At 50.6% G+C, this 65,331-nt stretch overlaps 7 protein-coding genes across 13 annotated transcripts in view; 2 read left to right on the forward strand and 5 right to left on the reverse strand.

The window, feature by feature from the left end:
- Positions 1-506, forward strand: part of NPR2 (natriuretic peptide receptor 2) — a 17,980-nt gene extending 17,474 nt beyond the window's left edge. Inside the window, exon 21 of one of the 3 annotated variants that reach the window (XM_079926266.1) lies at positions 1-506. This exon is cut by the window's left edge and continues 243 nt beyond it. Coding sequence is in view for 2 of the 3 variants with exons in the window: in XM_079926267.1 (XP_079782393.1) it covers positions 1-48 (48 nt within the window). In the remaining variant the exon portion in view is untranslated. The other 2 variants (XM_079926267.1, XM_079926268.1) reach the window with 2 other exon arrangements.
- Positions 507-535: 29 nt separating this feature from the next.
- On the reverse strand, positions 536-2,984 carry SPAG8 (sperm associated antigen 8; the record flags this gene model as incomplete). Its single annotated transcript, XM_079926272.1, is given in 8 exon segments — positions 536-568; positions 571-732; positions 831-893; positions 1,016-1,130; positions 1,215-1,260; positions 1,437-1,611; positions 1,714-2,461; positions 2,564-2,984. Coding segments are annotated over 8 exon segments (1,380 nt in total). The 5' UTR covers positions 2,602-2,984.
- A 378-nt stretch (positions 2,985-3,362) lies between these two features.
- Positions 3,363-5,568, reverse strand: HINT2 (histidine triad nucleotide binding protein 2). Of its 3 annotated transcripts, none has more exons than XM_079926279.1 (5): positions 5,414-5,568; positions 4,050-4,190; positions 3,848-3,952; positions 3,671-3,743; positions 3,363-3,576 (listed from the first exon to the last, which is right to left on the reverse strand). In XM_079926279.1, the coding sequence occupies exons 1-5, from the start codon at positions 5,498-5,500 to the stop codon at positions 3,485-3,487; spliced, it is 498 nt and encodes a 165-aa protein (XP_079782405.1). In that variant the 5' UTR covers positions 5,501-5,568; the 3' UTR covers positions 3,363-3,484. The 3 variants fall into 3 exon arrangements, with proteins under 3 accessions (XP_079782405.1, XP_079782406.1, XP_079782407.1); XM_079926280.1 differs by having other exon boundaries at positions 5,122-5,531; XM_079926281.1 differs by having other exon boundaries at positions 3,497-3,587.
- A 3,330-nt stretch (positions 5,569-8,898) lies between these two features.
- Positions 8,899-13,970, reverse strand: FAM221B (family with sequence similarity 221 member B; the record flags this gene model as incomplete). The annotated part of the gene is made up of 6 exons (XM_079926568.1): positions 12,601-13,970; positions 12,309-12,452; positions 9,904-10,014; positions 9,540-9,737; positions 9,229-9,348; positions 8,899-9,080 (listed from the first exon to the last, which is right to left on the reverse strand). The coding sequence occupies exons 1-6, from the start codon at positions 13,250-13,252 to the stop codon at positions 8,899-8,901; spliced, it is 1,407 nt and encodes a 468-aa protein (XP_079782694.1). The 5' UTR covers positions 13,253-13,970.
- A 2,199-nt stretch (positions 13,971-16,169) lies between these two features.
- On the forward strand, positions 16,170-42,030 carry TMEM8B (transmembrane protein 8B). Of its 3 annotated transcripts, XM_079926269.1 has the most exons (13): positions 16,170-16,830; positions 21,279-21,468; positions 21,844-22,051; positions 27,993-28,126; positions 28,419-28,687; positions 29,268-29,593; positions 32,562-32,655; positions 32,813-32,936; positions 33,015-33,157; positions 33,371-33,549; positions 40,479-40,625; positions 40,757-40,873; positions 41,124-42,030. In XM_079926269.1, the coding sequence occupies exons 1-13, from the start codon at positions 16,305-16,307 to the stop codon at positions 41,457-41,459; spliced, it is 2,793 nt and encodes a 930-aa protein (XP_079782395.1). In that variant the 5' UTR covers positions 16,170-16,304; the 3' UTR covers positions 41,460-42,030. The 3 variants fall into 3 exon arrangements, with proteins under 3 accessions (XP_079782395.1, XP_079782397.1, XP_079782396.1); XM_079926271.1 differs by lacking the exon at positions 16,170-16,830 and having other exon boundaries at positions 21,357-22,051; positions 41,128-42,030; XM_079926270.1 differs by lacking the exon at positions 16,170-16,830 and having other exon boundaries at positions 21,357-22,051; positions 29,268-29,590; positions 40,479-40,873.
- A 3,151-nt stretch (positions 42,031-45,181) lies between these two features.
- Positions 45,182-47,078, reverse strand: LOC307188737 (olfactory receptor 13C7-like). The gene has a single exon (XM_079926274.1). It carries the CDS (start codon positions 46,945-46,947, stop codon positions 45,937-45,939), a length of 1,011 nt encoding a protein of 336 aa, XP_079782400.1. The 5' UTR covers positions 46,948-47,078; the 3' UTR covers positions 45,182-45,936.
- Positions 47,079-55,188: 8,110 nt separating this feature from the next.
- Positions 55,189-56,532, reverse strand: LOC307188741 (olfactory receptor 13J1-like). Its single transcript, XM_079926278.1, is given in 3 exon segments — positions 55,189-56,017; positions 56,020-56,187; positions 56,190-56,532. Coding segments are annotated over 3 exon segments (927 nt in total). The 5' UTR covers positions 56,410-56,532; the 3' UTR covers positions 55,189-55,478.
- Positions 56,533-65,331: the final 8,799 nt, after the last annotated feature.

Below are 65,331 nucleotides of genomic sequence, written 5' to 3' on the forward strand. Positions count from 1 at the left end.
ACTTACTGGCTCCTAGGAGAGCAGAAAGGACCTGCTGGGCTCCTGTAAACCCCACTTCTTCCCAAGTCAGACAATCCCCTGCTGCTGGTACCCGGGTGGGCAGTGGCCATCATCTCTCCACATAGCAGAAGTGGACATTGTCACATGAGATGGAAACCAACATGCACAAAACCCCCAACTTATATGGAAGTTGCTGCCCTTTGCAGCCCAGCCTTGTACATATACCTGTTCCTCTCTGGCCTGGTTCCTTTCCTCCCTACCTTCTGTAAATATCTGTATCTAAACCAGAATATTTTGGCCAAATATAAAACAAACAAAACCAGTCATGGTGACATAATCTGTGTTAGGGGCAACTCCAAGGAAAGGTTATGGGGTATGGACACGGTAACTCACAGAATCACTGAATGAGCAGTCTCAGGATGAGAGAGAACCCTTTTTATGTAAAGAGCCCCTTCACCAAGTACACTTCCTCCCCATCTCTTCAGTACAGACAGAAGGAGATTCCATATTCCACATCTACTTCCCTCCTCGACCCTTAGACAGGAGTAGTTCTACCCCTCCCTCCACCACCTGCCCTCCTCCCTGACAGCCAAGGGAAGATATTTTTCCCAATTGGTGGGAATAATTCTCGGGTTCATAGGGCAAGGGCTGCCCTAGAGACAAAGGCACTGGTGTTGAGAAGCTGCAGTTCTTCCGGAATGGCGTGTCCAGAGTCCTGATGTTACTGACACCCTGGAGGAGTGCCAGAATGAGGACAGAGCCCTCTCTCCTCCAAGCCGGGACAGAACAGCCTCTTCCCCCACTCCCAACACCTGGTCACCCTCACACACCGGTAGCTGTGGTGCCCTCTGTAGCCAGAAGGTTTCAGGCTGTTCCTTAGGGTAGTCGTGAGGCTGTGAGGGAGAGATACTGAATAACTCTTGGCCTGAAGCTCCCTCTCTCAACCTCTGGGCCTGCTGCTTTCCCACAGCCTGTCAGGGCCCAGCTGTACAAGTGGGGTGGGATGGGTTCTTACCTTTGTTGGGGCAGGAGGCCCTGACTGCACCAGCTCCTTTCCATAGTCGTGGTGTGTCACAGACTCGACCTCAGAGTCCTTCCTTGTGGGTTCCTGCTCTGCCTGCACCTCTTTACTACATTGGCCTGGGGGGCATCAAGGCCATTCTCCCCTGATTTTTGTCCTCCCCCTCCCCTTTCCCCTGCACCCAGCCTCTCACCAGATCTGGTGGTGCAAGAACATCTCCAGCATGGCTTCACGTTTCCCTGCGGGAGGTCAGGGAATGGACAGAGTGGGGGAGTCTGGTTAAGAAACAGGCCCAGAAGAAAAAAAATTGGGGAAAAGGAAGAAAAACTGAGCTTTGCGTTTTACACTCATCAGACATTCCTCTCTCTTTCTTCTCTGCTAGACTCACTCTGGCTCATTCTCTCATGTTTCATACCTCGAATTGGCTGAGAGTGGTTTCCTGGGGGCTGGTATGAATCTTTCTGGGTGGTGCTGGAGCACATGGGTGACTGTGGCTCCAGGGTCAGCAGTCCCCGGTGTCCATGTCGGAAAAAGAAACTCTCAGAGCCATCCTGCATGCTTGGGACTTGATCCAGGTGGTTGGTGGCTCTCTGTGGGCCCCAAGTTGAGTGACCATGATATCCTTTCTGGTACCCACCCTCATCGACTGGGGGCAGCCTTCAAGAAAAGGGAGCAGGTAAAAACCTTAATACCTCCTCCTCCCAGTTGTAGAGAAGGCACTGGCCCCGTGGCAGTGTTTCATTGAGAACCTTACTTGTCCCTTCAACCTCAGGGGGCTTCCACAGCCCTCGGGCACCAGGTTCTGAGACTTTCAAAAATTTCCAGGGTTGTTTCTGAGGCTCCCAGTGGCTGTGGTGACTCCAGGAGGCATAATTAGGGAGCAGATCTGCCCTGGGTTTTATGAAGCCTGAAGGAGCAGAGGAGCTGAAACCAGGGCCCTGGCCAGAGCCTGGCCTATGCCTAGAATCAGCGGCAGGACCAGGACCCGTGCCTCGACCAGAGCCGTTGCCAGGACCTTGACCAGAGCCACTGCCAGGACCAGAAATGGAGCCAGGACCAGGGCCAGAGCTGAAGCCAAGACCAGGGCTAGAGCTAAGGTCATTTGCAGTATAGGGATTCGAAGCAATATGGGAAACAGAGATAGGCTCAAAGCCAAGTCTCCCGTGGCCTATCTTGTGGGTAAATCTGGGTCCAGTGTAGCGCTCCCCAAGAAGACTTTCAGAGGAGGGCTCCATGAGAAGGCTCCGTTCAGAGCAGGGCGCTGGGGTCTTTGTAGATAATGCAGCTGCTTTGATAGTGGAGGCGGCTGCAGTGGCTGCAGCAGCTGCTGAAGCTTCTGCGGTTGCAGCTTCCAGGGCTGACCTATGACGGCCATCCCAAGAAGGAAAGGGATCCGAAATAGACCCTAGTCCTTCGCAGCTGGGCTGTACATCTAAACATCTGAAAAAAAGTGAAAGCGGCAAAGTTGTCAGAAGCGCAGCAAAGCGAGTCTATTAACCTTCCTTGTCCCCTTAAGCCTGCAGCCAGAGCTGTGCCTCTCACCGTGACTGTGATCCCTCGGTAGACTCAGTGGTCTCCATCTTCAGACGCCAGCTACTGGGTTGCCATAGAGACGGCAAATCATTCCAGGAGACTGCGCGGAACCAGAGCTGGGCTGACGGCGAGGGTGGGGGTGGAGGCAAGGTCTCTGCGGGGCGGAAGTCTCGCACCTGGCGTAGTTTGGGAAGTCTGCCTTCCGTCTGGCCTCCCTTCCGCCTCAGCCCGGCTTTTACGGTTCCGCTGGCCTAAGGCCTCGCCCTCCATACCTAAGCAGGACTTACTGAGGCTTTCTAAGGTGGTTCTTTGCGTTGAACAGGCACAGAGCTGTTATATCAGATGAAAGCCTACTTGGTATGTTTATGGAGGGGCAACAGTAGTTCATTCTCAAAAGTGGGGGCATCTTTTCAAAAATTTTAAGGATGGAAAGACATCAGACAACAGCTTAAAAGCAAAATGGTGAGACATGGGAATTAGTCAAAGGGTAGCGACTTTTTTGGTGTGATTACTTCTCTTTCAATAAAAGGCTTTCACATTGACAATCCTCCTTCCAGCCCCCCTTACAACATGGCTTGGCATCTGAATTGAGCAAGTCTTGGGATTCAGTCCCTTCCTACTCATTCAGGCTTATTCCTACTGCTACTTTTGTAGAGGCCTGACCCAGGTGGACCATGAGTCCTGAGCTCACAGATATATAGGCAAATGCTCCTTTAGCTACAGGATGGGCCTCCTTAGTGTCTCAGACCATAGTCAAGGGGGATCATAGTCTTGAATCAGTTTTCTTTCCTATTTGTGGTATAAATCTTTATATATTTAAGACAGGGCTCCAGAATTGAGGGAGAGCAAGTTTATTAGCATTACAGGGTGCCGTTTTTCCCCACCCCCATCCAAGCATCCAAGTCTGAGGTCCTTGGTCATTTGGTAGGTTCAACCTGGAGGCCACTGGAGCTGTCGGCCCCCAAGTACGTGAATGTGCAGGTGATACACAGACTGTGCACCCAGCTTCCCATCGTTGATCACTGAAATGGAGCTTGGGTCAAAGAATGAAGATCATACCGAGGGGTAGGTATGAGAATTCATAGGTGAGAGGCTCAAGGGCCAAACGTCACTCACCAAGTCGGTATCCATCTCCCAGCCCCTCAGCCTTTGCTGTCTTCTTGGCCACAAGGAGAAGGTGTCCTAGAAGCTACAGGGAAAGGGGAAGGAGACATGTGGCTTCATTTACCGGGAGCAAAATTTCTAGCTGAGTACAGGGCTCCCCCAGCCAAACCCTGGCCCTTTTCTTCCCACCTGCTGGTCTTCTTCTTCAGCCTGGCTAATGCGAGGAATGGGCTTCTTAGGAATGACCAGAAAGTGCACAGGAGCCTGAGGGGCCACATCACGGAATACAAGACACTGGGAGCAATGACAGGCCAGAGGCCACCATGTTATTTCAACAGGCTGGATGGTATTTATGAAATTCCTAAGGGGATGAGTCCTAATGGCACCCCACCTGCTGGTCCTCATACAGAATGTCAGCTGGGAGGCTTCGATCCAGGATCCGGGAGAAGATGGTTGGGGCTGCCCCCCCAGGAGCTGCCTGCTGGGCCTTGGCCACTTCATTCCCATCAGTCACAGCTGCAGCTCCTCGGACCTGAAGGTGAGTCAGACACACCCAAGGGAGGAAGCTGGCAATACCTGTCTCATGTACTTAGTTGGGGCTGGCAGAGGCTGGCCATTAACTTCACCCTTCTAAGAACCTATTAGTGGTTCCCACTCAAAGGGAAAGTTCCTCACTTTCAGAGCATCAGCAGCAGAGAGTAGGGCCAGATAGTGCTGGGCCTGGTTAGATAACAGGCAGATTTCACCGCAGGATTCAGCAGTGCAATTGATTCCTGCTCCTAAAGGGTTGAGGAACTCTAGCACTGTTCAGGGGAAAGGATCCAGAATGAGAACCTGGAGGCCTAGGTCCAAGTTCCTATTTTACTATTGAATTACCTTAGATAAATCCCTTCTCTCGGCTTCAAATATAAAGGGAGTGGTTTGCATCATCTCTTAAAACTACTTGGAGCTCTTTCCGTTTACTCTCACCTTGTTAATGTTTCCATTTACTTCCATTACTTGTTTTCTGATCTTTAAGCCGTGTTAACTATCTTATCCAGGTTTTAATACAATTGCCCTGTTTGACACAAAGGTGTCTGGGTATCACATCTGACCTCTTACTGTGAATTTTCACTCCAGTCCCCTGAATCGGTGGAGGGGGGAGTTCAGTTGAGTGAACACAACCCCAGCCCCTGGGGATTGAGGGTAGGGAAGGCCCAGTTTCCCAGGGACTGAGAGAAGGCTGAAGTCAGAGATGTCACATTGTGGGGAAAAGGGACGGAATGAATCTGATCCCTTGAGTCGCTCTGGCAAACAGGAAGAAGAAGGGGAGTTAGCATTAGTGCTCAGTAGAAAGCCAGGAGTCTGACGGGGCAGAAGACTGGCTCCCAGGAGAAAAAGCTCACGTCCCGCAGGGGGCACTGAGGAGCTGCCCAGAGTAGGCGTTCGGTCGGCTGGGAGATGGCAGCAGACGCTGCACTGACCCTGTGTCGACCTCGGTGCCCGGGCCTGTGCAGGGCGTCGTTCATCGCCGGTTCGTTTCTCTCGCGGCGAGGCTTTAATAGATGCTGCTGTGACCACCAGTCCGACCTCACCGCACAGCCCTGGAGCCTGCACTTCGGGAGGGGCAAGGTTCCCGGCCGGGAGCTCGGGCTCCGGCCCCGCGAGGCCGCAGGGCTGCGCAAGCCGGGGGTAGCCGGGGAGGAACGCGCCCCCCGGCCCTGGAGGGCGTCAGAGCCCGCGGGACCCCTTCCTCGCCCCACGGCCACCTCTCACCTGTGCCCCCCGCGGCCCCGCTACCGCTACCGCCACCGCCCGGCGCGCAACGCAGAGCCTGGCGGCCAGCAGCGTGGCTACCGCCATCTTCCCCTCGGCCGCGGGAACCTCCCACCCCGGCTAGCGCTCGGGCTCTGTGGCCAGCCGAGGTGGGGAGGCGGGGAGCCGGCGAGCGGCGGCCATTGGCTCCGCCCGCGGCCGGGAGCGAACCCCATCATCCCATTGGGTCACGCTCCTGGGCCCGGCACGCCACTGGCTCCGCCGCCACGGTAGAGGCGGGATCTTTTCATCCCATTGGCTTCTTGTGCCAACTAGAGGGCGAATTTTCTACTCCTTTGGCTTTGTCTTCTAGTCAGACTGAAAGTTCCTTTACGATTGGATCCCCTCGCTAGTTGCGCTGTGAGATAGTTTCTCATCCATTGGAAGGATTGAGAGACCTGGAGGTGGGATTTTCCTCCAATTGGCTCACAAGACAAGGCCGGCCCAGCTTAGGTTGCGGCTCGGGGGGGCGGGGGGTAGTGGGGCTTTTATCGTATTGGCCCCTTCTATTCGGGTTGGGCCCCTACTGGTGGGCTGGGAGGAAGGGGGCGGTGCTCCGTCACCTGCCGCGCAGAGGCTCAGAGGCCGTGGACCCTTTCATTGCCTTGGCCAGGAGGAGGGCGGGGTTCGGAGAGGGGCCGTTCCGCGCTTATTGGCCCCAGGAACCACCACTACCCCTGGAATTCCAGGCAGATAGGAGTCCCGGAAGAAAGAGGCGGGTGGAGGTCGCCGGGCGGTTGGCCTGAAGGTGAACGGGCACGGGTTTTTTTTTTTGTAACTGGTGGGATAGATACCCAGCATTTTCCCCAAAAGGACAGTTTCAGCCCCTTGACCATTTCAAAGATGTTAACTTACTCATCTGAGGGCAGTTCCTCCTTAGTTTATGTGCTTGTTAAAATATTCCAAGACTAAAGATTCTGCAGTTTGTTTTCGGGGCGGTTTTTGCATTTTTCTTTTCCTTTTTTTTTTTTTAATGGGCGGGGCCAGGAGTGTCCTGTCTTTGCTGCACGACTAATAAGCAAAGGAATACGTATCCAATGTTATTTCCTAATCAGAAAAAGTATGGGATACGGTTAGCTCCGTGCCTGGCATTTTCAGTGAGCCGGGCGAGTTTGAAGGACAAGGGAAATGTATTACGGCTAGGTTAGAAGTATATTTCGTTCTGCTGGAATATATATTTTTTGACATCAGAAACATGGGGTCACAAAATGCTAATGTACTCACACCAGGAAAGTTTTAGTCTGAGGTTTAACACAGGAGAAAAGTCACCACCGTATCGTTAGTTTTGTTTTTTTTTTTAGCACATGGCCTGACATATATAGGTGCCCAATAATTATTTGTGGAATGAATAACATTTGGTGTTTTTTTTCACTTCCTTTTCCATAATATATAATACATATGTATTACATATTATATTCTTATTCTTCCATTTACAGTCAGTTTCCCATATTATTACATAGTCTATGTAAATATACTTTGTAATGGCTGCATAATACTTTCTTGAATGAGTTTATCACAGTAACCATTCCTTTATTGTTGACTATTAGCTGAGTTGGTTTTAGTGAGTGGTCATCATGGTGCTAATTGCCTAATAACCAGTAATGGGGAATTCTACTTCTGGAGATGGTAATGATTTCTTTTGAATAGCCATATTATTGTTAGAGAGTCCTTTCTCCTCCAAAGGACAGACATTTGACCCTGTTATTTCCCCCAGGAGTTCTAGCAGTCAAAGTCGCATACCTTTCCTTGGAATAATAGAGGGCCTCCCTAAACGTGAGGAGATGTACACTGGCCTTTTCAGTGCCCTGGAGGCTGCCATTGTCCGTGTGCCTCTGGGACAGCAGCAGCCCCTAGAGCTGCTCTGGAGAAGGGCCAGAGATAAAAGGTGCTGGGAAGAGGAAACCAGCCAGGAGCGGTAGGTGAGTACAGAACACTTTGAAACTGGTTATTTCTTTGGATTCTCATAGAGGCAGGTAGCACAGAGGTTATCGTATTTTATAGATCCAGAAACAGAGGCCCCGAGAGGGAACGTGACTTGTCTAAGATCACAGAGCTCATTAGTGTCAGAAACTCCTATTCCCCATAAGAATCAGCAATGGGCTTCCTAGTCACTCCCCAACACTCACTGACTCTGGCCCCTAGCCCACAGTCTTCTCCACTCCAGGCTCTTGTGATCACTTGCAGCTGCTCTCATCTGAGAGCTGCAGTGCTCTGCGTGTTCTGGCCACTGTCTCCTGTACTTTGATCCCTACCACTACATCTGCTACTGGACCTCATGAGACTTCTGTTCCTTTGACTGTTCCCTTTTTTAATCTGTCAATTGCTTCCTGGCTTCACTTTCCTATTTGTATGGTCAGCTCCCTCCACATCCTCAAGCCTTCTTTTGCATTATTTTCCTGATCACCCTCCCTGATACCCTTCCCGTCACCACCCATTAATCTAAATATTTTGCTTCTCTGCTTCTCTAACTAGGTTCCTGCTTCCAGCTATACCTGAATCCCTAATTGCCCACCGATCAGGTTTTTCTCCAGTTTCCCTCATTAGCCTTCCCAAACCTTCACCTTTCTTCCTGTCTCCTACCTCCCACTCTTATCCCTCTCCTCCCCCACCAGCAGCTGACCTTGTCTCCTACTTCACAGGGCAACTTCCACCAGATCCTACTCCCTGCGCCTCAGTGAAGGCCCCATCCTTCCTTCCATCCTTTCTTCTGTCCTCCTTCCTCCTCCTGGTCTCAAGAAGTGGTGTTTCTCCTATCCAGAGCGAATCCCTTCACTTCCGCCTTGACCCCATCCTCTCCTTCCATCTTTGGGATGTAGCTTCACCAGGCATCTCTCTTTCTCTTCTGTACCCTTCAAGGTCTTTTTCTCTACTGGCCCCTCCCTTTTTCCTAAATACAAAATGCTTCCTTGACCCCACACCCCCCTGTAGATATTGTCTGACTTCTTCCCTGCTCTTTTCTAAGTTTCTTAAAGAAATTCCTTCACACTCACTGCTGTTTGGTCCACTGCACCACTGAAGCTGCACCCTCTGAAGTCACCAAAGACCTTCTGATCGCGAAATCCGATGGACACTCTTCAGTCTTTGTCTTACTGGAGCCCCTACCTGTGTCTAACATCACTGCTCCTTCTTGAAATCCCCTCCCTCCTTGGCTTCCTTGAAGCGACTCTCTCCTCCTGATGCCAGAGCTAGCAGTTTGAACGTGGGTGCAGTGGAGGCAGATGGCTGGATCCAGCCTCTCTCCTGCCTGGTGCTCTCTCTCACCCCCTGTAGGTGCCAACCCCAAGGTCCTAGGGTGTCTACCCCGGGCCGGGCTCTATCTGCCTCATACAGAGCCAGCCAGATTCCAGTGGCTTTCCCTTTATTGCTGATCTGGGCCAGGCTCACAGAGGCCTGCACCAGGTGTTGACAGTGTCTGTCCCTGGGGGAGGGAAGCAGAGGTGAAAGGGTCAGGTACAGGGGTCAGATATGGGGCCAGGCTGGACACTGCATGGGCTAGGGAGCCCAGGGGGACTAGGGTGGGAGCTGGGACGGCCAGAGGGCCCCTTCTTCTGGAGGGCCTCGAAGTCAGAGTTGTTGATGATGGCTTCTCGGAGGGTAGGCATCTCCGCTAAAGGCACATAATCTGCTCCTGGGGGTGGAAACCAGTGCGGGTATGGGATGCAGGAGGGAGGGGTGAAATAGTCCTGGATGGGATGGTGGAGGGCAGGAGTGCCTTCCTGCCTGGCCTTCTGATTACAGACCCTGGAGTGGGCCCCTACCCCAGGTTGCCCCCTCACCGTGAGGCCTCCCTCCTCGCTGCCGGGTCTCCTCAGTCTCAAAGAAAGTCTCATGTTCTTCCCAGCACCAGTCACAGGCCGCACAGAGGAAATTAGGCTCAAAGCAGTTGCACCAACAGCCTGGGGCAAGGGGGCAGCCAAGAAAAGTATAGGGTACTGGGGCTTCCCCAGGGGCTAACTGCATTCTCATCTCTTCCTCACCAACCGCAAGCCCAAGTCTCTCCTCCCAGCTCCCCATCTGCATCCCCAAACTATTTGCAACCTATCCCGACCCATGCCCACCCCTGCACTCCCCTTGCTTTGGAAGGTACCTTTGACCCTGCAGGAATGGGACCTGGTAGCTGCGTGGTCCTCAAGGCTGTGTTTGCAGCGACATTGGGCTCTCCAAGCCCTGGGGCTAAAGGTGGCCCACCTCTTGACCCAGAGCTCACCCACCTCCTCTGGGCGTGATGGGATAAAGCAGAACATGAGGCAACGGCACTGGCCCACATTGCAGGGCACGGATATGTCTGTGACGAGGGGGATGGATGATAGGGTTAGACCAGCACCTGACAGGGCCTGGCTTTCCCATGTCAACCCCCTCCCCCAAACCAACACACACACACACACACACACACACACACACTTGCTCTCATACATCCCAACACGTGACAGAGGACAGTTATCACTCCACACCTGAGATGATCTGGTGCTCTCTCAACAAGTGTCCACAAAAGCACTTGGACTCATCCTCAATCCGGAAACAGTCCCATAGATGATGGGGGCAGCGCCAGCCAATATAGAGACCTGGGTGTGGAGGGATTGAGTAATAAGGAAAAGTAAGAAGAAAAAATAGCCTAAGCTCCCCCCAAGGTGTTCTCACCTCTCCCCTCGTGTGTATCTATCTCTACCCATGAGTCCTCATCCCTACCCCTTTAGACTTTTTTCTTCAAGGTTTGCTCATCGCCCCACAAGTGTCTTCAGATCCCTCCCCACCCTAGGATCCATTCCATCTGTGTCAGCCCGTCAGAGGGAACTGAAGACGGTCTTCAATGCCGAGCAGGAAGATTATATGTGAAATTTTGTTTGACGATGAACGTGTATCTCGCTGAGTTCTCTCTGACTGTGGATTCTCATCTCCTCCCCTCCCAACATTAGAGTCCACCTTTGTTCTGTTTCCTTTAAGTGTCTAAGGTGAGGGAAAGGGAAGATGATGGGCCAGGTGCAGAGTAGATGGTGGGGACTGGCTCCTAAGGAGTGTAGTATTGAAGGGACCTGAAGAGGAGGAGGAGGTTGGGCAGCCCTGGTGCCAGGAGGTAGGAGGAGGGCTTCTGTCACTTCTCCAGGTTGGCACCTTCATACTTCCCTTCTGCGTTCCTGGTATTGCTGAACTAATACCCTCTGTGAACTTGAGAAGGGCTGCCTGTGGCTCTCCAAGGGTCAGGAGAAAGGGGGAGGCCAGAAGTCATGAGTGGTGAAAAGCAAAAATATAAGCTTATGAGGCTGAGAAAGGAGGCATGGAAAGGAAGGTGAGGCCAAGACATATCCCTGAGAGCAGGCACCAGCAAGAGGCCACCACCCTTGAGATCTGAAACTGTCTGGCTTCACGGTCAGTCTCACCACAAGGCAAGGGTGGTGCTGAGTAAATGTGGGAGGAGAACCAGAGCATTTCCCACTCAGAGTTTCTCATCCTCTGTGGAGCTGAGAGTACCGCAACTTCGAGCCAGGAATCCTGAGTTCCCAAGGAGTGGGGCCTTTAGCTCTAGGACTCTTATTCTCATTTAAAGTTTCCAGTGAACTGTCACCTCTACCAGAAAGTTGTCCCTGACTTCCCCTGTCTGTCTAGGGGCCCTTCCTCTTGCCTTCTGTGGCTCTCATTCTACTCCTATCACAGTACAATGCATTATAATGGACTGTTCACTTGTATTCTCGTTAGACCGTGAGTTCCTCCAAGGAAGGGTCAGTCTTTTCATCGATGTCCTAACACAGGACCTGGCACAGAATAGGTGCTCAGAGAATATAGATGCTTGACTGAATAAGTGAGTGAGCAAATTCCTTTAGGAGGGGAAGAGAGACTCCATATTCCAGGCAAAGCCCTGAAATTCCATAAGGAGAATGAGAGTTAGTGTCCTCTGGTCTTTGACTCTGGCCAGGACAACAATCCACAATTCTGTGCCTGTCAAACTAGATTTTCTTGTCTTTCCCCTGGTCTCTTAGGATCTTAAGCCTGTCCAGATGTGGCTTTTGGTTTTGATGCTTCTGACTTGATACTGCCAGCCTGTGGTATTAGTGCCCCATTACAACAGGGAAGCTTGGTTGAAAGGGCAGATTTTAGGCTGAGTCACAATGCGGGTGGGCAGGGACCAGGATTCCACTAGAGGAATTCTGATCTCTGTTCAACAGTGCAGGATCGGGTGAGGTGCAGAGGTGAACAAGTGTTAGTGCCCATAGATCAAGGCCTAGCCTGAGGGCCTGGGAGAGTCAAATTCAAGCACTGGTGTGGGAGTCATTGCCCACCTTTCAGATGAAGAGGACTGCAGTTTGAACCAGGGGAATGGCAATTATACCTCAGACACTACTTGAGGGGCTGCAGTGATGACAGCCTTTTTTTTTTTTTTAAACTTTCGGCCACACCATGCAGCATGCGGGATCTTAGTTCCCTGACCAGGGATTGAACCCGTGCCCCCTGCAGTGGAAGTGTGGAGTCTTAACCACTGGACCACCAGGGAATTCCCCATGACAGCCTTTTAATGGAGTTCCACCAAGGGGACTAAGGCCTTTTGCCATATCAGAGCAACAAGTCACCTGGAAACTGTCCAGGGTCCTGGGCCATCTCTGCCTTAGGATCTGTTTGGTGCAGGGTATCTGAGCCTTCGTTCAACCACCTGTTCCTGCCTGGTTTTATATGAATATCCCCACTTTTGTCTGCATCCACCCTCATCTACCTTGGCCTACCTGCCTGCTCTCCTCCCAGATTCCAGGCAGGTGGCATTGCCATTTCCACAAGGGCTATTCATTGAACGGGCAGGTTCCTAGATCCTGTTGGATGGAAGGATGTCCATGGGCCTGTCACCAGCCCCTGAAAGGCTGCCTGGGCTCACCTGTTTGGATGGCATTCAGGGCTGCCTCCTTCTCCCACTGGAAAAGATAATTCCCCTGAGCACCAAACTTCCCTTTGTGCATTGCCTTAGTCACTTCCACCAGGTCTGCCTGCTCAGCAGGGACCACTGGGTAGACGGTGTAACCTGGGGAGGAAGGGGCTGAGTAATTAAGGGGAAGTGAGGAGGCCCTAAAACTAAGAGAAGGGGCCAGGTCAGAGAGTAACTCAATCTCCTCCTCCTGGGGCAGGTCAAAGACAGTGATGAGAAAGGGGGAAAGGGCAGGAGCAATTACGGCTGGCTTCTTTCTTCCCCTTCTTCTTGCCCAGCTGGTGTTCAGGCTGAGCTGCGTGCGTGGTGCTGTCAGTGGCATCCACCCCTTTCTCTCCCTCTTCTTCCTCTTCCCCATCTTTTGCAGATGTGTCCAGGTGGACCTGGGCTGGAAAGCCCGAAAGGGAGTGCTTTGGAACGCTCTCAGATTCAGAGGTCTGGATAGACCTCCTTGTCCATGAGCCCTCACTGGAGGAAGACTCAGAGAAGGCTTCCTTCAGATAATCAGAGGAAGACACAGAGACACAGCTTAATGATGAGGTCTGAAAAGTAAGGTGTTTCTCTGGGACCTTGGAGATGTGAGTCTCCAACTGGGTCTCAGGGGTAGGGGTCTCCAAAGGGACCTTAGAGGCAGAGGGTTCTAAAGGAATCTCAGAGATGGAAGCCTCCAAAGGGGTTTCAGTGGTGTGGGTCTCTAAAGAGATCTGGGAAATGGATGGCACCATATGAGATTCAGAGGCAAGGGGCTCTAAAAGGGTTTCAGAGAGGGCAGGCTCTAAGGGGATTTCAGGGATAGGGGGCTTCTGTGAGTCCTCAGCAGAGGGGTCCTTTGAAGAAAGGCTCTCTTCCGCATCCATGGTGGTATGAGGCTCTTCTGTGACCTTGTCTGCTTCCATCTAGTGGTAGAATAGGGTACATGTTTCATTAGGTTGGGATTGGAGGGTCTGCAAGTCAGGATTCACAGGGGGCTATGGAATTAGGATAAAGTTTTCAGTGTACCTGAGATATAAGGGGGAAGCCAGATGAGCTCTGGGCCAGGGTATGGTGCTAGGAGCTTCACCCATGTGCCTAGACCCCATACCGTATACTGAAAGGCTGAAGCAGTCAGAATCCCATCAGTAGATGGTAGCAGAGGAGGGGTCCTAACATAGCATCTTGGCTGGTCCAAGAGCAGGGTTCTGGGCATAACTTAGGACCATGGAGGTCAGGCTGTGGAGTTCTAGAGGCTGGGAAGACCAAGCCAAAGTGGGGGTTTGCTCCCAAGAGTGCAGGAGGATGCCATGACCACAGTCTAGTTTTGTCTAGGGACCCCTCCCCCACCCCTTGGTGATGTCATTCATGTTCAAGGCTTCAGCTACTTCCAGCTGTATGCTGATGACACCTGATGACTCCTAAATTCATATTTCCAGCTCAGACCTTTTTAAACCCCTGTACTTCACAGTCATACCCAACTGTCTGCTGGACATTGCTAAATGGATGTCCCACAGGGCATCAAAACTGAACTCTGAGAATTATCCTAGAATTCTCCTTTCCCCTCAGCCTACATCTTTTTTTTTTTTTTTTTTTTTTGCGGTACACAGGCCTCTCACTGTTATGGCCTCTCCCGCTGCGGAGCACAGGCTCCGGACGCGCAGGCTCAGCGGCCATGGCTCACGGGCCCAGCCGCTCCACGGCATGTGGGATCTTCCCGGACCGGGGCACGAACCCGTGTCCCCTGCATCGGCAGGCGGACTCTCAACCACTGCGCCACCAGGGAAGCCCAGCCTACATCTTAAAATGGGCACCAAGGACTATATTTCCTAACTTCTAAATATCCCTCAAATCCATTCTCTCCTCTCTTTTCTCTCCAATTTTGTTCAAGTTCTCATCATTTTCTACCTGGATTATGTAATAACTTTGCCCCTCTGCTGCCTTCCCCAGCATATTAATCCACTTTCCCATTCTTTCATTGATTTAGGTAACTCCTACAAAGAGCCTAATCTTAACACTTTTACTCAGGTACTGGACTCAGTTGAAAGAATCTGGGAAGAAGACAGGTTAACCAAAATGACAATACCAACGAGTTGGTGTTGTGCTGGGGTAAGCCCAGGATGCTGTGGGGAGTGGAGTGTGCCAAATTTATCTTGGAAGGATGTCCAAAAGGGGTCAGTCCACCTTAATGATCCAGGCGAGACTTCTAAAATGCAAACCCAACAACGGCATTCCCTTGCTTAAGAATTAACACTCAGTGACTCAGCCTAAGAATTAGGTCCAAATTTCTTGGCCCTGACATTCAAGGCCTGTCATCATTTGCAAGACTGCCTAAGGATTTCCAGCCTTACCTTCCCCTGGTCTCTACCTTTGTCCATGCTCCAGAAATACTATATTTATCGTTTCTTAAACTCATCAGGGCCTTTCCAAAGGGGAAGTTTGTGTCAGAAAGCAGAGGGAGAGTAGGATGATGGGGAGGAAGATGGCCAGACATTCAGCAAGTGGATAAAGGGGCCTGAGGGTGAAGAACCAGAGGATGGGAGGAGAGGAAAGGGAAAAGAGGAGGAGGGAACTGAGTGGAGAAACATAGGGGAGGGAGAAGATAAGGATGAAAAGTAGAGAATGGGAGGGGGTTGGACTGAGGTGGGAAGGGACAGGAAGGTGTTAGGAGGGAATGGAACGAGGATTTGGAAGAGGGGCCTTTTGAGAGACTACATACCTCTGGGCTTTGTCTCGGCTGTTACAAGTCCTTAGGTCAGGATCTTGTCTTAAGCAGGGAAGGGAAGTATTGGCCCCGAGGGAGAGAAGGCGCTTGTGGTTGTGGACGAGCCCTGGCTGCAGGCGCTGTGTGCTGAGAGGCCTTGCCTGCAAGTCACAACTTGAGGAGGGGACTTGGACACCTGCAGAAAATCGCAAAGGAGCTCTGGCCAGTTCTGAAGAAGGGTGGGAGGGGGAGGGACGAGAGGATCCAGGGCCGATGAGGAAGGGCCTTGACTGAAGCTTCTGGAACCCTGGCCGGGAGTGGAGGATCCGTCACCAGGGCAACCGGAACGCCTAGTCGTCTCCGTGGCAACAGCAGTCTGGTCACCTCCTCGGTGAGTGAGGTCTCCTGAGGGGTCTGCATTTGACCCGGAGGGGACAAACCTAGAGGGTCACCTTTTTTTTTTTTTTTTTTTTTTGCGGTACGCGGGCCTCTCACTGTTGTGGCCTTTCCCGTTGCGGAGTACAGGCTCCGGACGCGCAGGCTCAGCAGCCATGGCTCACGGGCCTAGCCACTCCGCGGCATGTGGGATCTTCCCAGACCGGGGCACGAACCCGCGTCCCCTGCATCAGCAGGCGGACTCTCAACCGCTGCGCCACCAGGGAAGCCCGGGTCACTTCTTTTAATGGGGTTTTGCCGGATCTCTGTGAGCGGTTTTGCGGGATCTTTGTAAGACTCTGTGAGGGTCTCTGGGTAGGGTCTGCAGATATCTGAGAGGACGGCCGTGGGTGTCTGGGCTTATGAAGGTCTCTGTAGGGTTCCTATGAGATGTCTGTGGGGTGGTCAGTGGGGGCTGTGAGAATCTGATGGGCGCATCTGGGCTCCGCGGTTGGGGAGAGAAAGGCGGGGACTCTGGTAGCTGGAGCTGGGGCGGAGTCTGTCGTTGAGCCCAGCAGGGCCAAGTTAGAGACCAATAGAATAGGGCCGGGGGCGGGCTTTAGCGAGAAGGACCAATCGAGCTAATCGGGGGGCGGAGCGTCATACGACGTCAGGCTGAGGCCGCCGCCGCGGGGCCTGGTTATCGTCCGTCCAGCGCAGCCCGGAGTCGCCCAGACCTGAACTCCTACCCAGGTCCCCGGCCTGGCCCCAGCAGGCTCGACCCCGGCCCCGGGCCCGCGAGGACACCGGAGGTCACCCCCCGGGGGTGGGAGCGGAGCCGCGGGTCAGCTCTGCGAGCGCCCGCGCTGGCCTGTCCGGCCCCGCCCCTGCCCCGGGCCATGGCCCAGTCCTTGTCCCGGCCCCTTTTCCTATCCAGATTCGGGCCTTGGCCCCCGACCCCGCCCTCGCCCCGCTTTCCACATAGGTTCCAGCTACGGCCTGGGTCCCAGCGCATGCCCAGATCCGGGTCCCAGTTCAGGCCGCCACTCCAGTCCCTGGCCTGGCCCCCATCCCAGCGCCTGCCCCTGTTTCACCTCCTTTCCCAAATCCCAGCCCAGCCCTTGTCCCAGACCCATTCTCAAAATTTGCTTAAGCCCGGGGCCCAACCCCTGCCCCTCCTCCGGTCCCCATCACAGTCTCTTCTTCCATCACATCCCCTACCCTTGCATAAGTCCCAGTGCCCAGCCCAGCCCAACTCTTTATCCCAGTCTTTGCCCTCATCTCTGTGTTTACCCAGGTCTCTCCCACTACCCAGCCCTCTCTTTCATACCCTGCCCCTCTCCCAGCCTCGACTCAGGTCTGGGCTCCAGCTGCCGTCAGCCTTACTGCTACTGTTGCTGTTGTCTGTCCTTGGCCCAGGGGCTGGTGAGTGCAGAAGCAGGAAAGACCGAGGCAGGGATGGGGTTCTGGCAGGGAGGGGTGGACTGGAGGGATTCAGGAGAGGTGGGACCTGGGCAACTAGATCACTGGGGAAGACGTGGAGAGAAATAAGAAGTCTTGCATAATTGAGAGGAATTGGCAGGGTTAGAAGAGTGGTAGCTGTGGGCTTGAGGCTCAGCAGGTGGCTGACAGAGACTGCAAGGTTTCCTTTCTTGGGGTCCATCCGGACTCCACTCTGACTCTTGCTTTTCCAAGAAAGTCTTGAGTGCTTTGCACCTGCTCATGAAGTCTGGTGGGGGAGACATAGTCCCCCAGCAGAGAGCCTCTAGTCCAGTGTGGGAAGATCTGGCCTAAACCTTTGAGGAACTGGGCATGCCTTAAAACAGGGTTAAGAAAGCAGTTTTGAAAATAACATGTAGCAAATAACAAAAAAACATGGACATGGGTTAGGTGCCATTATAATGAGTTTTCTTCTTATAACGAGTTTCATTCCAAATAAGCTTGATTTGCTGAGGAATAATTCCTGACACTTTTAAAGCAGGGTTGAAACTCAGAGACTATTTTACAGTAGGGGAAACTGAGGCTCAGCAGGAGATCAATTTGCCCAAGATCATACAGCTTGTCAGTGGCAGTGTGGGGCTAGAAAAAGATTTCCTCATTCCTATCCTATACTGGTGTTTTTTGTTTTTGTTTCTGTTTTTTTTTTTCATTGCAATATATGCCCAATAGGAAAACAGATCCAAGTGCAGAAAGGCTCAAAGCACAACCTGTCCTCTCCCCTGTCTTCCCACAAGGGGGCTTCATCCACAAACCCTCCTTACTTGTCAGTTTTCAGCCCAGGGCCACCATCCAGTGAGGAAGTGACTCGGACAGGAGAGGGAGATACCCAACTTCCTAATGGGTGGAATGTGGGAGGATGAGGGGGTCCTGGCCATAGGATATGTGCTGTAAAGATGGCCCCATAATAAAGAGTCATCATGGCCCCAACCCCCAGCCATCTCTGGCGGGTGGCACTCTAGAGGTGATGGGGATGTGCCTGAGGAAGTCTTTGGCAATAACAAGTAGCAGAGCAGCTGGGGGTGGAGGGGCTGCGTTTCAGTGAGCTCTGGGGCCCTGGTTCAGTGTACAAGCTTGAGGAAATCAATGCACGCCAAAGGTCACTGCTCCTGCAGAGATGTGCAAGCTCTATGTGGATGCACACTGGTATCTGGGCACTTATGCGTCTGTGTGTGTACCTGAGGGATCTGTGAGAATGCTGGGCATGTGCAGTGTGTATATGCTTGTGTGTTGGTAAGTGTAGGTGCGTGTCTGTTGTGTGCATGTAAGCCTGTGTGTCCTTAGTGCCTATGTTACTGTGTGAGGGGGAGGTACATGTGGCCCATGCATGTTCCTCTTTAGCTCTTCTTGCCCCTCCTGCAGACAGATCACTGAAGTGTCACCTCCAAGTGGATAGTTCCCGGTTGGAGGCAGTGTTGGATGCCTCCCACAACATACATGAGTAATCCATCTGCCCCCAGCCAGATTCCTTGAGGGGCTCGGTGTTGGTTACTGCTCAGTGTTGATTACTGCTGCTGGCAGATCGGGCACTCAACAGAGGCAGAAGGCAGGTCAGTTTTTCAGTTTAGGTGAGGGGGAGTCTATTCTGTCAAGCCCAATTCATAGCTTCTATCCCTGCCACCCCAGCATCTTTGTTCATGAGCCCATTGAGCAGACACTGGGATGACTAAGAGAGGAGGGTGATTGACAGCCACAGAGCTGTAGAAAGCTGAAAGATGTGGATTAAAGCATGATTGCCCAGAAGCAGTTTCAGGTGCTTTGGGAGGATTATAATGAAGGTGGAAATGAGCACTGACTAGGTCCCACAGCAGGCAGGGCTGCCCTGAGTGCTGTTACTAGTCACTGGCCTGCAGGGGTGCTCTGTGACCTGGTGGTGATGAGACGTTTCGCCTGAGGAGAGACTAGCACTGTCACAGGACCACGATGGCACAGTCGGTCTCAACAAATCCTTGGGTCTTTTCCGACTGCAGTTGCATAACCCAGGCATGCCTTGCCATTATAGGAAATAGCCTTTTGTTCTACTGAGTGCTGTCACTAGAAGGGCCAGCCTCAGCCCGTGTGTATGCATGCGTGCGTGCGTGCGTGTGTGTGTGTGTGTGTGTGTGTGTGTGTTTCAGGTGGTGATGGAGAATCTAGCCTCATCTGGAAGCACTGGCGCATCCAAGGCAGGTTCGTCTGAGCTTGGTTAGGGCCTTACTTGTGCTTCCTCTGGGACACAGCTCTGTAGGTCCTGGTGAAACCCAAAACCAAAGCTTGGAGTGAATGGGGCTGTGGACGCTTTCTCAAACATCTGCCCTCTAGGCTCCTCCCAGCATCCCCAGCTTCTTTTTACTCCCTTTTCCCACCAGGCTATTCTATGACCTCTGTAGCCCCTAGCCACTTCAGGGTGGCTTAACTAGTCCCCCAGTTCTCCAGGCCATGCCATGTTCCTTTAATCACAGGGCTCTTTATGCGCGTCTGTCTATTGTTTCCTAAAGGTCATTAGCTGCTTTCATCACCAGCTCTCTGAGAATCTGCACCGGGGGCCTGGCCAGCATTTCTTCTAACAGTAGCAATGACCCATCTGATGACCCATACCTGGTACCAGCTTTGAGGAAGAGGAGCCCTTCCCTAATTCCAGCAGGGGATGCTCCAGTGCTCTGCTTCCCTGTAACAATAGTATCCAGGCCATTCAGCTCTTAGCTTTCTGCCTCCCAGTTGTCACAGCAAGGGCTCCTAGGAAACCTTTCTTCCCCATCTCTTGGTTCATTTCCCTTCATCCCTCTCTGATACATCACCACTGCCCTGTGAGTGCTGCTCTGTGAGCTTCTCTGGTTCCTGAGCAGTGCTCAGCTTGCAAGGTGGCAGGTCTTCCTTGTTGAGAGTGACCATGTGGCCTGAACTGCACAGACTAGTCCTTGGGTATAACCGTGGCTTTTGAAGAGCACAGGCCAGTCTAGGGCTAGTGACCTCCACCTATATAGGACGGCTCTCTGCAGGGTGACTCAAGGTTGCTGAAGTTCAGTAGGGCCAACCTTGATCTGTGTTCCCTCCTTCAGCAGCCTCCTTTTCCAGATGCTTCTTTCTCTGTTATTTCAAATGCCTCATTTTTGGAGTTACATCTCCCATCTCCAGAGGGGGAAACTGTCAGAATAGGCAAGGCCTGTGGGTATTTCCTACTGGGCTAAAAACTCTGCTTCAAGGTCTCCCCTACCCACTGCCCCTACTCTTGTCCTGAAGCTGCTTGAGTTCCCAACCTTCTCATCTGTCCTGGGGGCATCCTTCTGGGCTTCGCTGGGGCTGGTCTTAAGTCTCCAAAACAGTCAGATTCCCCAGAGCTTTGCCTGTCATTTGAGGCTCTCTTCTATCCAGCTGAGCCGCTGGGTTCTTTGCATTGTTACAGCAGTCCTGGTCCCTATGTGTTTGCTTGGTAGCTGCTTACACCAGACTTTCCTGCCCACTGGGCTCTGCTCCTAACAGCCATGATCAGGTATCTTGGCATTTCGGCTACAGAGGGCCACTTTCTCCCCACTTCCCACCCCAGCCTCGTCTGGATATGAATATTCCCAGGTAGTTTGAGATTCCACTGGCTTACCAGTTGACTGCCTCACTGGGCCTCCCTCCAGGAAGCGCCCCCAGCCCCTCCTTCTGAATCCCAGAGGCCCTGCTGGCTCTCCTTTCCTCCTCTCCCTGGGGCTCTTGTGGTGGCCTGCCAGCTCCTGTCCTTGCCTCTGCCACCCAAGCAGGCCCCTTGCAGCCTCACCACATTTTCCCCTCCCCTCTGCCGCCCTGAGCCAGTATACAGACAGCTCTTGTGAAGCTTCTGAGAGTTTTTATTGCTCCTGACCACAGGGGAACAGAAAGGGGAAGAAAATAAACAAGGCAGTTTCACAGTTCCCTGCTGACTCCCAAGCCCACAGGTGGAGTTCCAGGCTGCTCAGTAGCCTAAGAGTCCATGCCAGCACACACACACACACACACACACACACACACACACGCACACACGCACACAAACGCGCGTACACGCACGCACGCGTGTGCACCATCCACAGCTGTTTTGTTAGGCTTGGTACGAGGAGAACAATGGCTCCTAAGTGAGGGGCAGCTGTGGGGTCCTCAAGAGGGTTCTGGTTTTGCATTTAGACAGATCAAGGTTTGAATCCTCAGTTTGGTCTAGCGTTAAGCCTCAGTTTCCTTATCTGTAAAGAGAGGTCATTTTTCCCAAGATCACTGTAAGGTTGAAAGCAAATGATGGCAAGGGCAGCATGAGACCCAGTTCCCGGGCAGAGGAGAACCTTTGCTGAGTCGGTGCTGTGGGTGAGGCAGCTTGGTGTGCCTGGGGCTTGCTGGGAATGGCCTGTCCTACTTTGCTCCTTTCTCTTCCGCCTGCTCCCCAGGAGGCCTCTTCCTGACTGACTACTCCACCTGCTCACCCCGCAAGCTGAGTCCCTTCCGCTCCTTCGCCAGCACCGAGCTCTTCCACTTCCATGTTCCCGAAGACACATTCCTGGCCGTGTGGAACCTCATCATCTTCAAAGAGCAGGGGGGAACCTTTGGGGACCACTGCCCAGACCAAAGTGTGACTGTGTGAGCGTCTGAGTTAACCTCCTGACCCCTGCTTCCAACCCCAGGCCACTTTCCAAATGAAAATGCGAGTTCAGGAGGTCAGCTGACCTCCTGACCCTGACCCCTGACCCTTGTCCGGATTGAAGTGTGACTCGCTGAGGGCCAAGACCTCTGTCTCCTGACCATTCCTGGCTACTGTATGACTGTTTGAGCGCCCGAGCTGATCTTTTGCCCCTTATGTTCTGACCCCTGACCTGGAACCACTTTGTTGTGTGGGTCGGTATAGGGAATCCACTTGTTTTACTGGTGATAAATGACAGTTCTCCTTTCTTTCCCCCATTTTCCATGTCCCACCCCATTGCCTGCTTTCCTCTTCTCTTCATTCTGGTCCCCCAGGTATTTCCGTTCTGGGGCACCCCCTGTCATCAATCCCCTGCACACACACTTCCCAGGGGATACGGCTGTGCCTGGGGTTTTCTCACTGACTCTCAGCTGGACACTGCCCAACCGCACCTCTGGCATCTTTAACGTCAGCAGCCCCTTACCTGGGGACTGGTTCTTGGCTGCCCACCTGCCCCGGACCCACGGCCACATCTCTGTCAAGGTGGGTTGATACTGTCCAGGGTAGGAGGGGCCAGAGCTGCTTCTCCATCTCTGGGCTACCTGGCACACCAGCCTTGTGCCAGGGTGGGCAACAGCATAAGGGTGGCTGGCGTGGGGCATAGCTAGAGGTCAGCCGGTCACCTGGTGGGTCAAGACTAGTCTTGTTCTACGTCTTGGTTGGTGATAGCCCCGCAGACTCTTGTAGGCTTTAGCCCAGTCGTTAGTCCATTTGGGAGTATACGTTCCTCTTCTATCATAATTTTAGCTCCTGACACCTTATGGAAGATGTTAAGAGAATACTCGGGGGCAGGGAAGCCCCTTCCTGTTAAGAAGCGGCTTTGGGTGCCTGGCGTCCAACCTGATTGTTGACGCTCTTTCCCCCAAACATCGGCAGTGATTTCATAGAGCAGAGTTTGTTAAAGTCTCCAGTGTTGTAGGGTTGAGGTCAGGCTGCTTCTCCATTCTGGTTTGGAGGGGAAGGAAATGCTGCAGAGTTTTCCTGCCACTCCCAGGCACTGGGCAGGCTAGACCTCTTCATTACTGTGAGAGGACCTGAAGGTTTCTTGCTCCTGTCCACTGGTGGGAAGGGGGGTGGGATGTGGTGGCCATGTCAGAGTGGGATGGCCACGGGTGTGGGGTCAGTGGTAACGGCAAAGGGCCAAGCGTGAGCTGAGCAGGATTTAAAGAACAGGACATGAAGAACAAGAAAGTGAGTAGGGTTTGGCCACTGAGAATTGGGAGAGGCAGTCAGGTGAGGATTTGAGAGGCCAGTCAGGTGAGGATTTGACCTGGCCATCTCTCTCCAGGGTGAGTTCCTTGAGGGCAGGGGCCCCGGACTGTGTCAGACTCCCCTCTCCTCCTCCTGCTGAGGCCCAGCGTTCAGAGGTGTTATAATGCTTTTGAATGAGCTGAGAATTACACAGGGACAAGTGTATGGGCACTGCTGTTGTCAGAGATGGGAACTCAGGCTGAGGGAGCATCTCGAGGCCTCAGTGATAGGCCAGTTTTTCCTGAGAGTGATGTACGGGAGAACCTCCTCTGCAGGCCTGGGAGCCCTCTGGGTGAGAGCATGTTGCGAACTTGCCCGGAAGTGGCTCTGGGTTCTAGGTTCTTGACTCCCATCCGAACCAAGTGTTCTTCTATTAGGAGGAATGTCTTCTTAGGTCTTTGGCCAAATCCCAAAGAGCCTGTTCCTGGTCCCAGCTCTGATTCTTGACTCTCTTTGTGAGAAGAGAAAATCTTTCTGAAGCCCTGCTGTAGTTATCCAACAACCTTTCTGACTGAGCAGGAGGAATCTGGCGCCTAGGCCTGGGCTGGGATTATGGGAGCTGAAGCCTGGTTAGGAGAGGTCAGAACCAGGCTTGACGTGCCCGTTTGCATCTAGATATAGCGAGTGGGGCCTGGGGAACTTGGCACTTCAAGCTGGAGCCCTACCCCGTAGAGATCCCTGGGGTGTGGTGAGATTAGAGAGAAGAGGGTGCAGTTACCCTGTGACTGGCAGCTGTGTGTGGACCCCACGAGAGACGGAGCTCTCCAGTCAGGCCTGTTCTAGAGGTTGGGGGGTAAGACCTTCTTTGTGTTTCCTCTAAGAATTTGGTTATCTTCTGGAATCTTACATGGGCCTGTAGGGCTTCTTAAGTTCTCTGGTTAATTCCCTAGAATCAAGCCTATGGCTGGGTTGTCCAGAGCATTCCTCTAGGGCTCCGTCTTCTCTGCTTGCTTCGTCCTCGTCCCATCGTCCTGACTTCCCATAAGGCTTGGCCAACACCGGAAGTTATTGTGGGTTCAGGGATATCCTTGGGTGGGGACTGAATGGTCCCAGCGTAAGAAGGCAGCACTGTTCCTCAGCTTTGGGGACGAGTTCAGGCCTCCCTTTAGACCTTAGTCTTTGAGCACCTGCTTTGTCCCAGGCCTTGGGTTGGGTGCTAGGGACACAGATAAATAAGATGTATACTAGTGAGATACAGGAGGTTTTAAGAGGACAGAGAGGTGGATAACTCAGCTTGGTAGTGTGGTGGGGAGTTGGTTTTAGGAAACTGTTAGGAAGTGAGACCTGCTGTTGAGGAAGCAGGGAAGGGCATTCTAGGTGGTGGGAGTAGCATGGGCTAAAGCTTAGAAGGGAGAACTGAAGTGGTTCAGTGTGGGGCAGGCGTTGGGGTGAGTGAGGGAGCTGGAGGGGTGAACAGAGGCCAGATCAGGAAGGGCCTAGAAGTTTGAACTTTATCCTGAGAGTGATAGGGAGCCTTAAGAGGTTGTAAAAGGGAAGTGACTAATCTGGTCCAGGCCACTCTCCTGGGCTGTGGTCCCACACTTCTGCTGGCCTCTGTATTATTCACTACTGTATTCCTAGCGCCCAGCACAGAGCCTGGCACATGGTGGGGGCTGGGCAAATTTTTGTTGCCCTTCTGCCATCTTCTCAAACTCGTGTTTCCAAAGCTGATCTCATTTCTCCTCCTTTCCTTTTCTCCTTCTTTCTGTCAGCCACTTCTGTCTTGACCTGTGCCCTCTATCTCCTTACCTTTCCTGTGTGGTGCATGTGTTCCTCCTGTGGTGTCCAGCTGCCAGTCTGCCCTGAAGGGCTGCCCTTTGGCTTGTGGGTAACATCTGGCACCCAAATGGCTTATTAGGGGAAGTTCTCCAAATATCTGGGGCACAGTTCTCCTTGAACTCCCCAGCTTCCTCTCCCCAGCTCCAAGATTTGAAAGTAAGTGAAAGCAGATAAAAGAATGAAAACAACAATAAGGAAAGAAAAGGAGCAGATTGTACAGAAGAAAGGATTCAGTTGAATCTACCCGCTAGGACCAAGAGTGGCTCAGTATCTCAACTGAAGTGGTTCAGATCTGCTAACAGTCTTCCTTCTGTTCTTCTTCCTCCTTCTAAATTATTTTATTTGTATTTCAAATAGGTAATATATGCACCCGGTACAACATTCGAAAGGTACAAAAGGCATACAGTGAAAAGTAAGTCTTCCTCTTCCCTTTGTCCCCTTTCAGTCCCCACGTTTCCTCTCCAGAGCTGACTAGTAACTAGCTGTTACCTAGTTCCTTATATTACTCTTTCCTCCTTGAAACATTTTCTCCACTTGTCCTTTGTGACTTTACAGAACTGTCCAGTTTTCCTCCTGCCCACCGCCCACTCCTCTGTCTCCTTTCCTGGCTTCTCCTCTGCTTGATCTCTTCACATGTGGTACCCCAAAGCTTGGTCCTGGGACAACTCCTTTTTATTTCTTCATTCTCTTGCTAGGTGTCTCCAGCACAACAGTTTTAAATACCACCTATAAGTTCATGTCTTCCAGGTGTATTAAGTGAGTTCAAATTTCTTTGAATCTCAGACTTTATATCCAGTGGCTTCCTTGACATCTCTGATTGGATGTCTAAGACCAGTCTCAAACTTAGCAAGTACATATCCAAACAAAGCCTCAAGTCGAAATCTCTTTAATTCCTATTTCACTTCTCCCAGTCTAAGCCTCTTTGTTCTCTAATCTTCTTCTCAGTAAATGGCACTGCCATTCACCAGTTGCTCAAGCCCCAAATTTAGGTGTCATACTTGATTCTTCTTTTTCCCTTATTTCCCCACAACTAATCCATAAAGAAAAAGTATTGTTGACTCTACTTCTAAAGGATGCCCTGGATGCATCTACGTCTGTTTCCACTCTTAGCACACCTTCCCTTGGTCGTCTGCTGGGCCAAAACAGTAATCTCCTAAGTGGTCTCCCTGCTTCCACTCTTGCCCCCTGCCATCTCTCCAGTGCTCACCTACTTCCATGTTGATTGGTGCTAGCTAACTGTGGGCCGGAGCTGTGCCGAGTGCTGGAGTATTCCCACAGAGAAGGCCAAGATCTTTGGGCATCTTCAGTCTACAGGCCTCACCCAGAGGCTCAGGCCTTACTAAAGAAACTCAGCCCACCTATACTAGGACAGTCTAGGAATCAATCTAAGGCCTTCCACTCCAGCTTCTTTCAGACCGCTTCTCACTCCACTTCTCACTTTTGGCCCTCCTGGTCCCCTGGTCCCTTGCTTTGGTTCTGTTGCTTCCAAGAGCGCGGACGTTGACTGAGTTTGGATTTTCTCACTTGGCTTCTGCCTTGGCAGCTCTTGAGGACCTGACTTCTGCTGCCCTTCCTGTGGTTCCATTACGGGATGAAGGTCCCTGCTGCACCTTCCCTGGTCTCCACTGACTGAATGCTCCCGTGCACAATAGGAAGGTGTTAGACATGCACATTATACAGTTTAAGGAAGGAGCACATCTTAAATAGAGAGGTCATGTCCACTGATCTTTTAGTTAGGGCAACAGCAAGCAAAATGTGGAAGAAAGTGTTTCTTCCCTCTGGACTGTATAGTAAGGACGGGGGCTGTCTCCCGAGTGTGAGTCCCCACCCTTAGGGCTTATTCACCACAAGATTATTGTGGTGGTGATTCCTACGTTAGGAGGTGGGGTTGATGAAATAACTTGGGAGAGTATTTCTGGTCCTTAGGGCTTGACACAAAAGATGAGGGACATCTGCTTTGGAAATCAGAGATGGAGGTCTCTGTGCAACGAGGTGGGTTCAGGAGCTCTCTGAAGGGACCTCTTTTTGACACCTGTTCTTTAACTCAACAGATATTTTCTAGCACCTAGTGTGTGCCAGGTGGTGTGCTAGGTATTGGGGGTGCAGTGATGCAAAAGGTACAGGAAAATTCCAGGCAGAGGGTAAGGAGATATTCCAGCCTGGCATCCATCAAGGCCCCCTTCCAACCTTGTGGAGCTTTGCTAGAAGTCAGCAAACAAACAAACAGACAAAACAAAACAAAACAAAAGTCAGCAAACAAGCCTTGGCTGGCTTTTTCCGTGGCATGGAACTCAGTGGGATGTCAAAGCCTGGAATTCTTGTCCCAGGTCAAGGCTAATGGTATGTCTCGGTCAGAACAACCACATAAGTGAACAGTGGCCTCTAGTTTATTGGGCCAGCATAAGACCGTTTGTCCAGAAGATGAGAGAAGCCTAATCAGGAGCCCCCCTCCCCTGAACTGCTAGGATCGAGGGCCCAGAGAGCTGCAAATGCCACAGAAGAGGAGCCGGAATTAATGGGCCCATCCTCACTGGAGATGCTGCAGGGCCAGAGTGGTGTCCTCCCAAGTAGAGAAGTGTTAGGGATTTTATCCAGAAGAGTAGCTCGGGGAGATGTGGCGGTTCTCCTCCAGTGGCAGAGGAAACCCAGACTGAGGCAAAAGGAGCAGATGTATCTGTGGGCCCCTGAGGCAGAGCGGTGGTCGGGGGACAGAAGATAGGCTTTGGCTTTGTACAGGTCAGAGCTGCCCCCAGCTGGGTTGATTCACTTATTCATTCATTTATTCAGCAAACATTCATCTGTGAGGGGTGCACTTTACTTTAGGCTCTGTGTCTGGGGGAACAAAATAAGACCAGGTTCCTTTTCTCAAGTTACCTGTAGTCTGGAGGTCCCTTGGGAGGCAGAGTGGCTCTTCCCTGGGGGTATTAAAGCAGAGGCTGGACAAGCACTTGGGAGGGGCAGGTGGAGAATAAAGGAAATTAAAGATTCGGTTGGGGGAAGCGGGGAGGTTTGGACTGGAAGCCTTTAAGGGACTTTCTAGTGCCCTTGGAGTGCTAGTGTTCTACGTTCCTGAGGGCTTGGTGGGGGAATGAGGTGGTTTGAAATACCTTGAGGGGCTGTCCAGGAATGCTCAGGAGTTGGGGTTACTGGAGGTGGGGAAGGGAAGGCCTGACTGTCAGGAGGGGCCCAGTTTTGAGTCCCTAAACCTCAGCCAATGCTGAGGATCCCAGCAGATCCTGCAGACCTAGGAGGGACCCAGAGCTTAGAGGACTGCGGTCACAGCCCCAGAAGCAGGAGGGCCAGGGGAGGTTTGTCCTCCGCTTCAGCAGGCTGTTCGCCGCCATTTAGTAGCACCTCGCTGTCTCCCCTCCCGCCACCCCTGCTTGTGTCCCAGGGTCTCCAGGATGAGTGTCAGTACCTCCTTCAGCCGCAGCTGATCGTCCGGCGTTTGTTGGACGTGGCTGTGCTGGTGCCTGGGCGACCCTCTGAGCAGACCCTCTCCCTCCACAATCGCTCAGCCCTGTACAAGTAAGTCAAATACTGCCCCACACCGGGCCCTTCCCATGTTCCTTCCCCGGCCTTAGCCTACCTGCTGATCTTCCTCTCCCTCTGGCCAGCCTGGACTGCTGAGCTACCCAGAGCCCCAGGGTGACTCCCACCCCCTGCCTCCCCCTCTCCCAGCACAGAGGGGAAGACCCGAAAAGGCCTCCGGTTTTTCTGTCCCCTACTCCTCCCTTCTTCCCAGTGTCTCCCTCATCCTGTGTCCCTCTCACTTCTCTGTACCCTGTCTTTTCTCACCTCCAACCTCCCCTCTGCCCAGGGTCTTTGTGCCCAGCTTCACTTACAGGGTTTCAGCACAGCTGGTGTGCGTGGGGGGCCGCGGGGCATCCGCCTGCCCCCTGACGCTGCGCCTACGTCCCAAGGCCCCACCCCTGCACAACTCAAGCTCTGTGGCCTGTGGAGGTGCCTCGGTATGCCAGCTGGAGCTGGCACTGCCCCCGTGGGGGCACTGGGTCTACGTGCGTGTGGAGACACCATCCCGGGGCCCTGGCAGGACCGTCTGCTTCCAGCTGTGTGTGCGGTTGCAAGGTCAGAAGCCCCACACCTGCGCCAGCCACCCAGCTTGTGCCGACTTCTGTGGCTGGGAGGAGGCAGGCACAGTGGCTGTGTTCACTGGTCCTCGGCCACGTGCCTACGACCTCCCCGGCCCAGCCCAGGCTTCTTTACTCGCCAAAGCCCTCCCACTTGGAGCTTCAAGTCATTGGAAGACCATCAGATCTTTTCTTGGTACCTGACTTGGGGCTCACTAAGGGACCTCATTACTCTCCTTGATTTAATCTCAGTGTCCTGGAGTAGGCAGGGGACAGCTAGGACTTCTGGGACATGGTCCTTGCCAAAGCCCTTGCAAGTCAGTGAGAGGGTCCATCACCTGTTTCAGCAGTGTCCTCACTGCCCGTGGGGTGGGAGAGATGACCTTGAGTCCCTCCAACATGACATTCCATTAGCTGTGACCACTAGGGAGCCCCTGGACCCTGTCCTGTGGCCTTAGATGCCAGACGCCAAAGGGACGTTCGATTCCAGTTCTTAGCCTCCCCACCCTTTGTTATGTGGTGGGGCTGCAGGGCTGTGAGGGCGGCAGGCCCCAGCTCTGATTTCCTCTGCCCCACAGAGTGCCCACAGCCCAGCCTGTCCCGTGCCCTGGTCCCCGGAGCTGCCATGAACATGCCCCAGTCACTGGGCAACCAGCCACTGCCCCCAGAGCTGTCATCCCTCGGGGCCCCTGCTGAGGGGCCCGGGGCCACATCCCCACCTGAGCACTGCTGGCCAGTGCGCCCGACGCTGCGCAATGAGCTGGACACCTTCTCCGTCCACTTCTACGTCTTCTTTGGCCCCAGCGTGGCCCTCCCCCCTGAACGCCCAGCTGTGTTTGCCCTGAGGCTGCTGCCAGTGCTGGACAGCGGAGGCGTCCTCAGCCTGGAGCTCCAGCTCAACGTGGTACTATTTGTGGAGAGCGGGGAGGTCGCCCTTTGGGGGAACCCGAAGGGGAAGGTGTCGGGGTGAAGGGGCCCTTACCTCCTCCAGAAAGCCTGTCTAGGTTGCTTTCACCTTTCATGGTTAGAGACCATGCCTCAGCCCAATTCTGGTCAACAAACATGCCCTGAGTATTTACTACACATGGGCTGGGTCAGTCAGGGCAGCTGAGCGGTCTGGATTTTCCCAGTTGTATAGGCTTACTTGCCACTCACTAAGGGCCTCTCTCTATGGCAGGTGTTTACTTTTTCTCGCATATCTCCTGTGATGGGGAGCTCACCACCTCTTGAGGCCACTCTGATTGCTAGAGGCATTCTTGGCATGCCATCAAAGTCTGCCTCCATGGATTTTTACCCACTGACCTTTGTTTTGCCCCAGAAGCTATATCCAGTAGTCTACCCCGTCCTTTTTTTTTTTTTTAATAGACATTTTTCAGAGCAGTTTTAGGCTTACAGAAAATTGAGGAAAGTACAGAGAGTTCCCCTCTTTCCCCACACAGTGTCCTCTATTACTCACGTCTTGCATTGGTGTGGTACATTTGTTGCATCCCTATCCAATTTTAACAGCCCTTTGGATGCCTCTCAGCCTTGCCAAAGCTGAACAGCCTCAGCATCTTAGACTTCTCATCCTCTGCTGTCTCCTCTGGTCATACTTCTGGTCATCATGCCTCTGAACTAAGTGATCCAAGGTGGTCTGACCTGGGTGGCAGGCAGCATTTGTGCAGCCTGAGATCAAGTTACCTCTTTCAGCTGCTGCCTCACACTGTGGGATCACCTGAGGCTTGTGGTGGACTAAGACCTCTGGATCTTTTTCCTTTTCTTCCTTTTTTTGCTTCAAAACAATTGTATACTTTTTTATTATAAAAATAATAGGATCACATATAAAGGCTTCGGAAAATAGAGGAAGACACCTCCATAACACAACTGCTTAGCTTTTTGGTATATGTCCTCCTAGTCCTTATCCACATTAACTGATGTGTTTATCTAGTTGTAACCAAGGACCATGCACATTTTCATGCCCTGAGCTTGGTTCATGTGAACCGCTGCCAATACCTATCTTATATTTTTGCAGCACACTTTTTAACCTGAATGGAAGAATTTATGTCTATCTTTGAGACATTGCCTAACACTGGTTTGGACCTTGCATCTTCACTGCTTTGTGTAATTCACACACTTGAAAAGCTGGCCTTCTAAACCTCTTAGTCATTATTTTCAGCACTGAACAAGACTGGGCCGAGGGCAGAACCCTGTGTCAGGCCATTGGCAACTGTCTTGGGTTGGCGTTGATCTAATTATTTATCTACTGTTCCCTCAGCCAAAAATCCTTTTAACTTTACTATCCCTCAGCTCTGGGGCAGGGATCATTTTCCTATCACCCACCTGAGACCTGGTCTGTCTTGAGGTGGTATTTTATGGGACATGGCGCAGAACTTTCTAGTGATCCTCCTGGTCAGGACAGAGCTGACTCTTCAACCCCAAGATGTTCCTTATTTTCATACTCAAATTCTCTGTGTTCTGGCTAAGACTGTATATGTTTTGTGTTTGCTTATCGCCATGCCTTTGGGCAATGACAGTGAAGTCTTGATTTGACCTTGAAACTATAGAGCCTATGTCAGAGACCAGCCCCACCCATACTGACTCTTCCTTAGTATCCTGAGAGGAGAGGCCCACCTCCCCTGCTGCTTTGCCCTGTCTTTCTCTGCATTCTTGTCTATTTTCTCTAAAAGGCATCTGCTTACATTCCAGCCATCTGCATGCTATGACACTGCTGCACACCTCAGACAGCCTGTTCTATTTATTCTGAAAGGTATATTGGCACACCTACTCTGATCTTTTCCTCAAGTATTTTGATGTTTTCCCTTGGGTCAAAACTGGACACTTGGCTCAGAGAACTGCATACCTAGAAAACATTTTTTCTTTGGCTCCCACCAGAATGGCTTTTGCTGAAAAATACTTTGGCATATAGCCCTGGGCTTGCATTGAGGGAAGTTATGAACAAGTTGTATGAAATTCACTCTTGCAGCTAAGGATAGGAGGTGGGGCAGCACACAGTGCTTCTTTGATGTGAATTTAACTGAGAACCACCCTTTTGGGTGCAGTGCTTCTCCTGAGACTCTAACTTTTATCTTGTGGACTCACAAATGTGGTAACTCACGTTTCCTTCCTTGCTTTGGTTGCTTGGAAGTCAGCAAATATATGGCCCACATCTAGGGACAGATTTGTAAATTTCCCTCATGTATTTATTTTATCCTGTTATATGTATTTAATAAGCTGCCTCAAATCCTTCTTGAATGAGGTGAGCTTATGGCATCCTGTTACCTTTATTCTTGTAGACAACCCTTTCCCTTTACTCCTATGGATATCCAGTTTCTTTTAATCCCAGCCAGCTTGCTACATTTAATCCCATAGGCGTTCTATTACCACTGCTCAGTACCTAGAATTATTTCACCTGAGGAAGAGTGCATTTCTTTACATGCCTCCCACCTTCAAGGCCAAGGTGAAGATGTGAAGATGACTGACAAACCTTACAATCACCTTTGTTTACAACTAGTGTCTACATCCAGCAACAGTGCTCTTCCCCTTCCCCCCATCAAGCTAGATAGGACTGAAAAAGTGGGTGTTGTCTCTTGCCTAGACAGAATTTAAACAATTCTTCCCAAAGAAAGGACTCAGAAGTGGCCTTGCCTTCTCATCAGTCTTTGAAAGATCTCTGCTGTGGAAGATATGGTGTTTCCGTTTTTTTGTTGTAAGAACGAGGAGGTGAGGGGTGGGGAGGGTGCTTCCGTGTGGAGAGCACCTGCAGGAATGGGATGTCCAGTGAGGGCCTGGAGGGGTTTCTGGGGAGGGGTTAAGAGGTGGAGGAGTCTGGCGGGGGTGCTGGTGGGAGGACTTAGAGGGTGTGGCCGCCTCATCTTTATACCCGCCCTGCCCAGAGCTCCCTGCGCCAGGAAAATGTGACAGTGTTCGGATGCCTGACTCACGAGGTGCCCTTGAGCCTGGGGGATGCAGCAATGACTTGTTCCAAAGGTGGAGTGAGGAACCGGGGAAGGAGTGGGGGCTGGAAGTCGGGGGCAGGGGGGTGGGTATGGAGGAAGGATGGGCTAGGGCGTCTGGGAACTGGGGGCAGGCGGGTGAGGGTTCTTTAGGTCCTGACCCCACACTGACTCCTCCCTTCTCCCCTCAGAGTCCCTGGCCGGCTTCCTCCTCACGGTCAGTGCCACCTCCCGAGTGGCCAGGCTGCGAATCCCGTTCCCGCAGACGGGGACCTGGTTCCTGACCCTGCGCTCCCTCTGTGGGGTGGGGCCTCGGTGAGCGGGGCGGGGCGCGGCGGGGCGGGGCGGGGCGCGGCTGCGCCCGGGCCCGGTTGATTGGCAGTTTGTGCGCAGGTTCGTGAGGTGCCGGAACGCGACGGCCGAGGTGCGGTTGCGCACTTTCCTGTCCCCGTGCGTGGACGACTGCGGGCCCTACGGCCAGTGCAAGCTGCTGCGCACGCATAACTACCTGTACGCGGCCTGCGAGTGCAAGGCCGGTGAGCCGGCTGGGCTGGCGAGGGACCCCACCCGGGGCGGTCGGAAGGGAGGCGGCCCCCTCAGTAGCCGGGTTGGAGGGGGGGCGGGGTCAGGGTGGGACCAGCCTCCTCTGGCCTTGGCGTCGGGCTTGAGCAGAGACCACCAGCGGAAGTATCTGCTGAAGCGCGGGCTGCCTTCTCACCTCTTCCACCCTGTGCCCCTCCCATCCGCAGGATGGCGGGGATGGGGCTGCACCGACAGTGCGGATGCGCTCACCTACGGATTCCAGCTTCTGTCCACGTTACTGCTCTGCCTGAGCAACCTCATGTTTTTGCCCCCCGTGGTCCTGGCCATTCGGAGCCGATATGTGCTGGAAGCGGCTGTCTACACCTTCACCATGTTCTTCTCCACGGTATGCGGTGGCGTCTGTGTCTTTCACCGAGTCCTTATCCGTGGTGGTGGGTTAGAGTGTACATTTCCACCACGGGGTTTGGGGATGTCTACACCTTCATGGTATGAGAATATCTCCTCTTCACTGTACAGCAGTGCTTCCTGACCGCTTCGTATCATGGCATGCGAACGTGATAATTTTTATAAGGCACATTGGGATATATGAGCAAGGCTGTTTGCGACTTAAGATAACAGTCACTGGAGACAGTGTGGGGTCTCCAGCGACCCGCACCCTGCCTGTCCACTCTAAGAGCTGAGGGGACCTTTACCTCAACACACTGGCTGAGAAACTCTGACTTACAATTTGGAATTGTGTCTACACAAATCCCCTGAGATGCTACATCTAGGGATCTTTTCATCTCATCCCTGGGCTCTTGGTATCTTGTGATGTACAGTGCCTGCCTATGAGCACTGCAAACATCTTAGATGGATTCAGACTTTTCCACATGTCTTAGCAACAAGGATATCACAAAAACCAATACATGCCTCTCTGTTGTCCAGTATTAATAGATCAGACATATATCCAAATTACAAAAATCCTACTTATCATCTAGGAGAAAGTGAGGGGCAAATGTCCTGAAACTGAGTCATGTTCTAGGGCCCTGGTTATTTCTCCACAGGTGAGGAACAGTGGGCTGTAACCGAGCCATGTAGCAGGACCTTGGCCACTTAAGCTGCATGAGAACAGCACACCTCAGTTTTGTTTGACTGGTCCCCTTTTTAGACCTGCTCTGACAATGCCCCACTCTTTTTATATTCAACATTGTTTCTCTCGCTCTCTTTTTTTTAGTTTCAAGATCCTTTTTATATTGTTGCTCACCAAATTCCCTAGCAACAGCTCTTTCACCAGCGCACTCTTGGTTATGTGCAGATCTAATGTGGTTCACAATTAGTAAGAACACCTAAGTGTGTCAGGAGCCTGGAGCGTGTGAGGAGAGCGTATCCATTCTCCTGCACTTCACAAAGCATCCTGGGCATTGGCTTCAGGGTATTCAGTGTCAGATGACTTCTTATCTTCTGGATTTGATGGCATATCATCCTGAAAAGACAAGACCTTCCCCTAGTAGGAACACTGGGGGAGTCGAAAGTGCCTGGCACCACATACAGTGCTTCCACTTTCTTAAATAAGGCAGTAAGCAAATGATCAAGGAAAAGATACTGGCTCTGAGGTGTTGCCTAAAGTCGTGCTCTAACTCCTGTTCTTTTTCCACACGTGCCAAAGTGTAGAGCTACTTGTGATTCATTTTTCACAGGCAGGTTTCCTGTTGTCACTCTTTCCTGTTCTTTATTTTGTTTAGACTTATTTCATTCCTCAGCAGTCTCCATTTAAGGACCCATCTTTCATATTGCAGGTATCAGCACCAGCATGGTAGGCGACAGTCTTCTTCCTTGTCTTCAAATCCAGGACAGTCTACACCTGGGAGTAGTGTGTCAGTTCCTACCCAGGGCCTGGGAGCAGACAGTAGCTTTGTTCTTCAGGAGTTTAAAATGCAAAATGTAAATAAGTAGAAAAAGCAAAACAAAGCAAGCCACAAACCCAGCACTTGATTTTGTATGTAGCCGACAGTTCAGATAACTATAACAGAAAAACAACGTCTACTGAATACATGCTGTGTGTCAGACAGTGCTCATCGAATCCTCCCCATAGCACTGTAATAATAGGTATTGCTATTATTATTATCCCTTTTTTGCAGATGAGAAAAGTTTACATACTTTGCCTAAGGCCTGAGGTGAGTGGTAGAACCAAACTTCGCACTCAGCCTGCCTCCAGATCCCTCTCATGTAATCACTGAGCTGTAGTGTTCCCCTTGCATAGGGCAGTGAGCGTGCATGGATACATTTCTAACCTGACTTCAGTTTCTCAGAAGTCCTGGAGTACGTGGAAATACTAACGACCTCACTTTAGTAGTTCTCAAATTCTTAAAAGATAAAAAGAGCCAATCAAAAGGTCAGGAAATATAACCAAACCAAATACAGGAAATCACAGGGAAAATATATCAGACATTGCGGTTGTGCACCTCTGACTCATACAGTTCAAGCCACATGTCCTTCACAGTGCTAGAGGAGTCCTCATAATTGGATCCCCAAAGACCCAGACAGAGCTGACATCCTGGGGCCCCTGCAGCCTTCCTTGTCGATTGCTGAGATCCTGGCTGCAAGCCCACCTCCTCATTACCTCTTCTGTTCCTCACACCAGCACAAGTAATTCTTGGTGGCCCTTGGCAAAATCCCATGACTGTTTCCAAGAGGAAACGGAAGCAGAAAATAAGAGAACAGCAGGAAGTTTCATTCTGTCCCGAGTACAAATATCCTAATCTTTGTATGGATTGAATATATTTGCATCTTCAATTTTAAATTCTCTAGTGCCAGGATACTCTGTTTTGGAGCGTTAGACAAACTGTATAGTTATGTTATAAAAGTATAAAATTCCACAGAGAAAAACAACTTAGTATAATTTTCCAAAATTACCTTGTAAGTAAAGAAATCCAAAGCTGAGGAAGGTGTCAAATTAGATTATACTAATAGAAACTAGTTAGTAGTCTGAATTTCTTTTCTTAAATCTCCCAATCTTTTTGTGTTATTTCTACCACTTCTTTTTATTGCTGATGACAAAAGGAATACTAATGTAAAAATTAGTCCACAATTTTCAGTGAGACAATAGTGCAATATATATATATATATTTTTTTTTTTTGCATAAGGGAAAGTTTATTAGTGTGGGGATATTCTCCCATGAATATACATGGCATAAAGTATAAGATGACTGTAAGGTGACTAAAATTTACTGGGCACATACTGTGTGCCAAACATATAGGAGAGTATTCCAGACTTTCAGGGTAGAGTTTCCCAGGTGCCACTATAACTCAGCCTTCAGTAGCCCACTCCAGCTTTCGGTTGAGCCAGTTGTTTCTAGGTGATGGGTAAATGGTTACACCAGTGAAATCTATGGTGGTGAGCAATTTGCTTTGCCTCATTTACTATGAATTGTGCGTCCTGGTTAAGGATGGTGCTGAATGGGTGCCATGGCAATCGATAATGGCTCCTGCTCCATGAATAGTAAAGCTGGCTGAAGCACTGCAGGCAGAAGAGACAAACATATGCCTAGAATATATGATGACAAGATGCTGTCTCCTCCGGGTTGAGGAGTTTCAATGAAGCAAGCTGCCACAGGTTGTTGGCGGGTTTCCCTAGCACAGTGTGCCCCGGGAGGGAGTCGATGATGGACTTTACTGATGGCATTTTTGGACATTCAGCAGTGACAGTAGCCAGATAGGATTGGTGAAATGTAGATCGTGTTGGTCACCTCACACTGCAGTTTTATTTATTTTTATTTTTTTAATATTTATTGATTTATTTTGGCTGCACCGGGCCTTAGTTGTGGCACGTGGGATCTTTGTTGCAGCGTGCGGACTTCTTAGTTGCGGCATGTATGTGGGATCTACTTGCCTGACCAGGGATGGAACCCAGGTCCCCTGCATTGGGAGCACGGAGTCTTACCCACTGGACCACCAGGAAAGTCCCCACACTGCAGTTTTAATTTAACTCTACCCCTAAGGGTTTTCTACAACCTTAATCTCTTTGACCTTCTAGTATACTTGTAGAATAATCAGTCATAGAAGATTAGAGAGATGATATTCCCCAAAACCTCTCCACTCCAGAGACGATCTCTCCATTATTCCCCGCTCTTTTTAACAATGTAGAAATTCCTAGGAGGAAATAAACCTTCAATTAATTATTTTCTTAGATGTGTCTTCAATGTTAGGTGATTCAGCTTTGCTTTTTTTCTGCTGGTATTTATCCTCTCTTATCTGAGATTGAAAGATTTATTACAAGTCCCTCTTCTAGAAGTGTTTGGGCGTTTCCTTCTATATACCTGAAAGTCAGGCATATGAAACAAGTGCTTGGTGAAGTGTGAAAGGTAAAATTAATGCTTTAAAATAAAATCCAAATCATAAAACAGTATTGGGTAATTTAGTGAGCAGTAGTATGTATATCCGGTCTTGGAGGTAGAGAAATAGAAAAAGGCCAAAATATTGATTTGTTTAGGAACCAAATTAGTTCCCAATTAATCACATATAAGAGAAAGAATTAAAAAATAAACCTTTGAGGCATATTCAAACATTAAATGGACCCACATGAAAAGTGTCTCCAAGTTTCCCAGTAAGAACTCATTTTCTCTATTTAATAATATAAAAGAGGGATTTATGTCCCCAAACTTATGAACCCTCTGAAAAGCCTGGGATACTCACTTAAAACATGATAGGGCTTCCCTGGTGGCGCAGTGGTTGAGAGTGCGCCTGCTGATGCAGGGGACGCGGGTTCGTGCCCCGGTCCGGGAAGATCCCACATGCCGTGGAGCGGCTGGGCCTGTGAGCCACGGCCACTGAGCCTGCGCGTCCGGAGCCTGTGCTCTGCAACGGGAGAGGCCACAACAGGGAGAGGCCCGCGTACCGCAAACAAAACAAAACAAAACAAAAAACCAAAAAAACATGATAATTCCAGAGCAGTCTCTTCCTGAAGGGACAACATTCTTTACCTCCAAAGTGAAGGGAAAGAAAGAGGATAGGTACACAAGTTTAAGACTTGGCAGTTTAAAATGCGAAGGAATCGAACCCAAGGTTTCCCAATGTCAATTAATATCCCTGAGTTTTCTTTTTCATTTATTTTTCTTTTTCTAAACTCCTAGCTTGTCCCTGCCCTTATGTTATTCACCCTTTCCCCTCTGTTGGTTGAAGTTACACATTTTGCAATTTGAATGACTGGATGAAATCTTCAACAGGTTCAAAAGAAACATTAGCAATTTCTTTCTCATCCTTTGTCTCTCAAGACTAAACTTTTGAGTCTGTTTTCCCATCCTGTTGGTGGCAGCTCTGCATCTGGGCTGGCTTCTGTCAGCTTTCACAGCAGACCTGCTTCAGTTTCCCACCTGCTTTCCCTAAGGTCGCTGCTGTTTCAGTGAGGTTGGGGTGTCATGGTTTGTGCTATGAGTTCGGGATATAGTGCTCCTTTTCCCTGAACTCTTCTTCCTGACCTCGCCTCCACCTTCTCGTTCTCAGCTCTGACTCATTCAAACAGGAGACTAGGTTCTCCCATTTTCATTTTCCCCAGAAGTTGCTGAGACCCCACTGCTGCCAGTGAGTGAAACTGTGATATTGCTCTGCTATCTATCTCCTCAGCTGTGGGCTGGATATCCCTGCCCTCTCCCTACCCACACCCAGAGCCGTGCCTCTGGAGGCCTGGATACCTGTCTCACTAAGGTCTGTAAGGCTGTCTCTCTTTTGGGCTCAGAGCCCTTGTGACTCAGGGTTGCCTTTTGATGGAATGATGAAGAAACTGATGTGGGCTGAAAGTAGTGCCTAAAGGATCCCTCCAGTCAGTGATCCAGCCACTTCAAAGGCTGCCTTTGGATGGTATAGCACAGCCTTCCTGCCCCAGCTTCGGTTCAGCCTGATGCATTTCAGCCCAATCCTGGCAACTACACTGAGTTGTTTCTCCTCTCAAGAGGTGCTCTCAGTAGCCATGGCTCTCTGAGGACCTGGGGTAAAGTACAGGGGACAGAGGTCAAACAGATTGATTCACAGAATCTTAAGAGACTTTTTTGATCCCCTAAAATCTGCTGGCGTGTCTCAAACTCAGCTCCAATGAGTAGATTTTGGTCAAGTTTACATAGGTCAAAACCTTTTTCTTTCCCATTCTAGCTTCGTAATTTTTCTTAACCCTGCTTTCATTACCATAATAACCCATTCTTCCTGACACGGAGCAGGGGTGATACTGGGAGATGGGAGAAGTGAGCATGCCACTGTGATGGTTGTTCTCGGTCAGAGCTGTTTGTCTTCAGAGACCTTGCCCAGTCTATTTTCTTTGGGTGGACTCGTAAGGCACATGATATAGAAGGAAGCGTGTTCCTGCATCTCTGCACCAGATATTCTTGAAACCATCCATGGCCTTAGTGTTTAGCATCAGTAAGTACTCAAATTACCTAAATTCTACACAGAAGTTCAAAGAAAGGTGACAGCAAATGTTCCAAGACAAAATAAACTTGAACTCAGGTTATCCCTGGGTCACTGTTTTCACAATAAGGGAATGCAGGCTGCCAGAGGTCCTGATAGCATTATCCAGCGGGGCACAGGGATTGCGACCACAGACCCAAGGGCTGATGGCAGAGCTTGGTTCCTTAATTGGGGTGCCCAGTATAGCTTGTTCCAGTTCCACTGTGTCCCCTGCACCCCACCTTTAAGCTCAATACCCTATTCTTTGCTGTGTTCCCCACGGTGTAGGGTAGGTGAGCACTGTCCCTTTCCTGTGTTCTTCCCGTGGTGTAAAGTGCCATGCTCTTTTCCCTGGCTTTAGGGACTCTGCCTTTTTTCTCACCGTCCCCCCCGCTTCCCCCATGGCATTGGGTGGGAGAGGATGCAGAGGATCAATTAGTGCAAGGTCTGAAGGTGAAGCATGACTCAGAGTCTGAGCTAACAGACAGGGCTTGGGGTCTGGATTGGCCAAGAGGCCAGATTCCAGCCTCAGAGCTTGGGCCAGGATTACAGGTGGGACCCACACGAGCACAAGGGGATACAGGCAAGGATTGGCCTCAGCTTGAGAGACCTGGATCCCTTGGCTTGGTGCTCTCACAGCACATTCCAGAAGCAGGAAGATTAGGAAGGTGAGGACGAGGCTCAGGGCTGCCAGATACGTACAGCCTAAGACACAGACCGGGCCTCCCTACCACATTCTTCTCAGGGGTGGGGAGTTGGGCATTTCCCAGTTCTGCTCAGTCTGTGCCCTCTGACTTCCGCTTTTCTGACAGCAGCACGCCACCCCTATGGCCTCTTTCTCCAGTTTTGTAGACCTGGACCTTTGCCGCAAGTTCTCTCAATGCCTGTCCTCTCTTCCTCCAGTTCTACCATGCCTGTGACCAGCCAGGCATTGTGGTTTTCTGCATCATGGACTACGACGTGCTGCAGTTCTGTGACTTCCTGGGCTCTTTAATGTCCGTGTGGGTCACTGTCATTGCCATGGCTCGCTTACAGCCTGTGGTCAAGCAGGTCAGTGCAGAGTGGGCCCTGGGGGACAACCATAGCCACAGTCTACTTGAAATCCACTTCCCGATCTCTCCTGGGGGCATTGCCAAGTGCCTCTCCATCCCGGCCCAGCCCCTGGAGACCTCTTCCTCTAGGTGCTGTACTTGCTGGGGGCTATGCTGCTGTCCATGGCTCTGCAGCTTGACCGGCATGGACTCTGGAACCTGCTTGGACCCAGTCTCTTTGCCCTGGGGATCTTGGCCACAGCCTGGGTAAGGTTGGGAGGGCTGGGGGCGGGGAGGTCCCAGCAGGACTTGGGTGCAGGGACTTGGGTATCTGGTTCCCAGTTTAAGGTGGGTTGGGACCCTGTCGTCATCACTGTGCTGCTCACAGCGCTGCACTCCAGTCTTGGCAGATGCCTTCAGGTCACCACCAGGGCTCAGGGGAAGCCTGAGAGTGACCAGCAGTGGCTTGGGTTCCAAGGCCTCGCGTTCCTGAGCCCCACTTCTCTGCCTCCCCCAGACAGTACGCAGCGTCCGCCGCCGGCACTGCTACCCGCCCACGTGGCGCCGCTGGCTTTTCTACCTGTGCCCAGGCAGCCTTATCGCGGGCAGTGCCATCCTGCTCTATGCTTTTGTGGAGACTCGAGACAACTACTTCTACATTCACAGCATTTGGCATATGCTCATCGCTGGCAGCGTGGGCTTCTTGCTGCCCCCTCGTGCCAAGACTGACCACCAGGTCCCATCTGGAGCCCGGGCCCGGGGCTGCGGTTACCAGCTGTGCATCAATGAGCAGGAGGAGCTGGGCCTTGTGGGCCCGGGAGGGGCCACTGTCAGCAGCATCTGTGCCAGCTGAGAGGGGCTTTGGGCTGCCCTTGGGGAACGTGAACTCTTCCCCGGGGCAGAGAGCCCTTCCTTGGGTTCTTCCTGGGAGCATGGAGTCCTCCCAGGGATAAGAGACAAGTTGTATTTCTTGAGGACATGGAGTCTTTCTTAAGGACACGGAACTCTTTCAGGGGCCTGGCACACTTCCCGAGGGCCTGGAGTCCTCCTGCATCTTCAGGACTGGAGCTCGTGCAGGGCCACAGAGCCCCCTCAGGACCAAGGAGTCCCTCCCAGGGGTGTGGAGCCCTTCCCAGGGTATGGAACCCTCCTGAGGACATGGATTCCTTCCCTGGGAGACCAGGCCCTCTCAGGACATGGTGTCGTTCCTAAGGAAACGGAGTCCATCCTGGGGAAGCTGAGTCTCCAGATCTTCCCAGCAGCTCAGCAACTCTGGGCTCGGGCTTCCTTCCCAGAGGCAGGATCTGGGCTGGGCTGTGCTGGGAGGGGGATGCAGGACAGATGGGGCTGGGACTGGGGCTGCGGTGGCTGGTATCCTGAGTTGATGCAGGTGGAGTCTGGTGTGTCTCCAATGAAGTATTTGCTGGTTCTGTGCTGCCTTTTTTTTTTCCTGAGGGAAACGGTGTGGGGAGGGGAGGGAAAGAGGGACCCTGAGACAATCAACAGGGGTGATGGAGCCTAGCTGGCATGAGCTGCTGGAGCTACTGTCTGAGGCTTTTGCCCCATTGTGTCAGGCTGCAGCAGCCGGGAGTAGGGAGTTGTGTGAGTGTGTGTGTGTGTACTTGCTGAGATGATTTCAGTCAGTGAGACCTCCCTTGTGGTGCCCACACCCAATAGGGAAGGAGGCTAAGGGCTCAGGAAATTGGACTAGCAGGTACAAATCTCAGATGTGCAAGAAATATCACAAGAATGTAACTTCTGTTTTGAGTCTCCATTTTGCCCGAGTGCCAGAAACATAATCTTTTGTCATTTGGGGATTTCTTCTCTTTCCACAAAGGTCACAGCTGAGTCCCGAGGGTCTTATATAATGCCGAGATACTGCGAGGGTGTTTTCCCTGGTCACCAGGGTCCATGTGGCGCCCCTGAGATTTCCATCATCCCACCTGGTCCCCAGTTAGTGGTACAAGCAGGCCTTCCCAGAGTGGTTTCTTGTCCCCATCTGTGTAACCCTTTCAGTCCTGAGGCTCTCCACCACTTCTGTGCCACATGCAAAGACTTGTGAGACCTTGGCTACCCAGAAACACCTTGAAGCCATTTCTACCCTGGGGTCCTGCTCTGCATTTTACTTGACCAACAATGCATGAGTTGCTCCAGCTTTCACACCTGCAAACCTGTCCAGGGGCTTGGTCTGGGGAGTGGGGCTCAGGGCCCCTCCCTTTTGGGGCCCTCCTATGCCAATGCTCTCACTACATCCCCTCCTCCTTGCTTTTTCCTCTCCCTAACTTAGGGAATCTTTTATTAATCTGGAGGTGGGGACACCTATTTTTCCTTACATTTTTCTCCCAAATCTTTTGTTTATGCCTTAAGTCTTTTATGTTCCCTTTAGAGCCTAGGCTTTTGAAACTCAGATGCCAGGAAAACATCTCTTTGTTCTCTGCTTTTTGCAATCACATCTCTTCCTTCGGGCACTGAGCAGAGTGATGTGAGAAGGTCACATCTCACATCACATTCACCAATTGAATGGTGAGAAGGAAGGAGAGGTGTGGGCTAGGTGTCTGTTCCTGTATCAGAAATATTATGCCACACAGATCACTAGGACACATGAGCCCAAATAGCTGGGATTCAGGACACAGTAGAGTACAGAAGGCACTGAAGAGGGAGACAGAGCTGAGACAGACCCCACCCAGCTAGGAGGGATCAGAAGGAGTTTTCTGGAAGCCGGATGGAGTGGAGGGCATTGAGTGAGGATTGAATGAGTTTCCATAATGCCAGGATGTTGGCAGAGTGTTCACTCTGGTCACCAGTGTCCATATCACATTCCTCCCCTGAAATTTCCATCATCCCATCTGGTCCCCAAGCAGGAAAGCACTTAGAACACTTAGTATAGTGCCTAGCCTGCTATGTGGTAAGTCTCCAATGTATGTTAGCTAAAGGTCAGGTGTTTGGACATGGGAGGCAACAGCAAGGGGGAGACACAGGAGCAGGAAAGACTGATCTTTACTGGGGAACTGGGACTAGTTCAGGGCCTCTGGACCTGCAGGGTGTGTGTGTGTGCAGTTAGGGCGGAGGCAAGCAGCCAGTGATGAGGCTGGGCAGGTACATGGGGTCTGGCTTTTATCCTAGGGAAATGAGCAATGGCCTCATTGGAGGGATTTAAGCAGGAGAGTAGCGGATCAGATTGTTTTGTTTTGTTTGCGTTATTTTGTCTTTTCAGATAGGTGTTTTGACGGCTGGTGCAGAGGATGGATTTTGGAGAGGATTTGGAGGCTGAAAGTGCAGCAAAACCGATGTTGCACTATTTGAGAGAGAGATGGTGAAGGCGGTGTCAGTGGGAAGGAGGGGACTGATCCGAGAGCCGTTATGAGGTGGATTCTCTAGGACATGGTGACTGCTTGGATGTGTGGGGTGGTGAGGGATGAAAGAAAGCCTATGGTGACTGCCATGTTTCTGGCTTGGTGACTTGGGGCGGGTGTTGGTGCCATTCCCTGAGATGATGACACACCTTTGTGGGGCAGAATGATGAGTTCAGTTGTGGATAGTTTGAGTTTGAGGTGCCTTTGGGATTCCTGGAGGGAGAGGGCCAGCAAGAAGACCGTGACAGGCAGAGCAGCTGAACCAGGTCTGGAACCTTGGCCTCCTGGGTCCCAAAGCAGGGGTCCTTTGTTGTCTCCTGACTTGTTCAAGTGACTTCCTGGAATACATGGCCGTGGCCACCAGATACTGCTGCTCTCTGCTCATGTCTGTCCACACATTTGGACTAAACCCTGGACTGTCCACAGCTGCCTGGGGCACACCCAGCAGCACAGGATCCAATCCCCAGATGTGACATTGTGAGGGCTTCTGAGGGACAGTTCAGTTCAGTAACCCTCTATCGGGAAAGCTCTGTGGGAGCTGCAGAGACAAGCCAGACCTGGTTGAATCCCACCATCAAGGAGCCCACGTGGTGGTGAAATACCATGGATGCAAAGCAGAATGGGATGGATACCGAGTGAAAGATACCAACAAAGTGCTGTGGGACGTAAAGGAAAGAGAGACTATTCAAAGTGCACCAGGAAAGGCTGTGTGAGAGAGCTGGTGTCTAAGGTGGCTTGGAAAAATAGTCCCAGGTCTCGCCAGGGATGAGCATGAGCGAGACACCAAGGTGCAGGCAGTACAGACACTGTAGCGAGGGGGTCACCGTGTGAAGGGGGTTAGTGGAACATCGGGCTGGAGAAGTGGGGGGCTGGGTTCTGGAGGGCTTGAACTCAACTGAAGAGTTAGGGCTTCATTCTGTGGTTAAGGGGAGCCATCGTAGGCTCTTGAGTGAGGCATCAGCCAGGGTCTGGCCAAAGTAGGGCAAGCGTGAGTGATATAAGGGGTCTGTTGTAGAGAACAGAGCTGTCGATTGTGGGAGCAGTTGGAGAAGCCTGTGCAAAGCTGGGCCTCTGCACCTGGTGTCGGGCCTGAAGCTGCTCTCGGGGGGCGTGAAGGGGGAGGTGAGGACAGACCGGAGCCCGTGTCTGGGCCTCGCTGCCTTCAGGCTCAGTGACACTGGTGACCTGCAGGAGGAGCTGGCACTCTCTGGCGTGGCGCTACACTTGGCACGGGCCTCCGAGCAGCTGCAGGCGGCGTGGCAGGAGCTGGAGCAGCTGTGCTGACAGCAAGGTGAGCCCCAGGCCGGTGACAGCAAGTGAGGGCTCCCACCACGACGGTGCTGCTTCGCCTTCGCCTCCCATCTCATGCGGATTTCTCTCGTGGTCCACCCGATCCCAGAACCTTACAGGGAAGGAAACTCGGGGAGGCCCGGTTCCACCCTAGTTAGCTCGACCCAGTCCAAAGCCACCACAAGAGAGCTAACCAGCACTCTCCTGGGATGATGAACCTGGCAGCAGCCGGTGAAGGACAGTTGGTCCAAGAAAAGGAAGCTCTAGAAATCTCCAGTAGCCCCTGGGTTGACTGTAGGGTGGGTGGTTGTCACTAGGCTCTTCACAAATTCTTCAGTCCTCCCCCTCCTTCCAGATGCGTGGTAGGTGGGTGTTCCCTCCCCCTCGGTGTCAGCCCTGGTGTGCGCCTTGCCTTGGCCAGTGAGGTGGAAGTGGAAGTAACAGGTCACTTCTGAGCGGAAGCTTTAAGAATCAGCGCAGGCTTTGTCATTTTCTCTTTGCCTTTTGCCACTTGGACCAGCAATGTGCCAGATGGTGGCTGCTTTATCATCCTGAGTCCCAGAGGGATGAAGGCGATGGTGCAGAGCACATCCCCCAGCCAACCTCTGATGGACCTGTAGCGTAAGTGAGAAAAAACCTTTGTGGTTTTAAGCCACTGAAATTTTGAAATCATGACCAGAGTGTACCCTAGCCTGTCCTGCCTGATAGAGAGCAACAGGAAAAACGGGACATTTCCCTGGAGAGCAGGTCTCCCCTCAGCAGAGCTATGGCGGCAGCTTTCACCTCTGTATTCCTCAGGCTGTAGATGATGGGGTTCAGCGAGGGTGTCACAACCCCATAGAACAATGCGATAATCTTAGCCAAGTTGGGGTCCTTGGCCTTGGGCTTGAAGTACATGAAGGAGGTGGTCCCATAGAAAACCACCACCACTGTGAGGTGGGCAGAGCAGGTAGAGAAGGCTTTCTTCCAGCCGGCAGCAGAGGGCACCCTCAGGATGGCAGCAAGGATGAAAATGTAGGACAGGCAGATGAGCCGCAACGGGGCCAGCGTCACGACAGTAGTGGCCACCATTGTTAGCAGCGCGTTTAGAGAGATGTCCCCACAGGCTAGTTTCAGCACTGCCAAGATCTCACAGAAGTGGTTGATGACGTTGTGGCCACAGAAGGGGAGGCTCCAGGTGAGAGTGGATTGCAGCAGGGAGTTGGCAAAGCCTGTCCTCCAGCTCAGTGCCGCCATCCACACGCACGTCTGCCTGCTCATGAGCTCTGAGTACTGAAGCGGCTGGCAGATGGCCACGTGACGGTCACACGCCATCATGGCCAGGATCGGGCACTCCGTGGAGCCCAGTGCCAGGGTCAGGAACATCTGCAGGGTGCAGCCAGGGACGGAGATGGTGCTTTGGGTTTCCAGGGAATTGACCAGCATGAGAGGCACAAAGGAGGATGTGCCACAGATATCCATGAGGGAGAGGTTGCTGAGGAAGAAGTACACGGGGCTTTGCAGGCGGGGGTCCAGCATATTCAGCCCGATGAGGAGGGCGTTCCCCAGCACTATCACAGAGTAGATGCCCAGGCAGAGTACAAACAGCACCATCTCTAGGTTGTGGTGCTCGTGTAGCCCCAGCAGGACATACTCTGTCACGGCCGTCTGGTTGGCCCCATCCATCTCATTCTCCCTCCTTTCCCATCTGGACCACATGGGTGTTGGAAAAAGCACCAGCTGGCCTGGGAGCCAAGCAACCTGGATGTATGACCTGGAGCGGGTCAGCCCTGCCTCTGGAATTTAGTCTCACCATCTGTATAATAAGAGAGTGGACTTCAGGTCTGCAAGCCAGCCCTCTCAGCTCTGCAGTTCTGGTGTAACTTAGGGGAGGCGGGACCCATTCTAATCCCCTAGGCTCATCTGTCTTCTCCCCAGGGTGGGCTCAGGGGAGATGATAGAGTAGGGTTCATGTTTCAGGTGCTCCTTTGGAATCTAAAGCGTTCTTGCCTGTTAAGAGGAAGCATCATTTCTAGGTTATGACTTCATACGGCTGAATTATGCCCATTGTGTTTCAGATTCATTCACTCACTGAATATTTGTTGAATGCCTCCTCTGTGCTAGGTATTGTTTAGGTGCTGGGGCTATAGTTGTATGAAAAATAAGTGGATAAAAAGATGCCGCACCTGTCACAAGTGCTGCCCCTCTTTCTTAAGAGATGAGCTCGGGGAGGGAGGTGGGTGATGAGTGATGCTCACTTAGCGTTCCTTTGGGCACAAAGATTGAACATTTCCACTCCATAGGATGTGTAAGCCTTATTCTGGCCATTCCTCCTTAAGGAATCACAGACCATCCATTGATTTTTAAAAGAACGTACAAGAACATACATATCCCAATAGAGCCACTGGTCACAGCATTTAACCCTGGTCCTGAAAACCAAGTGACTCTCTTCTTGGCCTCCATATTGCTTTTTAGGATGAATAATATCAGCAGTAATCTCACACAAAGAGGGAAACCAGGTCTCATGTGGTAGAGGCGTCATCAGTCATTGACTAGCTTTATACAGGGAGGGTGGGAAAGGTTGCGGTCTTCGCCCAGGTAGCTTCCGTTGCTCTTCTGAGCTGGTCTCAGCCTGTTTGGGAAATGCCAGTGTCACGAGGGAGTGAAGTGTCAAGTGTTAGATGGGAAAGCTGTCTTGTAGCCCCAGTGATCCCTGGTGTAAGGGAGAAATAGGAGCTGAGGGTGAACTTTAACCTTTCAGAAGATATATAACTACCCCTTCCCTCACTCCCTTCACGCCTAGCTTTACTGTGAGGCCTATGTCCTGTGACAGCATTGGAACCCTGTCCGTCCTCCAGGACTGGATCTTCCCCCTCATTCCTCCTGCCTAGTTGCATCTATCATTTGTAGGGGCCAATGGGCTCACCCTCTCCTGAATAAACCATGTATTTTCCCAGCACTACATCTTGGCCCAAGAAGTTCCCTTTTATAGGCAGTCCTCCCTCTCTTCCCCAGTGGGGGCATTCCTGCTCCTTCAGAGTCCAGCTCATCTCTCCTCCTCTCCCTCCTGCACCCTGCAGAGTCACCTGCCCCCTTCTTGTGCTCCCACAGCCCCTGACCATCCTCTGTGCTCTCGTGTTGTGCACCTGTCTCCTCTACCACCCTCGAGAGCGGGACTGTCTCCTTCCTCTCGGCACCTTGTACAGCGAGTGCTGCCAAGGACAGTCACTCAACAGATATTCAGCGCAGGATTCTGAAAACCCAGCGTTGCATCCCAGCTCCAGCTCTAACTAGCTGTGTGATGTTGACCAAGTCGCTTGGCCTTTGAGACTCAGTTGCCTTCTGAAAAACGGGAATTTTGTGTAGCCAGATGAGACACACAGAAAAGTGCTGGTGAGCCACCCAGCAGCAAGACTCCAGATCAAAGACTGTGTCCTCAGCCGCAGGCACCTGCTGGATCTGTGCTCATCACCTCCCCGCACAAGAGCTCCAGCATCTATCATGACCCCTCTCTCCCCAGAGCCTGTGCTGGTTTTCCCTCCTCCAGCCTAAATCAAGGCGATTGTTAGGGGCGTTTCTGGAACATACAGGGGTAGTTGATAAATCTGGGTCAGCCAATGACCGTAAATCTTATCCATGTAAACATTTAAAGGTAGCGATTTTTTTGCTGAAGTTTGACAGGTAAAGAATTGCCTGATTGTGATGGTTCATTCGTTCCCTCATTCATCAAATTGTTATTGAGCACCTGCTATGTGCTGGGTGCTGGGAATACAGCAGAGGCAGATGCAGCTTCTGGCCTAACAGTTTACACTCATTTCCTTGCTCTCTGGTGACCTTGGTCACATCCCTTCCTCTCTCAGCTTTAGAAACCTCTGAGATTCTCTTTGAGTCTGGGATGTAAAGTAAAACCTGAGGTCTGGAAAGAAGAAGTTAAAAGGAAGCATCTTTCCTGGGTTGTGACTTCAAGTGGCTGGATTAAGCCCAAAGCTTAATTTCAGATTCAATTATAAGGCCTTGGTCTTTTTTGGGTGTGTTGCCCAAAAAAGACCTTTTAACCTCAAATTTTGACACTGGACATAGGTGTGGAGGGTGTTTTCAGGCAGGTAAAAGGTGGGAAATAGCCTGACTCTGCATTTCTCTTCCCCACCCTTGTCTCCAACAAAAAAATCAAGTGGGAATGGCACAGGCAATTGAGGGCTTTTGTCACCAGGCTCTGGTCTGCCCTCCTACCTCAACTCCTGTACCTTCATCCACCCCTGCTCAGCCTCAGACCACTCCCCATTGATGGACAAATCCCACACACTCCTGTCTCGTCTCTCTTCTCATACTTTCCTCAGCCGGAGCGGCCTTTCTCTTCCACTCATCCTCCAAGGCTCAGCTCACACGCACCTCCTCTGCGGGGCCCGCCTTCCCAGTCCACAGGACTGACCATCCCGAAAACATGACGCTCACACAGCCACTAGCAGTTAGTGTGTCATTCTCTCTCACACAATAGACTGTGAGCTGTGGAAATCAAAGGGCTGTGTCCAGTTCATCCCTAACACCCTGCAGTGCCTACACGGAGGAGGTACCATTTGAGATCCAGTGCTTTTCTTCTGCCAAAATCCTGATCCCAGATTTCTTACCTTGAGATCACCCTCTCTCGCCTTCCTCCAGAGCACACACCAGCAGAACAACGATGTAGCCGTGTGATTGCTGGGAGGAGAGCTTTAGTGGGGCCAGTCTCCTCCCTGCAGGGATAGCTGCTCTCTCTGGAGAGCTAAATCAGGAGAGTGATAGGGGTTGCTTACAGTTTAAGAGTCTGATCATAACACATTCATGGAAGTTAGGAACAGCCCACTAGGCCATGGGCTTATGACCTCAAAGAAATAAGGCTGTGTCTAGAAAATACCATGCTGCCAGGTTACCAACAGCTTTGACTGCAGCGTGGGCCCAGGCTGGGACATGAGGGAGCAGCTGCAGTTCCCTTGCTCCATCAGTTAAGATGAGCTGGGTTTTGCTGCAATAACATACAACCTCATAATTTTAGTGGCTTACCACGACAGAGGTTTAGTTCTCACGCTACATGTCCATTGCAGGTTTTCAGGGGGCTCTGTTCCAGGTCATCATCCTCAGAGACCCTGGCTCCACCACCTGGGACATCACCAGTTGTTACGGCTGGGGAAGAACACACCAGAGCATCTCACACCAGAAGTTAAGTGCTCCGACCCAGAAGTGACTTGTATCCCAAATGCCCACAATGCACTGGCCTGTGTAGTCCTACCACATGCTCAGCTGGAAGAGGACCAGAAACGTTGCAGAGCGCTTGGGTACGATGGTGTTTCGCAATACACTCAGAAAATCACTCTAGCATCTGTCTGCCAGGCCTCTCACCCTGTCATGTCCTGGAAAGTCAGATACCCAGAGTGATAGGAAATTGAGTGTCTCTGAGAATCATTGTCTAATCCACTCCCCAGTTTTACCCCTCCTGAGAGGCAGGGAGATGCCATGGAAGGAGCCCTCGACTGGGGTGAGGGGCCCAGATTGGATTCTTGCCTTTGTTCCGATTCTGCTATATGACCTTGGTCCAGTTTCTCCTTGAGTGAAATGGAGCCATTCAGTTAGCTTGTCTCTGGTACTCTGTGCAACCTTCAAAACATTCCCCCCTCACATCTTTCTAGCAACTTCCAACCCTGAGGTCTGACAGACCCAGGGTCACTTTGCATGGTAAATATCATGTCAATTTCATTGGCTGGTAAATCTAGTTTGAACCATTTAATACTTATTTTAGGCTTTACATATTATTTTAAAAGGAAGGTGAGGGGCATAACAAGAAGAAGCTCCTGTTACAATTTCCCGGAAATGCCTGGATCTGGGATTCCTGCTTCACATTCCTCGCTGTGTTAGCAAAGCAGGTGAGTGTGGGCTTTGAGGTGAGTCAGAGCAACCAGGGCCCATGTCCCAGACCTGCCACTTGCTAATTGTTTTCTCAGCCTCAGCTTCCTTACCTGTGGAAATAAGAATAGTATTTCCTCATGGGGTGATTTTGAGGATCCAGTGAAAGCTCTTAGCACAGAGCTTGGCACATGGTAAGTATTCAGTCAGTGGTAGCTGATATTATTACTACCATTATGTTCCCTTCCCCAAGCAGATATTCTGGTTTTTTGCATGTTTAAAAAAAAGTCCATGAGAAGAGTCAACATGCTAGATGGGTTCTCCTTACCTCCTACCTATTGGCCCAGTGGCATTAGTGCAGGCAGGTGGCTGAAGCAGCTGCCTGGTGAGGTGACCTGAGGCCTGGGAGAGCAGAGCAAGGGAGTACTGAGTTCATTACCAGCAGACACACTGTGCTGGGGTGGGCCGGGGGGAGGCCCTGAGGCCCAGCCTCCTGGTCCCTTGCCATGCAGACACGTCGTGTGCTCCTTGCCCTTGGGCACCTCTCAGTCCCTGCCCAATTTAAAGTTCAAGCTCTGCAACTATACAAGTTTGCACATTTGCCAGCTATGGGGCTTCAGAGACCCCAGGTTCCCTGTGCTGCTCCAGGAGGCCCTGGCTGGGTGAGGAGGGCACAGGAGAGACACTGGACAGAGAATCTGAAGGTCTCATTGCAGCCCTGCCCCTTGGACCTGAGGCTGGGGTGCTACGACCCCTGCCCTTGGCCTCGGCGTCCTGGGCTGTGAAATGGGGTGTCTCCTTCCAGGAGAGCTGTGGGGACCTGCACTCATGAAAGGTTAAGGAAAGCGAATTGCTGTACAGGGTGAGACTCCGAGCCCTTGTGAGGGACCATGAAGTCAGGGGTTGAGCCAGGTGCGTGAGTTTCTGCAGGTTCCCTTTTCCATTTCCCTTTCCATGTCCTTCTCTTTCCTTCACAATAAAGAATGACAACTTGACACAGTTTAGGGACTAAAAAACAGCCTTAAATAATGCAGCAGCAGTTGCAGATTTTCCCATTATACTATGATTTGTCTCTTGGAATTTTTTTTTCAAGGACACAGGTCAAAATAAATATTGGAAGATTGTCCCCACTTATTTTCCAGCTGCTTAGGAACAGGGCTGTCTTGCCACCCCATGGTTACCCACAAATGCATCCAAACAAGCTCATCACCACCCTCCCATCCCACCCGCTCCAGCCTGATTCTCTCATCTTCCCCATAACTCAGTGTTTCTTTCACGGTGGAGCACTATCCACCCAAATAAGCCAGAAGCTCGGGCACCAGCGCACAGTCCCCCTCTCCCTCAGCCACCTCTGCGATCAGCTGAATGTCCCCAAGGTTTCTCAGCCCCGCCCTCTCTGCCTGACTGCCCACCTGGCTCAGGCCCCGTGGGTGCCTGGGTTATGGCACCAGCTTCCACACTTGCTGCCCTCAGCCCAGGGCCCTTCTCGTCTGTGCTCTACTCTGGAGCCACATGATCTTCCATGTCTCAAAAATAATATTATTTTTAAGTTCAAAGTGATGTTCATTTTAGAAGTATTGGACAATATTGGAAAGAATAAGTAAGGAAACAATATTTATCTGTAATCCCATCAGCCAAAGGAAACGACTGTTAGTTCACATTTTGTCTTAATTTTCCAGAATTTTCTACATACATACTTATTCATATATCCATAAGAAAAATACCTTTAAAGAATTGGGATTATACTGAGTACAATGTTATATGTTCTGCCTTTTTCTATTAATTACAGTGTGAGAATTTCCCATCATCAAATATCCTTCAAAAAATAGGATTTCTAATGGCTGTGTCACAGTCTATCATTGGGCTCCACCAGGATTTATTTAAACATTCTGCTATGCTTGGACATTAAGATACTTACAAATTTTTGTTACCATAAATAACGCTGTGATTAATATCCATATATGTATATATATATATATATATATACTTATACATAAATCTTTGCACCTCTAATAATTTTCTCAGACTAATTCCTAGAAGTAGAGGTGTTGCGTCAGAAGGTCTGAAGTTTTTTTTTGTTTTTTTTTTTTTTTGCGGTACGCAGGCCTGTCATTGTTGTGGCCTCTCCCGTTGCGGTGCACAGGCTTCGGACGCGCAGGCTCAGCGGCCATGGCTCACGGGCCTAGCCGCTCCACGGCATGTGGTATCTTCCCGGACCGGGGCACGAACCCGTGTCCCCTGCATCGGCAGGCGGACTCTCAACCACTGCGCCACCAGGGAAGCCCAAGGTCTGAAGTTTTTAAGTTTCTTGATTCATACCCACCGCTTACTTGGCAGGAAGGTCATATTAACTTATTCCCACCCCCACCAGCAGTGTATGACATTACCTACTTCACTGCACCGTAGTTAACAATAGACATTAAAAACAATTCTTTGACAATTTCATGGGTGAAGAAAGGTATCTAATCAGTGACCTTTCTAAAAGTATCTATAAGTAATGATTGTAAACCCAAATGCCCACAGGATAAAGTCCTAACCCCTGTCGTGGCATCAAAGGCCTAGCAGAAGGTCTTAGTGGCAGCGGTCACCCTGGCTTGGTCAGGCTGTGAGCTGCGGGGCTGTGCTTCCCTCCTCTGTGCCTCTGTTCTGACCAACCGAGGAATAGGAAGAGGGACTGGAGGGGAACTGAGGGCCCAAGCAAGGAATGTGCTTACCTGCAGCCAGGCAGCAGGAGAGCTGGCCCGCTGCTTGCGACCAAGCTCAGCTCTCCCATCACATGGACGGTGACACTGAGGCCAGAGCGGGCAGGGAATGGAGATGCTCTCTGAATCTGAGTCCATTTCCTCTGTGTGTTCATTGAGCTCTCAGAGAGGAAAGCTGGGAAAAGGCTGAGCACCAGGAAGAGGTAGCTATGGCAGGGTCCTAGGGGGTAGGCTGAAGACAGGTAGAGCAGAGTCTCCCCAAGGCCAGGTGAGGCCTGGATGCCGGGCAGGGAGGCCCCGGAAGCTACTGCTGCTAAAAGGGAGACAGGAGAATCCAGGCCCTAAGCTGCTTGGAGTGATTGGTATCCCGGTGGCTGGGCAGGTCTGGAAATCTTGGGTGCTAGGGCTCGTCACTGCCTCTACTGTCACCTCCCAAGGCACTAGGTCATGCCTGTCATCTGTGAGCTCCATCTCAGCTCTGGTCAGATTTGGGAAGGACCCCAGGCTCTGCCATTGTCACCCCTACATCGATGTGTTTTCTATTTAAGAAGTCTATCTATCTATTTATTTATTTATTTATTATTTCTTTATTTTTAAGGGCCTGGGGTTGGGCCGGGCTGGACCTTGGGACAGAGTGGAATCTGATACTACCTGCTCTTAACAGTAACACTGAAAATAAAGCAGGAAGAGCACAGTGAGAGATGCAGAGTGGGAGGGGCTTCCTGGCGGAGGTGGCATTCAAGATGGGCCTTGAGATGGGGGCAGGGATAAGTTAGGAGCGTGGAATTAACAGATACACATTACTATATATAAAACAGAAGGCTTCCCTGGTGGCGCAGTGGTTGAGAGTCCGCCTGCCGATGCAGGGGACGCGGGTTCGTGCCCCGGTCCGGGAGGATTCCGCATGCCGCGGAGCGGCTGGGCCCGTGAGCCATGGCTGCTGAGCCTGCGCGTCTGGAGCCTGTACTCCGCAACGGGAGAGGCCACAACAGTGAGAGGCCCGCGTACCGCAAAAAAAAAAAAAAAAAAAAAAAACAGAAAAACAAGAACCTCCTGTATATCACATGGGACTATATTTAAAAAATAAAAGATGGGCCTTGAGGATCAGGCAGTCCTTTTACGAGTGGAACTGCGTGCTGGGTGGAGGCTGCCTTGTGGAAAGAACAAGCAAGGGCACAGAGCTGGGCAGTGCTGGGCGACACTGAGGCTCACGGCCGGCTGGCGTGTGCAGCTGACGGGGGAGGCTGTGGGGCACAGGATGGGGAGGGGGTTTAGTCAGGGCCAGCTTGTGGGGTCCTCGAATGCCCCACTGAAGACCTCACAGTTCATCCTGAGAGCTCTGGGGAGCCATCCAGGGGTTTCAGTCAGGAGAGTGACAGGATCACATGTACTTTTCAAAAAGATCCCTCTGGATGCCCCTTGGAGGAGAGACTGGGAGGAACAAGACTGAAATCCTAAGGCCAGACAGGAGGCTGGTATAAAGATGCAGGCAGTGATGCTGAGAGCGCCCCATGGGTCTGCCGGGGGGAGGAGCAGAGGGGTGATTGTGAGCGCCTCTGTGGCAGGATCAGTGGGACTTGGTGCTGCGTTTCTGGGCTGGAGATTCCAGACCCGCAGCCCTCACTGTAGGCTAATGAAGGCCTGGCCTGCTAGCCTGCAGAGCCCCGGCCTCCCTCACCTGGAGGTCCATCTCCTGTCCCACACCTTCCTGGCGACCTCCGTCACTTCCTCGTTCCTCAGGCTGTAGATGACGGGGTCCAGCATGGGCGTGACCACAGCATAGAGGACCGTGGAGGCCTCATCAGAGATGTGGGCCTCCTTGCTCCTGAGTTTCATGTACGTGAAGATGACGGTGCCATAGAAAAGCAGCACCACAGCCAGGTGCGCCGAGCAGGTGGAGAAGGCTTTGTGGCGTCCAGCGGTCGAGGGCACCCTCAGGATGGTGGCCAGGATAAGCATGCAGGACAGGCAGATGAACGCCAGGGGCACGGGCAGCAGCAGGATGGCACGCACCCACAGGAAGACCTCGTTGACTGACGTATCACCACACGCCAGCTTCAGCACTGCCAGGATTTCGCAGGTGAAGTGACTGACCACACGGTGGCCACAGAAGGGCAGCCTCATGGCGATGACTGTCTCAGTCACTGACTTGAAGAAGCAGAGTACCCAGGCGGCTCCCGCCAGCAGCAAGCAGAGCCGGTGGCCCATCAGCACCTGAGTGGCCGGCAGTTGGCCAGGTAGCGATCATAGGCCATGATGGCGAGCAGCAGACACTGTGTGGAGCCCGTGGACAGGCTCAGACACATCTGCATCGCGCAGCCAAGAAAGGAGATGGTCTTCTGGGCCGACAGGAGGTGGACAAGCATCAGGGGCACAAAGGTGGGCTGTAGCAGATATCCAGGATGGAGAGGTTGCCCAGGAAGAAGTACATGGGTGTGAGCAGGTGGACGTCCAGCACACTCACTGCCACGATGGCTGTATTCCCCAGCAGGGTCACCAGGTACGTGGCTGAGCACAGAGGGAAGAGCAGGTGCTCCAAGGCTGGGTAGCCCAAAAATCCTTTCAGGAAGAACTCAGAGACCTCTGTCCTGTTGACCAGCTCCATACTGCAGGGCCCTGGAGGGCACAGCTGGGAGGCAGGGAAAGAGGATGCAGGGTGGCGGGGAGCCCACAGAGTCTCTTTAGGGATGAGGTATATTGCTAGGGTCTTTTCCAGCTCTGACACACTCTCTCTCTGTGACTTTGGGCAGTCCCCATTCTTCTAGGCTGCGATTTATCCATGTGAAAAATGAGGATGGATGTGGATCAGAATTTGCCTAAGAGTCGTAATGGAAATGTTAGTAGGCAATCTGAAAAATCAATTTGAAACAACATTGGGTTAATCAAAAGTAAATAATATACTGCAGGACTTCTCAGAGCCTTTAATGCCCCACTGTGATTTGGGACTTTCTGAAAGCAGTGTAGAGTATGTAATTCCCAAACTTACTTGACCATAGATCCTCCTTTTACAGAGCACCCATTAATCTCCTGCAAATAAGTATTCTACCAGCATAGTCTGGGAAGCAATGGGCTGGATCAAAGGTCCTCAAATCTTAGAATCACTTGGAAAGTTTGTTAAAACACAGATTTCTGGGCTCTATCCCCAGAGTTTCTAACTCATTAGGTCTGAGTGATGCTGCTGCTGTTGGCCAAGGGACCACACTTTGAGAATCACTGGGCTAGGTGGTCTCTGAGGGTCCTCCTGGCTTTCAGGAAGCCTCTGAGCTACTTTACACCATTCCCACTGTTGGGGATGCCCTTCTTTCTCCGTCAGCCTGCAGAAATCTGACTTGTCTCTGCAGGTCAGCTCTGGTCTCCATGCATGAAGCACACATTGTGCCTCGCCTTGGAGAGGGTCCTGGCCTCTGAGCCTACCAGAGCGCTTGTCCACCTGTCCCCCCATAGGGCCTGCTTCATCAGCTACTGTGTGTGGATTGACCTTCAGAATCTGCCTCCATCATGTGTTTTTGAGTGAAAAATTGATAGATCTTTTGGCCCTGCCCCAAACCTCCTATTTTCTCTGAACCTGAGCCAGGGCTGCTTTGACTTCATGAACTCCTAGGCATCAGCGTGGAATATGCCCTGAGAGGTCAACTCGTTGGAGCTCCTATTGTGCAGGTAGGGAAACTGAGGCCACACAGCAGATCCCTGGCAAGGTGAGTCTAGAATCCAATCCTCCCAACAACATGGCAGCTGCACCATGCTCAGAGCAGATGTTTGCCTCTGTTAAACCCCAAATCTTGGTTGGTCTTTTACCACACTGGATGGACGTCTTTCTCCCAAGTCCCCACCCTGCCCCTAATCTTCTCACCCGCTAAGGAGCATGACTTAACCCTTCCTTGGTGTTTCGGGCACTTGGCACTATGTCACTAAACCCTGGGATGCACCGCCCAAGCCTGGGTCTGGGTTAAGCTCCAGTTCCTGTCAACGCCTCCCTTGTAGCAGACGATTTCCTTCTCTTAGTCCTCCCATTTTTCAGAATCAAGAAGTGATTGAGTTCCTACCACATGCCAGGCATTGTGCTAGGCATTAGGGGAACAAATGAGAACACGTGTGCCCCCAGGCCACTGGATCCCAAACGTCCCCAGGCAGACCTCCTCTCCAGTTCCCACCCGAGCCTCATCCTGCTTCTGTTTGCGCGCCTCTAGTGACAGGAAGCGCATTACTCCCTTAGACATAACTTCTTTTCATTGTGCCTTCAGGCCAGTCAAAGGGTCACAAAATCCTTCCTGATACGGAGTCTCTCCGGGTATCCCTGGGCCTCCACCACCCAGCGAGGCCCAGGCTCGGGGGCCCCTGTGGACGCTCCTCTCACACATACAAGTGCAGGGTCCCGAGCTTTGGGCCGTACCTCAGGGGCTGAGGGGCCTTTTCTGCAGCAAGGAGAGCTCCGACCTTGCCCCAGGTCCACAGATAGGAGGTCTTGCCTCACTTTGACTGTGTCTAGAGACGTCGTGGGGTCGGGGAGCGTGAGCTGTGAGCTCCCTTCAAGTTTCGGCTGGGAAACTCTGAGGCTGGCTTCCTGGAGAGGCACCCTCCCTGGACAGAGGATCGGTAGCAGCAGATGCTGTGCCAGGGCTGGGGCAGGCCAGAGCCTCCTCTTTGCACAGTTCCATGTACCACATAATTTATCCCCTAAAGTCACTGGCAAACATCTGCAGTGATTGTCTACCTGTCCGAGTATATATACACCCACGCAGGTTACCACAAACGTACCCACCTGTCTGTGTGTACAAACGCCCGCCCGAAAGCCAAGGCACACACATTTTCTTGTGAGTATATACGCCACACCAGGCTCGAGTGTATGTACCTGTGCAGCAGGCACTCACTCTTGCTCTCTCTTTCACACACACACACACACACACACACACACACACACACACCCACACCCCGTTAGTGCAGACCCTCAGACCTGTGGCCAGGGCTTCAGAGGACCAGGCAGGACAACTTCCCCTGGGAAGAGGTGTATGGAGACCAGGCAGGGGCTGTGGAGGCATCACTAGAGAAGCAGCAGCCCGGAGGGTGGGGAGCAAACTCTGCCGGGGGATGAACCAGGAGGACAAAGAAAGCTCAGAGCAGGGACATGGTCACCAGACCTGCTCAGTGCCTTGTCTGCCTTCCCCTGAGTGCTGAAAATCTGAGATTCTGAGCCTCCTGCTGTGCCTTCTCTCCTGGGGCTGGAGCTTGCAGGGTGCGGGGTGGGGCAGTGGGGATGGGGGGAGTGCGGGGTGGGGGGAAGTTGCAGGAAGCGGGGAGGAGGAGGGATGTGGCTGCAGGCTGTGGGACAGACTCTAGTTCCCAAAGCAGGGCCAGGAAGCTTCATCTGCAGAGCCCACGGTGTCCTTCCTGCCTTCAGATCTCTTCTGGCCAAATGCTATCTGAAAACCAGTTCAAACGCTACCTCTCCCGGGGAGCCTTCCTTTATCCTCTCCCAGGCCACCTGACCCCTCTGTCCTTTGTGCATCACGGCCCTGTGTTTGCACTTCCAGAATGGCCCTCACCTCTCTCACCCACTTCCTGCCTGTTGCCTACCCCAGCCAGCCCACAGGGGTGCCACCCCCTACCCTCTTCACCCAGATTCTGAAGGCCAAGTTGAAGGCCCCAGCCTGGCCACAGACAACTTCTTCCTGCCTTGCTGCCACTTCCTGGGGCTAAGACAACTTGGGAGTGAGCAACTGGCTGCCAGATATGAGCTGTTCCTAGCCTGGATGACACATGGCCCAGCTGGGAGGGGTCTTGCAGATCAGCAAGGCCACTACCTTGTTATATATGGGGGAAGTGAAGCTCAGAGAGGGAAAGAGACTTGCTCAGCACTGCACAGTGAGTTAGAGGGGGAAGCCAAGGCTCCAGGAATTCCCCTGGGGCTCCTGACTCCCAGCCCCTTCCTCTGCCCACATTTCCCCATTTTTTCACTTACCTTCAGGCTCTTCCAGATCCATGTCCCTTGTTCCCTGGAAAAAGTTGCAGAGACCAGGAACCTTGTCTGGCTGGAACTAGGAGAAAACAGGTCAAAGAAGCAGGTCTGAGCCTCCTGTATCCAGGGAACCCCAGTGGGCAGGACCCGGAGTTTCACACTGACTCAGCTTTCCAAACTAAGAAGACATGCCTAGGCTTTTGTAGAATTCAGCGAAGTGCTTGCAACTTGATAGACTAATGTGGAGCTTTTAGAATTTGGTGAAAGTAGACAAAGTACTTAGAATTCAGCGAAGTTCTTTGAAAATGTGTCAGGTTTGGTAGAATTAGGAAATTCTGGTGGGCTCAAGGCTGAACAGGGTGCCCGATAGTTTACTATGGGCAGCCAGGGACCGCCCGACCTGGGCAGCTCCCAGCTCCATGCCAGCTGACAGCCTCCTGGGAAGCAGGCACCTTTCAAAGCTCCCTGCACCAAGGGACTGCACCATCCCCAAGGCAATTTAGAGGGAGAAGAGGAAATGTGCACAGCTTAGAAACTTTGGGGTGCTTCAGGGATGATGTCCCAAAGACCCAATTACACAGAGTCTACTTAGAAATCTTAATTGGTGTGGAAAAGTTGGAGAAGGTGGCTCAGGGGCAGGGATCCACCCTCACAGGTCAGTCCCCAGCCAGCGCAGGCTGAGAATGTTTACAGGATCAATAAATGAATGAATGGATGGATACACAATTAAATCAATGCATAAGCAATTCTCGGTGAATACATTTAAAGAGAAAGGAATGAGTGAGTGAACAAATGATAGGCAGGGTTGCTTTCCAGGAGGGTTAGAGGTTTTGGCTCAACTCTCATAGGGATCTTAAGAAAATGCAAAATCTGGAAAGAGTGTAACGGGAGGGAACTGGAGGGAGAGACAAAGAGAATTACAGAAGAACAGAGCAGGGGCGTCCTCACAGGCCATCCTGACCAACCCTCACTGTATGGACAGGAAAACTGCCCTAGAGTGAAGCAGCTGGCTCAGGTTACCTAATGAGGCAGAGACATGGCCCTGGATTTGTCTGTACTTGAATCATTTGTCCCAGTCAATGCAAAGCAGGTCACCCCGGGTCAGTTAGTGATCAGGTGCCTCTCACCTCCACCCACCCCTCTTCCCAGCCCTCAGAACAGTCATCGTGGTGGTTTCTCCTTGAGGTTCCTTCTAGTTTTCTGACTCCACGCCTCTGTGGGCTTAAGGACATCTTTATCAAATAGGGTAATTTTTATTTTGAAACTGGGTATTGTCATTGCTGTTGGATTTTTAACTATTTTAAAATTAACAGTAATTTTATTAGCTTTTTATTTATTTGTACAAATTGTACATATAGAACATTCTCGTAAAAAATACAAAGAATGCAGAAGTATATAGTGTTAAAGTGACACTCTGTTTTCATGTCCCCTCCTCCCTACTCCCCAAAGGTGACCAGTGTTATTAGTTTTATGTATGTCTATCAGGTACTTTTCTGGTCTTTCATATCTGCATATCTACACATAGAAATAGATTTTGTGATCATGTGTAAGGTTGGCTTTTTAGCAGGCTCTTTTGTTGCAGTCTTACTGAAGATAAGTGATATACAACTGCACACATTTAAATCATATAATTTGATAAATTTTAACATATGTATACAGTCATGAAACCATCACCACAAACAAGACTGTGAGTTTATCTGTCATCAGCAAAGTTTCCTCACGCCCCTTGGTAATCCATTCCTCCCTCCCCCAAGCAGGCCATCACTGACCTGCTTTCTGTAAATATAGATCATTTGCATTTTCTAGCATTTTACATACATGGGATTATACAGAATGTACTCTTTTAAAATATGGCTTCCTTTAAAAAAATATGGCTTCCTTTAAAAAATATATGGCTTCCTTTACTCAGTGCAATTATTTTGAGGGTCATTCATGTTGTGTGTATCAATAGCTCTTTTCTAAAATAACATCTTTATTGAGCTATAATTCAAATGTCATACCACTTCCCCATTTAAAGTGTACAATTCAATAGTTTTTATTATGTTTACAGAGTTGTGCAACCACCATCACAATCAGTTTTAGCACATTTTTAGCACTTCCAAGAGAAACTCTGTACCCGCTAACAGTGACTCTCCGTTTCCCCTCAAGCTTCCTCTGGCCCTAGGCAACCACTAATCTACTTTCTCTATATATAATTCTATTCTGGTCATTTTATATAAATGGAATCATATGATATGTGTCCCTTTGTGACTGGTTTCTTTCACATAGCATGTTTTTAAGGTTGAGCTATATTGTAGCATGTATCAGTACTGAATTTCTCTTAATTGCTAGATAAAATTCCACGGTATGTATGTCTTTTTCCATTTGGGCTGCTGTAACAGAATACCATAGACTGGGCAGCTTAATAAAGAACAGAAATTTATTTTTCATAATTTTAGAGGCTGGGAGGTTTAAAATCAAGGCTCAGGTAGATTTGGTGTCTGGTGAGAGCCCACTTCCTGGTTCTTGGACTACCGTGTTCTAGCTGTATCCTCACATGACAGAAGGGGTGAGGGAGCTCTCTGGGGTCTATTTAATTTAATTTAATTTAAATTAAGTTAAATTTTATTTTTTGGCATTCTCTTATTTTCTTGGTGTTCTTTTTTTAAAACTTTATTTGAAGTATAGTTGATTTACAATGTGTTAATTTCTACTGTATAGCAAAGTTCTGTTAGTGTCTGGTGTACAGCAAAGTGATTCAGTTATACATATATATAATAGTTTGCATCTGCTAATCCCAAGCTCCCACTCCATCCCTACCGCTCCCTCTCTTTGCAATCACAAGTCTGTTCTCTATGTCTGTGAGTCTGTTTCTGTTTTGAAGATAAGTTCATTTGTGTCATATTTTAGATTCCATGTATAAGTGATATTATATGGTATTTGTCTTTCTGGCTTACTTCTCTTAGTATGATAGTCTCTAGGTCCATCCATGTTGCTGCAAATGGTATTATTTCATTCTTTTTTATGGCTGAGTAGTATTCCATTACATACATGTACCATATCTTCTTTATCCATTCATCTGTCAGTGGACATTTGGGTTATTTCCATATCTTGGCTCTTGTAAATTGTGCTGCAATGAACATTGGAATCTTTTTGAATTATAGTTTTTTCCAGATACATGCCCAGGAGTGGGATTGCAGGATCATATGGCAGCTCTGTTTTTAGTTTTTGAGGAAACTGTTTTCCATAGTGGCTGCACCAGTTTACATTTCTGGGGTCTATTTTATAAGGGCACTAATCCCATTCATGAGGGCTCAACCATTATGATTTAATCATCTCCCAAAGGCCCCACCTCCTAATATCACATTAGGGATTAGGATTTCAACACATGAATATTTGGGGGACACAAACATTGTCTATGGCAATGGATATTTTAATTTATGCATTCATCATTTGATGGACATTTGAGTTTCCACTTTTTGACTGTTATGGATAATACTGCTATGAACGTTCATGTACCAGTTTTTGTGTGGACATATGTTTTCATTTCCCTTGGGTGCATACCTAAGAGTGGAATTGCTGGGTCATATGATAACTCTATGCTTAACCTTTTGAGGAATTACCAGACTGTTTTCCAAAATGGCTGCACCATTTCACATTCCATCAGCAATATATGAGGGTTCCAATTTCTCCAAAACCTCACCAACACTCGTTATTATCTGCCTTTTTGATTATAGCCATCCTAGTGGATGTGATCTCATGGTGGTTTGCATTTTCTTGATGACAAGTGATGCTGAGCATTTTTCATGTGCTTATTGGCCATTTATATATCTTTTTTGGAGAAACGGTTATTCAGATCCTTTGCTCATTTTAAAATTGGGTTATTTGTCTTTGCATTATTGTCCACTGTTTTCAAGAGCACGTTTAGGATTAACTTCTCAGTGTTTCAAATAGAGTCAGTTCTGTTGAGGGAGAGCTTTGAAATTTTCTCTTCTTATAGACTGCCTCTTCCCCTGAAGTAAGTCTCTGAGCCACTGCTGGGTGAAGGGTAGTAACCTCTGGTCTTCTCAACTTGTCTCTCCCAGTGCCCTGAAAGCTGGGGTGGGTGAGATTGGAGCAAGTATTCTCTGGCTGCTGCATCTGGGGTAGAGCCTCCACCCTATGAGTGGAGACTCAGGGGAGGAAGGGAGCCCCCAATTTCTCAGCTGCACTAACCATAAATTTAGCCTCTGTGACTCAGAGTTGGAGGGGATGAGAAATACTGGCGGCCTGCCTGCCCCATGATAAATGTTTTCTATGCATTTTGAAAAAATGTGTATCCTGCTGTTATCGGGTGAAGTGTTCTATAAATATCAGTTATGTCAATTTGGTTGAGAGTGTTGTTCAGATCTTCTGTATTTTTACTCATTTTCTCTCTACTTGTTTTTTCAATTATTGACGGAGAGGTGATGAAATCTATGGCTGCAGTTAGAGATTTGTCTATTTCTTCTCTTCTGTCAGTTTTTGCTTCATGTAGTTTGAAGCTCTGTCATTAGATACAGGAACTTTTACTGTTGTTACATCTTCTTGATGAATTGACCCCTTTGTCATTTTCAAATGATCCTCTTTATCACTGTTAATATTCTTTAAAATCTACTTCATATGCTGCTATTACTATAGATTTGGGTCTTTAAAAATTTAATCTGACAACCTCTGCCTTTTAATTGGGATGTTTACACCATTTTCATTTAAAATGACTATGGAAGATGTAGACAACAAACAAACGCATGGATACCAAGGGGGAAAAGAGGGGTTGGGATGAATTGGGAGATTGGGATTGACGTACATACACTAATATGTATAAAATAGATAACTAATGAGAACATGCTGTATAGCACAGGGAACTCCACTGTACAGTAGAAACTAACACAACATTGCAAAACCTCTATACTCCAGTTAAAAAAAAATAAAATGACTATGAATATGGTTGGGTTTAAATCTTCCATCTTGCTGTTTATTTTCTACTGCCCCACCTGTTATTTTTTTCCATTTTTAATTTTGTTCTGTATTCTTTTGGATTAATTGAGTATTCGTTATGATTTCATTTTATCACCTGTATTGGCATACTAGTTATTTATTTTTAGTGGTTGCTTTAAGTATAACCTATCAGTTTACCTTTAATTAATATTGTACCTCTTCACCAACAGAGTATAAACCTTTTAACAGTACACTTTTATTTCCCCCCTCTTGGGCTTTGAGCTATTGTTGTCCTATATTTTCATTCCACTTATGTTATATATCCTGTAATACCTTATTACTTTTGCTTCAAATAGTGAACTATTTTTAAAAGAAGTTTAAAATTTAGAGGAGAAAGTCTTTTATATTTATTCACATATTTTACACTTCCAGAACTCTTAATTGCTTTGTGTAGATCTAGATTTCTTTCTGGTATCACTTTTCTTTTACCTGAAGGAATTCTTTTAACATTCTTGTAGATATGGTCTACTGGTGATAAAGACTCTCAGCTTCTGTATGTCTGAAAACATTTTTATTTTGCCTTCATTTTTGAGAGGTAGTCTCACTTAGTATATGATTCTGACAGTATTCCCCCACCCT

This window comes from Stenella coeruleoalba (assembly GCF_951394435.1).
Source record: "Stenella coeruleoalba genome assembly, chromosome: 7".
NCBI classification, from domain to species: Eukaryota; Metazoa; Chordata; class Mammalia; order Artiodactyla; family Delphinidae; genus Stenella; species Stenella coeruleoalba.

Coding starts and splice junctions, on each gene's coding strand:
- HINT2 (XM_079926279.1), bottom strand. CDS start 5,500: ATGGCGGTAGCCACGCTGCTGGCCGCCAGGCTCTGCGTTGCGCGCCGG. Junction 4,191..5,413: donor CGGGGCCGCGGGGGGCACAG/GTGAGAGGTGGC, acceptor ACTCACCTTCAG/GTCCGAGGAGCTGCAGCTGT. Junction 3,744..3,847: donor CTGAAGAAGAAGACCAGCAG/GTGGGAAGAAAA, acceptor CTTTCCCTGTAG/CTTCTAGGACACCTTCTCCT.
- TMEM8B (XM_079926269.1), top strand. CDS start 16,305: ATGGCCCAGTCCTTGTCCCGGCCCCTTTTCCTATCCAGATTCGGGCCT. Junction 22,052..27,992: donor ACGGCCACATCTCTGTCAAG/GTGGGTTGATAC, acceptor CTTGTGTCCCAG/GGTCTCCAGGATGAGTGTCA. Junction 40,626..40,756: donor TACAGCCTGTGGTCAAGCAG/GTCAGTGCAGAG, acceptor CTCTTCCTCTAG/GTGCTGTACTTGCTGGGGGC.
- LOC307188737 (XM_079926274.1), bottom strand. CDS start 46,947: ATGTGGTCCAGATGGGAAAGGAGGGAGAATGAGATGGATGGGGCCAAC.